The sequence below is a fragment of the Haemaphysalis longicornis genome, unplaced genomic scaffold (assembly GCF_048455015.1).
Source record: "Haemaphysalis longicornis isolate Haplotype H1 unplaced genomic scaffold, Haemaphysalis longicornis Haplotype H1 scaffold_13, whole genome shotgun sequence".
NCBI classification, from domain to species: domain Eukaryota; kingdom Metazoa; phylum Arthropoda; class Arachnida; order Ixodida; family Ixodidae; genus Haemaphysalis; species Haemaphysalis longicornis.
Window position 1 is genome coordinate 89,303,874 of NW_027526233.1, and position 72,089 is coordinate 89,375,962.

General features: G+C 48.7%; 1 long non-coding RNA gene and 2 pseudogenes across 1 annotated transcript; 1 reads left to right on the plus strand and 2 right to left on the minus strand.

Moving 5' to 3' along the window:
• Positions 1-3,655: 3,655 nt before the first annotated feature.
• LOC144164140 (uncharacterized) lies at positions 3,656-60,181 on the minus strand. The gene is made up of 4 exons (XR_013321073.1): positions 60,038-60,181; positions 18,087-18,175; positions 14,254-14,464; positions 3,656-3,891 (listed from the first exon to the last, which is right to left on the minus strand). It is a non-coding gene; the product is annotated as an uncharacterized LOC144164140 (long non-coding RNA).
• LOC144164180 (uncharacterized) lies at positions 38,139-38,723 on the plus strand (annotated as a pseudogene).
• On the minus strand, positions 45,063-46,095 carry LOC144164181 (2-aminomuconic semialdehyde dehydrogenase pseudogene; annotated as a pseudogene).
• Positions 60,182-72,089: the final 11,908 nt, after the last annotated feature.

Here is a 72,089-nt window from a genome sequence, read left to right on the forward strand (position 1 = left end):
GTGAAAAACCAATTTTCATTTCTCAACCTGTCACTAAAATAGAGTTAACAATGGAATTAGCCGTGAGTTGACAAAGGTCCTCGTTGAAAAAGGCATGCAAGCACCGAGCGCATCCAGTGTTTCATGTCAGGTCACTCGCCTGAAGCAGGCAGGGTTAGCTAAACAAGGTCATTTTTCGGCAGCGTACATAGTTGTAAAAGGCATCAAGTGCACGCGTAGACTCACTGAGGAAGAGCGTGAAGTGTCCCGTCGGGATGAGAGGATGGTGGTTGTTCCTTGCACTCATGGTGTGGCTCCCCGATTGAAGAAGTTTGCTGGGAGGTTCGATGTCAAGGTTGTGTTCTCGGAACCCAAAAAATGACCTTTTTGTGTGAGGATATCGCCAGAAAAGCCAACGAAAAGAAAGAAACTCGAGCAGAAGGTCAAGCATGGGAAACAATACTGAAAAGGTGCAAAAGGCGTTGTTTACCGAATCCCGTTCGATTTGTGGATCTTACTTAGGCCAGACTGGCAGGTGCCTGAACATCCGTCTTCGAGAACACTCCTCTTCCTTAATTAAAGGGGACCATAAGTTCCCGTCTATCAGACCACTGTAGGAAGCATGGTTGTGTGCCTCTGCTGGAAGAAGAGAGGTCATATTTATGCACTCACAGCAACATACTCGCGAAGTGGTGGAAGCTGACTTCATTTATTGTACAAAAAGAACAGAACTCGTGTCAGCGCTCCATGCGTGCGATCCGGTAATGAGGAATTCCGCTAAATTGAAGATAGCTTCCAGTGCAGCGAGTCTCTTGGCTTCACAGTGCCCGGTAATGCTGCCATCGATCTGCCAACCTTTGCGCCAAACACTGGCCAACTCTTGTTGCGCATGTGCGATTGCGGATTCCTTCACAATTGCTGTGGTTTAATTACGTTGGTGGTCTTGTGTGTATGATGCGCTGGAAGAGTGGGCTGTGTGGATATTTCCCGCTTTTGGTTCTATTAAAACTCACGTGCTAGTTAGCGCTCGTCTTGTGTAAATCTAATCTCTGTCCCGCGTTTTTCTGCACTTTTAGACACCATGACTCCATACCAACTTGCCCAGTTGTCGGTGCTCTTAATATTTCAGAAGATCTTGCATGAAGCATAGTTTTTCTTTGGAAGCTTCAACTTGAAAGCTTTAGTCTGTCTGTCTGTCTGTCTGTCTGTCTGTCTGTCTGTCTGTCTGTCTGTCTGTCTGTCTGTCTGTCTGTCTGTCTGTCTGTCTATCTGTCTGTCTGTCTGTCCGTCAATTCAGTCGCCCAATGAAATGTGAAAGGAACCCTTCACAAAAACGTTTACGTAGGTAAATCATTTTCAAACAAGCAGATCTGCTGGTATCCTTCATATTTGTTAACATTGTTAAAAAGAATTGTTTTATTTGAAGCAAGTCATAAGTAGATAACTGATACTAGCCCTCCTAATCAGCTTTGATGTTCTTAATCAACAATAGACGTGGCGGTAGCTTTTTTGTAGCACAGACAAAAGCGTGTTTAAAAAAATTAAATGCAAATACAAGAATGACTCGCGGTGAAAAATGAAGCTCGTGTCTTGATCCCCAAGCGAAACAGTACCACAATGGCAGCGCGAACGCGCAAGAATTCAATTGAATTCCACAAATATCAAGTGCGCTTATCCTGGGTGGACCGAGACAGGAGGGAAAAGCGTGAGAAGTAGGCGGGAGAGGTGAGGGCCAGCGAAGTGAAAGCGACAGCAGGAGACCAATGCGTTTCCACGACATCTGCATCGAATCGAGGAGATACGCAGTGCATTTTCCAACGACATTCTGATCACCTGATAGCCGCCCAAAATCAGCCTTGCTACCCGGCGGACGATGGAGCAGAAATCGCCTTCCTAATCGGCACGGCTGTGGCCAAATAAAATAAGTTTTTCTGTCTGTCTCTGTCTGTGTGTCGGTCTGTCTGCCCGTCCGCACGTCCGTCCGTACGTCTGTCCACCCGTCTGTCTGTCTGTCTGTCTGTCTGTCTGTCTGTCTGTCTGTCTGTCTGTCTGTCTGTCTGTCTGTCTGTCTGTCTGTCTGTCTGTCTACATCTGCACAGTTGCGTTATTTGCTACCGTTGAATGTTGTATGTAGTAGCGGTGGTGCTTTTTAAAATACTTTGCTCCATTGCACACTGTAACTCCCTGTTTGAGCACGCGTGATACCTGCAGCCTTTTCAAAAAGTGCACAAACACAAACAACAAATCGTACTACTACCATACGACTGTACTGAAAACGGTGAGGCAGCTAAAAAGGCTCATAGAGACTGCCACGTTTTTGGCACTTTGGCACCTTTTGGTAGTGCGCTGTATTACGAGAGTTTCGGTAGCAGCAATCGAAGACATGCAGTTGATTTATCACTTAGTTTCAACCACATTCAGTTTTGGTGACAACAGAGTAAGAAGGACGTTCTAGAGCCCGTGGCAGCCGAAGGGCAGCGTTATTAGGCTCTTCGAGGTTAATTGTGTGCATAGAAACCCCCCAGAAACAATAATTAGTGCGCTGGGCAGCCCCGTCTTACCCTGTGTTTCACCACCACACAATTCATGCAGTAGGCATTTGGAACAGACTGTGGACTCTTTTTTACTTTAGAAAAAACTTCCTATTCCAACTAGGATTGGCAACATAATGAAGTTTGCAACTCTTCAAATTATACATAACTTAGCCCTGCAAACCTTCGGATGCCCATTGAAAAAATCTCCATTCGTCGCACGTTTTTGGAGTGAATGACATTACAAGAATCCTTGTACCGCGGCGGAGAACCATCGTAAACTTTGAGTTGAGGACCATGCTAGCTACCAAGTCTTGAACACGTGGCCAAGATGCGTTCCACGCGTTCCGAGCTTACGAGGGGCGGTGCTGGTTGAACCTCTTCAGAAACGTTTACTTCTTGCAACTGAGAAAAAAGGATCATGAGTAATCAGACGTTATAGCTGAGTTGGTTTAGCGCAGGCATACGAAGACTGCGGGATTGATTCCACCTTCCGAAGTTTTATGCTCCACTTTAGTTCTGCATTACCCGTCACAATGCAGCTAAGTTTAACTTTTTTTTCTTCATTTTAGAATGTCGATGGCAATAATGACCATGAGTGCACAATACTATTTATTCAATTCGAAATAACGAGATTTCGGTAACTAACAGAGCGTCATTTCAACCGCGAAACACGTTTTAGCAGAAAAAACACGCTACAAAATATAAACAGAACTTTGAAATTTCGTCCCACAGTGGAATAATATGAGCAAGCAGAAAACACAATGTTGTAAGTGATTGTTTGATATTTGGTATTTATTTTCAGTATTCAGTATTTGTTTCAGTGCTTGGTATTTGTTAGTTTTGTTTGAGTTCCGATTTTATTAGTGGTTATTTAGTGAAGTTTGCCTGACTGATATTTGCACCAAGCTGCCTGTTTAATGTACCACATTTGTATTTTGTCTTCAGGGATCGTTAAGGAGCTGAAACTATTGTGATTATATAAATTTGAATTATATACGTAGAATCGCAGTCAGGCCGTATTTCGGCGGTATTAGCGCGCGGAGTATGTTATCCTACTGACGCACGTCCATTGTACTATCGTAATTTGTTGCTTCAATTCCACGACAGTTTTTCAATGGCCTTTTGGAGCACCAAGTCTCCAGATCAAAGAGTCACCAGAACAGAAAGTGTTCACTGTACAAACCTACACTGCTGGGAAATTTCATTTTAATGGATGAAAGGGTAGTTAGCCTGACTTCTACCAATTATATAAATAAAGAAAACCTCGTTCATCGGCAAGTACAGGTCTCTTCAGAATAACACCGTCTATGTTTTTCTCCAGTCACCTGACTAGGTGACCAGTCTAGTGTCCAGGTTAAAAAAAGGTTTCTCCCATCACCTGAGAAAGAGAGGGGGGATACTTGAATTAGTTTTCCGCACGTTACACATAAACGTAAAGACATGGTTTACGACAACACTAACTTTAGAGAGTGCAGGAAATCGCCGAGTCCCGTTGCCTAGAAAAATAACTTAGTAAGAAAAGAAATTTATTTTTCATCTCCTTAGTTAACTTTTCAACCCTTTAAAATATGTCCGTATAACAGCGGATTTCGTTGCAAATGTAGACAAAAAGCGACCGTCGACTGGAGCCACAACCAAGTAAAAAGCTCACTACTCTTTCCCGATCACCTGCCATGGTTTTCCTCTCCTGGCTCGTTCCATCCAAGATATCACCCTACTGGTTGCTCAAATCAATTTAAATTGACCACATTCCTCTGCTCTGGTCGGTTGCTTCCATGCCAAAAAGCAGTACGGGGCAGACACGCATACATCGATGCAGCCTACTCCAACGTTTATATACTCACATTGCGCTACTCCACGCGTCCTCCAAGCGGAATGTGGAACCTATCTCGCGGTATCTTGCCTTAGTGTTGCCATTTGATTTATTTAATTGCCGTCACAAGCACTAGTAGTGCGGGGAATATCAGCCGACAAAGTGAAATTTTTCGTGCGCTTGTAGTGTTTCATTTGCTATCGCAAAAACCTAGCACCCTTGAATTTTCCTTTTTGAAGAATACAGACGAATACGTAATCCCGCAGAACCCTACTCCATGCGATTTGCCCCACCCGATACCCGTCTACCTGCAATTTCTGTCCAACGCCCGGTACACTGTACCACCAGAGTTAGGAGTGCCAGAAGACCCCAGACCTTGCCCCAATAACCTCCCCCTTCTACAAGCAGTGGGCGAACCGCCTGACGAGGCCGGACCTTGGGATCCAGCGTGAACTGGTGAACAGGGCCTGGACCGCCAGCCGAGCTCAGGGTATCCCGGAATAGGGAAGCCCCCCACCAGGCGGTTGCCCTAACGTCTGCACCAGCTTGACAAATAAAGATTTATTCATTTATTCATTCATTCTGCCTTACATTTGCACACTGAATTTTTGTTGTTCAACAATGCTGGCAAGTTTGAACATCGCGACCGTACTTACAGATTTGGTGGTGGTTATATAAAAACATTGCGGCCCTTCTGTTTCTTTTTGATCGGGTGGCTCAAGCAAGGCAGACAGCGATGTGCGGTATTCAGAGTCGCTCATGCACTCCATTGGATCCCTCCACTCGGCTGAAGGGATCATTCAGCAATGCTTATGCATGGGGAAGTCGTTTTCAAAAATCCCCTCCTGGACGCTCCATTGGAGAAAGAATAAAGAATACCACGGTAGAGTTGAATTTCTGCGTTTAATTAGCCCAAGAAAAACTATCGTCTTATCTTTGGCCTTTTTTACCATACACCCCCTTAAAATATACAATAGTATTTCTCGGGCACGCACGTTCTTGCAAAGCCGTACTTTTGAATGGGGAAAAATCATACGGGAGAGCCCACCTTTTGTCTTTGCGAATATTTGGTGTTGAAAATCAGCAGTGATTATCTGCGCTTAATTTGGTTTTATTTACTATGGCAGCACCCATCACTACCATCATGCATCGGCGTGTTTTACGGGGGTACGAGATTATTTCCAGCGTTTTCTTAGCAGCTGTTGCTGTGGACAGCACTTGCTTCAGTGCTAGCTGACTTTTTGAACAAATCCGTTGAAAATAACGTATCTGACAAAACATTTCCGCAGCAAGAGAAAAATACGGGCTCCCAGAAATGACGCTTCCGGTTAAGGATTGACTATCCCTCTACGCCGGCGATGTGGGAAGGCGAAGCTTATCAAATTCAACTCAAACACCAACCGAACAAACCGAGAATCAAACGCACACTATGGCACGAATGTGCACAATTTCTGCGAACGCCTGTTTTTTTCTCGGGGTTATTAACTGCACCAAGTGATCTACTCGGCGGTACTGATATGGGCACACCATGGTTTCCCTAGCGCAGAAACATCGTCCTCCGAATCGGCGGAGGGATGCATTTGCTCTTTGATTTTGCGCCACCATGTTCTCCTGCTTTGAACGTGCCGGAAGGTCACTTTCTGATTGACGTCGGCAACGTAGCTCGCGGGGCCAGGGTTCTCCGACGAGTGGCCGCTAGGGGGGCAGCGGGAGCGGGCGCGCATCACGTCGGATCCGCGAAAATGTTTTGATTTGCAAGTGGTGTTTGCTTCTGTCGGAACATCTACAGAACCCGTGAATAAAAATTTTCAACCTGTGAGTGGACATTTAAGGCTTTTCTGGACCCTTTACCGATCGACCACACCGAACGCCTGGCTAGGCCTCGCCTAGCTTAGGCCTAGCTGCTGTGTGGCCCGGGCTACCGCGGCCGTCGGTTGTTTCTCGTTTCTCGACGGTGGCCCATGCGTGCCCGGCAAAAATGGTGGTGGAAGTGGCAGTCGAAGGCACGGATATTGATCCGTCGGAACTTAAGAATCCAGCTGGAGCACGAAAGTGTCCCGAAAGTTACGGAATCGCTCTGCTAGCTTTATAGTCTTGTACAAGCGTAATGTTACTCTGCTGGTCTCTGACTGCGTACATATTGTTTTGTCATTTTGTCTATAGTGTCCTACCGCTGGGCACACCACACTACCTGTACCTTCCCCCTTCTTTTTCTGTCTTCTTCATTTTCCTCATTGTTCCCCTTTCCCCTGTGCCGGATAGCATGCTAGGCCGTAGCCTGGTTAACATTCCTGCCTTTCCTTTACCTTTTTTTTTCTCTCTCTCTCTCTTGTTTTGCCGATGGCTTGCTGCCACATAGTTGCTTCGAAGCTTGCGTCGGTCTGCAGCGTTTCCTCGATCAGTTCATTGTTATAAGCCCCATGTCGCTTGTTTCACTTCTGATATTCTGTTTCAATAATATCATCATCGTCATCATAATCATCATCAAGGGATAAATTCGTCGCAGTTAGCACAGAACCGAGGTAAATGCAGATTATTAGGAGAGGCCTTTCAATCAATCAATCAATCAATCAATCAATCAATCAATCAATCAATCAATCAATCAATCAATCAATCAATCAATCAATCAATCAATCATTGGTTTATTTCAAGCATAGCATTTGGCATGCAGTTGGCGTAGATAGGCTGGTGATGATGATTCAGTTTTGAATAGCACGGGTAATTTAATTTGATCGGCCCTACTTGACGGTTTCTTGTACTTACAATTGGCCCCATTTGTTTCTTCGTTCCTTTTGTTTTTTTTGGTTTCCTAAACGTTGCTTCTCTCAGAGCTGCTGTTGATTCTCCGATTGGAGATTTTCTGACTCTCTGAATTAAAAATATGTTAAATGCACAATATTTTTTACTAACGCGTAACATTCTTATGCTCCCTGTCTACATGGTGAGTTTCTGAGAGCAGATATGACTGTAGTATCGAAAGATTTTGTCGATTTTATTGGCATTATTTGTCTTTTATTTATTGTCACCGATAATATAAATTTATAGAACTATAGCAATGAAGTTCCTCATTTCGCCAATTATGCAATTATGCGCAATACTGGCGTAGTAGAGGACTGGTTTTTTTTTTCGCTTTTTTATTTTTAATACTTTAATTTGCGTATTTTGCTTTTCCAGGTTCATTTTAAGAATTTTTTTTGTTTCAATTTCTTGGTTTCTCTGCGCTTTGGCCCCGAATGATCTCTTATTGCATCGTTTGCATTGCATCACTTTTTGCATTGCATTGTGAAGACATGGCTTGACAGATTCGTCACCGCCGTCTTCCGCATGGTGGACCCGTGGAGCGTCTACCGCTACACGACGACTACTACGAAACCGGGAGCTCCTCACGTGGCATAAGCCCATGCGAGAGCCTGGACACCACCCGGTAATCGCCGCAGCGCACGCGCCCCCGTGCGATTGGTATTTCTAAAGCAAAATTGTTACTGGTCTCGTCGAGTGGTTTCGCATCGTTAGGAATTTTACCTTCATTTGACTGCTGCTGCGCAGCACGTGACTCATTTAGCCAAGCTCACAATAAGACCACGTTCGCGACTGCCGCCACCGCTTCTTGCTTGGCGCCTACTCTCTCCACAGCTGCTTCACAACTGACCACGGAACTCGCCGTGTGCATGCGAGCTCGGCCATTGACGAGATGAGGCTGGGCGGTCTTCCAACGTAGTGCGGCATCTGGAGGGTTTCAGCTGGATGCGTGAAGCCGCGTCTTACCACCCCGCGGATGTCGCCCGACGACCCGTTTGGCTCGCAAAACGCCTGAAGCGGCACCCCAACCGTGGACAAAGGTTATTTTGGGACGAAAGGTACAAAAATTGCCCATATATCAAAGGTTTACTAACTCAAACAAACCATTAACCATGATAGGCGAGCTTTGGCTTCGCATATTCATGTCAGCTGAGCTAAGCCACAGCCATTTTTGTTTGCTAAAGACACTGCACCAGGGTCGTGCCGCGCGCTTTCCGCAGTGACTCTGGGCTGTCACCCCGCCGCACGCGCACACGTGGGCTAGTGTTTGCGGTCTACTCTGGACGAATTAGTGTCAGCCTAAGCAGTTCTGTTGTTAATGGCGAAAGAGCGCAAACCGTGTAACCCCCAGCCTTTTTACAGATCCCTCACGGGCAAAAGTAACTTAACTGTCATTATAATAGCGTAAATGAAAATTATTGATCGAACAAAATTCCGAAACACCAAAAAATAGGACACATTGTCACCAGCAGGCGTTCCGGTGTCCGCCCCTGGGGTAAACAATTTACGCCGCCTGGTAGGTTTTCCCCTCTACTAAATGAACAGTAAATGCTTACATACACTGGAAAAAATTAATATATCTCGCAAAAAACTCACGAAATAAATGTATGTATTTTTGGCTTGCCCGAAAACAAAGACTAAACTGAAAAACGAAAGCGTGGAAAATTTACACACTCCCTGGCTCCGCCATGCCGAAGACGGAGGCGGCGAATCTGCCAAGCCATCTCTTCACAATCCGCACGTGGAGACCACCACCGGAGCAGCTGACGCAAAACTGAATCTCTACTGAGGAGAACACGGGTGCAATAGGATTTGGCGCTTGTGCCTGTGACGTCGTGACACGACGACAAAAGGGACAGCGGCGATTTGTACTGAAAAACACGGTAGATACTTCCATGGTCTTGGCTTTAAGGTGTCATCTAGAACGGCTTTGCCCTGCCGGAATACCGTTGATGGCTCTATCCTGTTATTGTCGGGAGAAGCTAGGTCGACACCCAGCTGTGGTGTTTCTCCAGCCTAACACTACATGTGCACGGTCTGCCGAGATGTAATTTCTGCAGTTCTTTTCGGTATTTTTTTACTTTCAAATTACGTTCACTATAGATCTCCTATTAATCTGTTATAAAGATGACATGTGTTCCTTTCGCACGTTCTAAATTTTTGTTGAAATATAGGGCGTAATGCGGTAGGCCTGTTGTCGCAATTTTTTTACTACGTTCAGGGTTCCTTACCAGCTTTTGTAGTCGAGTGTTCAATCTTGGGGGAACGTATATGATGAATATTTTTTCTTGATGTCATTATCATGAAGCATAAGTTTTTTCCCATTTTTGGGGTTTTTAAGGATATGTTCGTTCATTTATCTCTGTTTACTCCTGAAAACACTATTCACGTGTTACTCAGCTGAATTTCAAATTTTTCCGTAAATGTAGGGCGTTGACCCTGTTTTCCTAGTTTCGCTTTTTTGATCTCCATGTCTAAAGAAGCATATTTTTGTGTAAGTTTGGTAGAATTTTGACGTTAGCATTATTCTCATTGTAGGTTTCTTAAACTTGTGTTTGGCCAAGGATATTGGTTTGCGCTATTATAACTAATAAATGCTCTACTTCCGCCGTTTGTACATTTCTTTTGAAATTTACTGGTGACACAGTCCTTTAACTTTCGCAATTTTCTATTGGTATTGCCCATATTAGTTTCCGAGCAAAGTCGAGTTTTCATTTTTGGAGGGAGCACAGAATATGCATATTTTTGATTTGCTCTGTTCCTTTTTGCAAAATACTTGTTTTCCCACATTTTGACTTCTTGAAATTCTCTTCAACAGTTGGCATCAATTTACTGTGATATTTGAAGGTTTTAGTAATAGAGTGGCCAGGTGTGGTATCCTTTGTGGCGCAGTTGCCTTGAGCGCATATTACACAAATTTGAACGGGGCGGTTACATTTGGCAGGCCTGGTGCACGTAAAAGGATTACAACGGCGGGCATCTCCAAGCAAAGGGACAATGCTGCTTGGTCACTGGCCCTCATCATCAGGAGATGAAAACGATGCTTCATGGGCTCTTCTAAGACAGTTTCAGACGGCGCTGTTCGAAAATGTTTTCTTCCTTCCGTAAGTAACTTGCAAGTGCCGCCGCGCAGAGAAGTCCTCACGAAAGGGTTCCACCACCGGCACCTCCCCACGAAATCCCGATCGCAGATGCACTGGGCCTCACCATCGTCACATTATTCAGTGCCTATTCCATCGCAGCCCACGTGTGGGGAAATGTGGCTTCGTAAGGTGGCATGCTGCACCCGTTCTTGAAGCTTCGGAAGGCGTGAGGACGTTTGGGAAGAAGGCCAGGATTAAGGGGAGGAAAGACCGCTCCAGGACTCTTAATGATGCTTTGCAAGCGCAGGGATTGGCGAGAAGAGCGGGAGGGTCTTTGGCGGTGTAGGTGGTGACGGCTTCACGTGGGTCCACCAGACACTACGGCCAGGATCCAGCAGGCCGCTACAACTGTCCGTGATGTTTCCGCATTTGCCTGTCCAACAGACGAAATGTGGTGGTGACGCCCTCTTCGTTATCCCTATTGGGTAGCTATCATGATGAAATTGGGAAACAAACAAAGAGAATAAAAATTTTGTGGCACAGAGACGAGCAAGTGGAACGAAGCTTGATAGTCGTCGATTGCGCGTCCAAGTCTGACCTGAGATGCAGAGCCTTCCACGTGCCTATTGTGCGCCCAGTGTGATATATGTGGGCTTATGTCGATATTCGATGAGCCATGCTCGCCAGGCTTTGGCAGTATTTAAATTTCAGTACAATTTAACAGGCTTTTTTTCTAGCAGCAGATTTGTGTAGGTTCCCACCTACTGATTGCAGAAGATTTTCCCACCTTTTTTTCATCTTGCAATCCGCGCGTGCGTATTCCTTCCTTGTTGATTGGCAGTATTGCCTTATTTTTGGGTAGGTGAGCGACGTTGGAGGGCGAAATGATGTCACCGGAGAGAATCACTGCTCTGTACTTCCGACAGCTTTCACGGTGTTGATTGATTGTTGGGGTTAACGCGCCGACGCAATGCAGGCGATGCGGCGCGGCGTAGTGGAGAGCTCCGGATTAGTTTGGACCACCTGGTGATCTTTTCTGTGCGGCGAAATATCGTACACACCGGTGTTTTGCTTCCCGCCCCTATCAGAGAAGCTGCAACCGAGGCCGGGAATCGAACCCGAATCGTCGTGATCAGCACCACAACGTCTTTGCCACTAAGCCACAGCGTCAGGTAGCTTTCACGTCGTGCTGAACGGCTTTAATGATTTCTTGGTATTTTTTGTGAACTTCTTACGTAGCGGCAGCCCTTATTTCAAGCCTGGATAAAACAGGGAAGTGCCCATGAGGGGCACGCTCATGTAAGCTCGGTAGTTTTTTCTCTTGTAACACCAGATGGAGCAACTGAAAGCTGAAACATCTCTCCTCTTGAAACCCACAACGTCGTAGCAAGCAACAGTGTTGAGGAAAAAGTCTTAATAGCGCTTCTCGCGCCATGGTGCTAGAGTGTAATCCCACTTGTTTTAAAGTGCGCCAAACGTGAGGTTTCAAAGATCGCACTACAACAGATAGCAAGCAGTGTGCTTGAGTGTTGTGACGCCACAGGATGCGACTGAAGTTTCCCGGCTTAACATTGAAAATGCATTTGATCGCTTCACTTATTTTACATTCTTCTCGAGTCTGGACCATATCAAGGTGCTATCCACCACCAGGGAGCTCAAGGTGCTGGTGTACCACAGGGGCGCTATGCAGTTGAGTGTGAACAAACCGCTGAGGGCGTCCATCAATGCGCCATGTTCGGTCCTTTAGGGTTCCCCCACCCCTTTGCTTTTTAAGCGCAGCTGTACTTGCTCGCCAATTGATCGGAGCAAATGTGGTAACCGGTCGCAGCGATGTGGATAGCGGAGAGGATAGCAAGCAACATGTAGAAAAATGCTCCCACGAGGTGTTTAAGAAGCAACGATTTTATATAGTATCTTAATTTTAAGGAAGCGTTTACATTTACAAATACAGGTGGGCAAAAAAAAAATCTTCTACGCGACTTTTAGGCCTGTCTTAAGTACGGAATTTATATTTCCGCGGTTTTCAATTAAAAGTGCATTTCTGCTTGATCTTTGGGATTTCAAATGAAAATCCGCACTGAAAAACGACAACTTGTAGCGGTGCCCCATATTAACAGGGTTCCAAATTTGAAACTAACAAGTTCCCAGTAGGTTGCGCGAGCAGTGGAGCACAGGAGAAATGAATTGCCGAGAACGGGAATCGACCGGTTGGCTTTGAGAAGTTTTTGCGAGGTCCCTTGTACACTTCGTTGCCGTCAGTACTCCCTAGACTCCGAAACCACTTTCAGTGAATAATGTCCGTGTCTTCAACACGTCCTCACTAGAGTACCGTGAAGCTTAGCTTTGCAATTAGGAAACGCCAGGCAACTTAGCAGGTAGCATCGCGTTCGCGACATTACGTCGTAAAGCTCAGGTAAATTTTTGGCATTGGCATTCAAATATGTCTAGCCATTTTAGGAAATGGCTAATTGGAGGTGTTTGTCTAGGATTCCAAAGTGAAGCAGTTGTGGTAATGCGGATGCTGTTGCTGTAATTTGTCACCATAGTAGCAAAACCTTTTCACACAGTTGACATCGTAATACAGTTTGCGTGGTAGCAGAAGGCCTGGTAAACTGGGGAACGCGAGTGGAGGTCACGACCCGAGACCGCCCGAACACCCCAGACATTTTCACAAACTTTTAATAAGACACTTGGCCCGTGAGGTTTGTAATGGTAGGGTGCACTACTGGCGTAAGCGAGCTCAAAAGCCACGCGAGAAGCCTACAAAGTGAGCGGATCTGCTTTGTCTGTCCTTGCTGAGCCAAATTTAAGCAAATTTCGTAGGGAGCAGTTGTTTTTTGCCATGCAGGTACGACATTATTCCCGGGTGATCCAGCAGCAACTTCGTCTAGCCTGCACGCTATATTTATGGGGCTATAGTTTGGAGGTTGTAGGTCCAGCCGAACATGTCTTCGTGCCAGTTGAGCGGGTGGGCTATCAGACTGACACATTTTTTAGAGAGCTCATCATTCGGTTTTTATGTTTTCAGGATGTACTCGATATATACTTGCGAACTCTGTATTAGTTTGCTCTTGTTGAGCTTTTCTGGATTCTGTTGCGGCGAATGGCGCCAGAGTGGTGGCCTTCACAACTGCCGAACGAAAGGGGCCGATGCCGTAAAGTTTCTGACTATGCGCTTTCCTCTACAGTATTTGAAGGTGTTTCATGAATTAATTAGCATGAAGATGTATTAGCGTCAAACAATCTATCGGCAACGTTTTCTTAAACACGCCAGTAGGACCAGGTGTGATGTCATTCCGATTTATTCGTTAGGCTAACGCAGTATTGCAAACACGTGAATGGGAGAACGACGTTTATTTCTTCTGTGGGACACGAATTGTATACCGTGAAACGCATACCATACAGTAGATCGCGATTTCAAACATTTTTAGAAAGGGGTTTGTGTATGTTCTTCAAAGGGCTATGTACAGAAAGGTCGCGTCTAGCACATACGTAATTGGCTACCCGGCAGTAGAAGATAATGAAGGTACACCTTTGAACATATTGTGGTCGGGGCTGCAGAGTATTTTACGTCGGGGCTCAGCCTATGTCGATGGCGATTTAGACAATTCACCGACATGGCGCTCTGTCCAAGAATAGATATCAAAGCACTCTGAAGAACATAACTCGCGCTAATGCTTTTCCAATTACTGTAGAGTATTGAGCCACTCGCAGTGATCAAAGCTTTTAAATTAGATAATACTACATGGTAGTCACCTAACCTCTTGATAAAAGTTTTCAATTTTCAGTACCATGCCCGTGCTGTAGCTTCCCGTAATTTTGTGGACATTCGCGACAATGAAAAAACATGAGCCATCACGGAGGTTAGTCACTGGGATCCTACGTTAGATACCAGCATTTAATTCATTGTGAATTCAGGTGTTCGTATTTACTCGTTACAGTGGTGGCCAATTTCCTGGCTGAAGAACCACTGCAACAACAGCTATTCATTTCGCACAAAAGGCCACCAATTGTTCTGCCCTGAAAAATTCTAAAATATACTTACGACTCGGATGTCCAGTAACTTGTCAGGCTTTGGCTCGACTCTGAGTTTGGTGAGCTCAATCTTTGAGTGTGTTGTGTTGAACCGAGCTTGTTTGCTTTGGAGTCCGCTCATTACCGCGTAGCCGTCCTTGTAAACCTTTACAGTTATAGTCTGGGTGCCTTGAGCTTCAGTCACCGTCCCATAATCGATGTTATCAGTCTTTACTCGTATGCTGAAAGATTACGTCTAGTTAAAACGCGATATCCAAAAATTTATGGGGACATCCGTATTTCACGATAAGTTGCAAGAAGGAATATTGTGTCCCATTACCTTTTTATTTCCTCCTTTTTATTGCTAATCTGCGCATCAAGTGATCGGTGCTCTCAACGTGTTTTAAGCTCTCAATTTCAGAGGAAAACCATAGGGCGCTATCATCGAAAACTAAAAAATTGCTTACTCCAGTCTAAGGAATAGGAGCAGAAGTTGAACTTTCTTGAGAAAACAATAGGAATGCAGTGGAGACTAATGGTGAACGACTCGAAGGCCAGCAAAGCCAACGACCGCCCGCCGATGTACCTTATAAACATCCGGTGGAAGTTAACTCAAAGCGAACGAACACACGCACCAACACACGCAAACTAGACTGTTTTAGGAGGCGTGGAACATGTGGGGTAGTAAGCAAACCTGACAAGTTAGCGGAAAGCCTGGTTGGTCTTGAAAAAAAGAATGAGTTTTAAACCCCGTTTTTGTTTTCATTGCACTTTCGCTGTTATTTGCCACATGAGCCTCTAATTGTGTGCATTGACTCTGAAAATTTCCGACATAGAAATTTCCATATTTCCTTGTGCTACAGGAACTTTTCACGTGAGGTCTAGACATAGTAGTTTTCTATATCTTTCTTCAACCGGCGGTTTCAAGAGAGCGCCGTGTCGTCATGGTTTTTCGAACGCTGTAACCACCGAGATGACTACAAGTGTACGCTTTCTACTTGCAGCAGCATCCCTGGCTCGTCTGGGCCTGATGACATGCATGTACCAGATCAAGAGCAGGTGTAGCGCTACAGCGCACCCTTGCACCGTTGTGCGTAGAGAGACGCCTGGACGCACAGGTGGCGCCGCCACTGAAGCAGCGCAGTGTAGGCCAGTGAGCCTATTGAATACACGTCCGCCCTGATCCTGCCAGCGCACTGCGCGATTCTTATAGCATAAAGACGTTGATACGCTGGTGGTTTAACAGGCCGAAATGCCACCAGGACTCTGAGGTTTACCAACAAGAGGGCTAAAGATTTAGTTAAACCACCCACGGATATTGAACGTGCAGGACATCTTCAGTCACAGGGGCTAGCAAAGCTGCTGATATCGCTACTGCATCCTGGGGCTCAGAAGCACAGCACCTCACCCGACTGATCCCGTTCAAGCCAATACCAACGCCAAGCACGCGTACTCTCAAATCACGGCAGAATTTTCGCTGCACCCTGGTGGAGCAAGGGAAGCCAAAGGACTTGCGAATGAGTGCACCGTGTACAAGTCACAAGGCAGAACCACTGACGGTGAGCAACCATCACCCGAGGGTCATGCGTACGGGCACAAAATGTTCAACCTTTACACCCCATGGAGGTAGTTAACCACCGAAGATTACAGGGGCGGAAACAGTGTTTACCTTAAGGTGTATCATGCAGAAATAACAAGGTGTTTGAAACTGTGTTACGAAATGATTTGTGCGTTTGGGTGCAAATTTGTGCCACGTAATGAAGGAATAGCAACATTGGCCTTGGTTTTATATCATATGAACCGGCGCGCCACCGATGCCTCTAATCAAAACCTCTACCCGTGTACGGGCGGCATGTTTGGCACAACGGTGCCGCTCGCACATGGAGTCGCATGCCCGGTCGTTCAGAGCTGGTAGAATTCAGGTGGCGGGCATTCTCCCGGAGCTTTTTGAGCTGCCATTCTTAGCCTTACGAGCCACATTTTGCCGCCCACGCCGCCTCACGATTGGCGAGTGCACACTCCCCGGAGGCAGCTCTAAGTCGCACTCATTGTGGGGAAGAATCCGACCTTCTCTTTTCTCTTTCTCTCTCACGCATAACTCGCTGCACCGTGCGGGAATGCTTCGAGAGTTGCCATGTTCCCCCAAAAATTTTACTTCCATTTCAGAAAACCAGAACTTCTCTGCCACGTCCTTATAACTCATATGCAGCTATGTTTCTCGCGCGTGCGGACTCATCTGTCTTGAATGTATGTGTGCTATAAAATACACGCGAATGGGTTTCTTTCTTTCAAGTTTCAATGCGTTTCTTTCTTTCAATGGGTGATCCTTTCAAGCAAAATCCTTCTCATGTGTATGAACAAAGTAGGCAAAAAATATGCACTCATACACCCCTTCCTTTTTCCTTTTTGCAAATAACTATTTTACCAGAAACGTACTAGTCTAGAGTATTCTACGTGGGATCGGGCCTATGACCCTTACAGTTAAATCTCCAGCAGCCAGCTACAGAGCGAGACGCTGGGTCGCTAGAACCAAGCCATTCAGGTGGAAGTGGCATGCCGAGAATACGGAATCCCGTCTGGTCTCCTTCCCCTGCAACCACTATAGCTCATTGACAATGGCTTGAATAAGCCCTCTCAACACCTCCTTGTCTGTCTGCAAGCCGTCCGCCCGATGTATTGAGCGAGCTTCAGTGCTTAGCCGCCAGTATGGAGTTAACACAAATAAAATCACACTGCTATGGCCATCGGTGAGTCAAACCTCTTGCAATATATCCTTCACACTGATGCAAAATAAAACGGGGCTGTACGTTCATGCGCCTGTAAACTAAATTATATTAAATATTTAATCGCATGTCCCCACCCTGCCCACCATTCCGGCAGTCTGTTACTTTTAGAAATCCCACGTGAAGATATATATAAGATATTAAAATAAGTAGCAAGGATCAAGCGGTAGAAATGGCGCAGGCGTAGGTAGCGTCATCCTTCGGCCGATCTCCGAACCATGCAGCGTTGTTGGGTCGGACCATGGAACCTCCGCGTCCGGTCAGCGTAGGCTGAGCATCGCGGTAGATATCTGATCGCTGCTTTTAAAATCTGCACTCTAACCAACCATTATCGAACTTTTTAACCACACTAACATTTGGTTTCTCGCATGTGGAACTTTTTTTGGCGATAATATTGACTTGTACCGGTGGCACCAAGCTGTTGCTACTGTCGAATGTGCACGTTCGAGCCCCTTCGTGGGCGTGCGGGTAGGGGCGGCAGGCGTGTGTTTGGACTGTTACCAATTGTAGAAAGACTTCCCGATTTCTTGCCTAATTCAATTCTTGGAACGGACCCCCAGAATATACAAATTTGGCTCAGCAATCATTCTAGGTATTTGGGTGGATGCTGACGGGAGCCGCCGATTTCGCTTCAGCGGCAGTCACGCGCCGTCACGCGGCATGCTAGAGCGATGCAAGGAACACAGCTCTGCTCTGGGCAGCTTTGTGGCGCTCGTTAGTTGGAAAAAATAGCGTGCGCGCTAAACACAAACCTAAAATGTCAATGTAGATTTGTGTTCTGCACATGCGAGGTAAAGGCGCCCCAAGCCACTTGCGGAACCCACAGAATTTGGGCCAAAAATTCTCAAACTCTCTATTGCTTCGGCTCCTTTTATTTCCATCATAGCATCTGTGCAACCGTTTTTCTATCGTATATTGGTAACTCAAACTCCTTGCCCCGTACAAAACCGCCAGTGATTTCTACTCTCGAGTCACTGCATATGCACTAGAATACTGCTAGTAAAGCTTTTAAGCTAAATAGTACATATGGTCGAAGAACAACTCGCAAAGGGGTGCAAATTATGTCGGAAGCATTGGTTACCTTGCAGGCGTTATCCAGTCACCGTAGAAAGTCGCGTATCCTCCCATTCCGATCTTCTGCTTGGAAGCGTGGCGGATGCCGTGATACGGCTGCAAAGAAAATATGAACCACAAAAATAGTGACCTTCTGAAGGTTAGTGAAAAGCGTGAAGGCACGATTAAACTGTACGGCTTTAAACTCACAACGCACGGGGAATGAAACTGTTGTGCTCACAAGCGAATAGGAATATAGGTGCCGTATTGGTAATTTTCTTTTCCTGCTTTCTGTAAGAGTAAACTTCTGGTAGTACAACTATTACTACAACTACTACTATCAATTAACATAATAATGATATCATATTGCTACTAATACAACTACTAATAAAATATAATATTCATAGAAATATTACCCGCAGGAGTAACAATAATCAGCCTGTTTGGGTGAACTCCATGATAAAGGCCCCCCAGATATTTTCCTCCAACCCTACCAGGTGTCCCTAGCGTCCCTTCTTTTCCTTCGAATTCGTTTCTTCATACATTTTTCCGTTTTCCCTTTATTGTTTATTACCCCCGGCAGCCAGTTTCACACTAATGGTCTACCCGCTGCCCTCTATTCGCGTTGTGCGACTTGTCTACCCCCCTCCCACCGTGCCCCCTCCTTAATGGATTCCCTCCGTCCATTTATTCCGAAACTAATAGAAATGTTTTCTATTATCTAACTTGGCATAATGTATAAATGTGGTTCCACTGTAGCTCTATTTTTCGCAGTATTTCTGTTATGTCGAATCCTTATGTCTAATCCTGCAGTGTTCGATGTGAATTTGTTTGTATTGCTACAACTGGATGTATATAGGCTACGGACAGCGAAGTTTGCCGCGATACCAAGCATGGTTACTGAATCTTGAAAGGCCCGCATTAAGCGAGCGGATTACATGCTGCCGTTGTGTAGGATCAGCTTGTTAGTAGGCTGGTTAGCAGGCGGTCAATACACATAAGTGCGCTTTAAATTTGGTAACAAAGAGGGACCCCAAGCACAGTTATAGCATTGTAGTTTTATCATCCAGCGGTTCTACTCGGCTTCATATAATATTCCACGAGCTTATACTGCCGTAATAAATACATATAACCACATATGGGGCACGGAAACTTATAGGCGTTAACGTTCCCAAATGTTTCGTGAGCTTTTAGATAGCATAAAATCACCGCCTCTTCTTGCAAAAGAAACAATAAGACTGTTGTCTGAGCCACTGAAAAGCAAACAAAATAGATCTAAGACGTGCCGCAATAAAAGTTGGAACAATATGTACACAGGAAAACATTTTTCGCGTTCGGGGAGGGGAAGAGCAGGACAAACTTTATTTATCCCATTCGTTGTGATTGCGGTCACTGGACTAGTGAGGAGTGTACTTAGGGAACTAAATTTTTCTCCCGTGACTTTTGTTGCAAAGGTGTAGACGGTAATAAAAGGGCTAATATTCCTTCCTAACAGAGGTCTCCTGGCGAACCCGTTGGTGTGGAGAGAAAAAAAAACCCGAATACGAATAATCCGTAATTTATTCCGATACGCCTATTAGATATTCTGCTTACCCCTCCCCCATCCCAGCCCTGCCCAAAGGAATTTCTTGTGATAGCCTTCTCGTGAAGAGCTTCTTTTTTGGGTCGTGTTTACATGTATGCAACTAGCGTACTGGGCTAGAACAGGAAACCCAAAAGTTTCTCGGCGAAGCGGGCACTTATTAACGTCCGCACTTTCACCATACCCTAACAGACGTGAATTTTATACTGTCACATGTATGGAGCATCCCATTCGGATCAAAGACCTATATATGTCTCTCCCATGTGGTCAATTTAGTAGTTCTGCAGTCGCATGCAAGTGCACTCACATGGATGGAATACCACGCGCGGAAACAACGCGCAACGTCTGATATATTTGCAGACAAAGCCTCCTCTTTTGTGGATTGAACAATATAAAATACGCTTTCTTTTGAAGCGAACAATGCTGATCTTGAGAAAGGTTTGCCCCGCAGGCAGGCTGTACAAGCGTTTCTCTTCTGGGCATCACTCCTAGGCGGCCTATATATGCCTTCCTATACGCGAGTTCAACCAAATAAATCCTTCTTCATTCACATGCACTATGTGGCAGGATTACGTTTAATCTCTTGCTTCGCTCTAAGCCCAAAAAGGGCGTCTAATATGCTTCATCCGCGCTGCAAAAAGAAGAACGCCCCCCAGCCAGCAGCGTACCGGCTTGCGGGGACCGACCCAGTGGTGCGCATATCTGCCGAAGGGGGCGCTGGGTGTCGCGGGCTCCGTGTCGCCCTCTGGGCGCTGTCCGGCGCCTATATGTGCGCCCAGGTATAAATGTATTGCTTTCTGCCTGTTCCTGCTCATTGTTTATGTATAGTTTACTTGCTGTTTCCTCTAACGCTGTTCTTTCACGTACCTTCTCACAGGAGGTGTCCCGACAGTTTTTTAACTGCGGGACGTCCTTCTGTATTATTGGTACGCAATTTTAAAAGAATTGTTAAATAAACTTCAACTTCAACAACTTCAACTTTGTCGTCCAAATCCGAGATAATACAGAGTGTTCGCCTCAGGTCCATGGTGGTAAGTACGTGGAGATTCTTAGAGAATTCCTTTTGCGATGCAAACTCTCAAACGTTCGCCTATCTGTCTGGGGACCTATTCAGACAGAAAATTCCCAGCTGGATTAGTCACTTGTAAGCCTGCTCGGGTCTCGAACCCGCTGGTCATTGGCAGGTTACCGTCCCGTGGTCACCCGCTAGCCACCCCAACATGGGCTGCCCATGGGTGGACACTGGTGGTCCACTAGTCGGGACTCAAAGCGACCCCTGACTGAACAAACGGCGGTGTGCCCGTCAGAACCCTTGAGCAGGCGGATTTCACGTGACCACTGGGGTTCTTGTAGTGACCTACCGATGGCCTTTTGTTGGTCACGTGACCCCCGATACTACACAGAATGTGAAAACCGAAAACGTTTTTAGGACGTTATCTCTTTAGGACCAAATAAAGCCCTGAAGTAATCCATGTCCTTCACCTTATGGTCGCATGTACACCTGAAAACCGCGATATCGGCTCACAAGCGGCAGTTGTTTACTGACGTTCATCGGTTCCCGCCTCAATGGCGATGGCTATTCGCCGCGACAAGGCGCAAAATAAAGAATTTGCTAGTTGTAAACATGAACATGTGTTTCTTATCTAGCCGCACATACTATTTTTCCAAAAGCAGGGCAGGAGAAGACGGTCGCGTATCTATTTTTTAGTAAATTTTTCCTATCTGCCTGCCGTTATCTGTGGTTGTGCATACCATGGTGTGCATATCCGTGGTGTGCATACCGTCGAACTTCGAACTATTGGCCAGTGCCTGCTTTCGCTGTGTTAAAAGCGGTGGAGGCAAGGGCGAAATGCCTGGAATGTGTGCGTTACGCTAACAGTGTCAGGTCAGAAATGCCGGCGATCAGTTTGCTGCTTTCAGTGACTACGGCACGGTCTGTGGGTAATGGCACAAACTGCGGTAACAAACTGTGACGTACAGTAATAGTGTTGACTACCACGAGTCGCCTATAAATCCGTGGGTCATATAACTGGCGAATACGCCATGATACACAAACTCCCCATGGGCCACGAACGATGGGTGCCCGTAATTGTGAGTAACGTGACCTGGAAGGGGAATATTTGGACAGGTTAGGCCGAAAGGGGAGGAGAGGTGAAGAGGAATATAGCTGGCCGGGAAGGTAGAATGACGACACGAGGACAGGGTCGAAGGGGAAAGAAAGGTGAAAAAGGCCAGTAAATGACAGACAGTAAGTGTGAGCGAATATTAAAGAGCATGACAAATCTAGATTGGCGAGGACGGACATGAGGGGAGTAGAAAGCAGGGGAGAAAAAAGGAGATTGGGTGCAGCCGAATTCTTCACCGGATGCAGTAAAGATTATCCCGTATAACTGGTCCTACCAGCGAAATGTATCGCTTCTTTGATTTTACAACCTCTATGCATATATCCAAGCAAAACACGCCATACTGCTATCGAGGGGGTTAAAAAATCAGCTGGATATACAGTCTAGTCCACTTATAACAATATCCAAGTGCCAAGGAAATCCCATCGTTATAACCGATAATTGTTATAAGCGTGTTGCGGAATAAAAAGACGGAACAGTGCTGAAAACTGTTTATTCACATGCCAGCAAGGCGGTACTACTACTAAATTGCGTAAAAGAAGCCACAGTCGGTCACCTTTGTTTGCTACGTGTGAAGCTAGCGCAAATATTTTCCAAGAGCAACAGTAGGTGCTTCACTTTGCTGAGGAAAATGTCCTTGGCAGAAACAAAGTCCCCGAGGGACTGTGTCACGCATTGGCCCTCCTACGAAGACACCACCTCAGTAGGCTGCGCAACCACGTCATTAGAGTCGCCACTATTGCACTTTTGGTGCTCAATATCACAGGATTCAATCGTTATACGCGATATCGGTGGAGTGAAGCATTGTAATAAGCGGTTGATTTTACCATAAAAAGAATACAGAAGTTGACGGTGCCGTAGCTGTTGATCGTTATATCCGATATATTGTTATAAGCGGTATCGTTATAAGTGGACTCGACATTTCCGGAGACCGAGTGGTTCGTGTCGAAGGAAAAAAAATGTGTTGCTGAGTGAGACTTACAGGCGATGGTTAAGATGACTCTTATTGGAACTAAAATGATAGTGACTCGACCTAGTTCCAGCGTTTTCTCAAGCGAAGTGAGTGTGCGGAGATAACACTGAGATCGACCCAGTACCGAAGCTCAACAGGACATTCCCGCGAGCTGCTTGCTTCATCGATCCATAGTATTATATGTCGGTGGGGTCATCTATAGGGGCGGAGGGGGTGCGTGCGCGGTGATTTTTATGTTTGGCCTATGAACTATCCCCCCGACCACGTAGGACATTGAAGAGGGTTCGTCGCCAGGCTAGGATGTCGACACAGTGAAGTTTCAGAAGAACGTGAGCTTCACAGGAACGCGAAGCTTCACAAGCTGTACGCCTACAGTCACAAGAACGCGGAGCACCCCTTGCAGGTTGGGAGCCTAGAAGCCAGCTGCACAGCTGTCACGCCAAATGAAAATGTGAAGGCGGCAGGACAGAAGGTTACTTGAGAGAGACATCCTACAACCAGGAACGAGCTCACTCGTGACAAGCCCACCCGTCACGGGAAAGCTCGTCATAGGCTAACTCGTCACACCGGCGTTTTGGTACAGTGCCATCTCGAGACAGGAACTCTCGTACAAGGTGCCTTTTCGTCCCAGGGATTTCGTTACAAGGCGGACGGGTGTACAAAAGCCTAGAAGCCCTGACAGGAAATCGGCGTTGAAAGCACGTCTGAGGCTGGTTTCTACAAAAGTAAATTCGTTACGGCTGTTTAGCAGGGCGTGTGGAGGTCTGTGGGAACAGCAGGTGTGCATAAAGAGCTGTTTTTTGTTCTTTGGGGAGAAGGGAGAGGGGTTAGGGGGGGGGGGGGAGAGAGGTGAGCGCGACCTGCCCTTCAAGTGTTGATCGTCAGGGGTGTTGAGGTGGTGTACTTCCGTATTTGAGCGCGTATAACGTGCCCTTGCATAAAACCCGCACCCCCACTTTGAGTCTGTGAATAAAAAATAATTGCTGAAGCTTACAATAACTCCCGCAAGGCTTGAAGAATAGCTAAGCTACAGAATTTTTTCTATGTAAACACTGAAGGACACACCACCACGCAATGCATTAGGTCTCAAAGAAGTGTTTATTTGTTGATTTGATTTTATTGTGCGTGTTTCACGCGCCGACGCTACACAGGCGATGAGACGCGCCGTAGTGGAGCGCTCCGAATTCATTTTGACCACCTAGGGATCAATAATGTGCCTGCGCCTAAATCTCGAAGACACGTGCGTTTTCGCTTTTCGCCTCCACCAGAAAAGCAGCCGCCGCAATTGAACCTGCCTCCTTGAGCTCAACAGCACAATGTCAGATCCACTGAGCTCTTACTTTTTCTGCGTGCTATTTAATACGAATTCGAATACAATTATCATTTTAGTATAAATAACTCGCTATGACGCCATATTAACCTAACTTCCTACGTCAAAAACTTTGAAAGCACACTCGCTCGCCTACATCATTTTTTTAAATGGGCGACGTATAGCAGGCGGAAACATCGCTTTAACGTTCCAAAACAAGCTCGTAATGCGAGGTTTCCGCGTGACGAATATTCCGGGGATACGTGAATTCCTAGTACGAAATGCTCTGTGATGAGTTGGCATTCCTGACAAGTTTACCTGTTACGAGTAGGCCTATGACGAGTGGGCTTGGGACGAGTGGGCGTATACCCTTCAACCACCGTTTCAGCTTTTGCGATTACTTCACGTCGAGGTCAAAAATGAGGCCCGATGAACTAGCATGTCTTAACGAGCACGTGTTGCTCGTTGAGATAATTCGTTTTTTTGAAGACTGAGGCTATAATTGCAACCCAAATTGAGGCCATTAGTTTTCGTGCAGCGAACCTCCTTGCTCCGGGTTTATTGGCAAGGCAAGGAAATAGAGTTTGCACTGCCGCGAGAACGTAGCCCCCCTTCTCTCTCCCCTCTCGTCATTGCCAAATACGGCGGCGGGCTTCAAGACCCACCGCCGCTCTATCGAGCCTCCTTAGGCCACTGTCATTCGGAGTGCATGACCGAGCAAAGACACAAGCAAGATTTTTTTGTAGATCCGAGCGATGTTGCAATCGCTGGAAGCTTGTAGACGTTTCACTGTCGTACTCCCTTTCATATAAACCCTGTTGCGCCTGTTCATCTTCTTGCGCGCAACAAAATGACGCCATAAACGCTTTGAGTGTGACTGGCATCAAAACCTGCGCTTCCCAAATTTCACAGCTCGAAAAAACTGGTTTCCCAAAACCAGCACTTCTAACACCAGTGCCAAACCAACGCTAGGCTGCGAATAATCACGATCGTAATTATACCCAACCACAATTTTCCTCGCATCCTTACACAGAAAAGTCTGACTTGTATGAGTTGGGAGCGCTTGGGGATATCAAGAGAAAACGTGCTGACGACCGCCAAACCCGAAAAAAAAGGGACACGAAAAAATGCCCACAACAAGCACTTAAACACAGAAAAACAGCCACCAAATACTTCGACCCCTACATTTGTTGCGATAGGACAAACTGTCGTCTCAAAGAGATTTTGGGGCATACGGAGAGATTGGAAATCATTAAATCAGCAAAATGCTACTGAAAACTGCCGCTCAACGTGTGCTGACTGCAGACGGAAATGGCTACGCATGCGTCCACGCCCGATATGGCGCCAGATTTCACACAATAATAAAAGCCAACGTCCTGCCCAGAATATCCATGAGCGATACACTAGTCCTGTACGTCGATCCTGCGATGTACACACACCACGAGCCCTTCACCACAGTCAGCGGTTGCAATTGTTCAGTAATCTTGAAAACACGCCGGAAAAGATGTTGACGAAGAAAAGAAATACACACGACGACGGGCTACTAGCAGGTTACGCACGAAACGGAATTAAGTATTATTACGAAACGGAATTAAGTAGCGCAGACAACCGACATAAGCCAGCTGGTTAACACCTATAACCCACCAGACTTTTAACCAAAACGCTTTGGACACGCATCTCAGAACTGCCAGATGTGATAGAGATAGCGCTGAACCCTTCTCTTAAAGGAGTACGGACACGAAATTTTTATGTTACGTTTTTTTCGCTGCTATGCGTGCCTACCAGCCCACTAATCATAGAATGACAGATTAGACGGTCGAGCGCAGCGTAAACATTCATTTACGGCGTCGTTTATTCGTGCCAGTTTCGGTTTCGACGAGTGAGTGAGTGAAAGAGACTTTAATGATCGCCGGCAACAGGCGTGATGTCTCCACTACGCCCGGACGTAGCCACTCGTCGATCCTGGTGGCATTCTACTAAGCAACACTTTCGCTACTCACTGCGGGGTGGACACCCTTGTCCCCGAAGGGAGGGCGTCGGCCCGCAGCTTTCTCTCCGGTGCTGCCGTTCGAGAGCCGTTAGGACCTGCTGGACGGCTGATAGTTGAATGTCCTTGTCGTAACTGCGTATGTCGTCTTGTAACCACGGCGGAAGGTCGGTCCTGGTTGAAGCTTCGTGTGGTCGCACTTCACAATCCCATAATAAATGGGCGGCTGTTGCCCTGGAGTTACTGCACAACACACACTTGTCGTCCGTGTAGAGTTCTGGTTGGAAATGTTTCATAATGACCGGGGTCAATAATGAATTTGTCTGTAGCTGTCTGAACGTAGACGCTTGTTCTCTAGTCAACTCGGGGTGAGGCGGTGCCAGCACCCTCCTGTTGTTCCTGTAATACTTCGTGATACCCTGAAAGGTATCGTACCTATCCTTCGTCTCCGTCCACCACTCTACAGACGAATCCATTACAGCCGCGCGGCCTGCTAATTCTCGCGCCACTGAATTTGCCGTCTCGTTGTGGTTGGCAGCCGATTCTGCCACATCGTTCCCTGCGTGAGCGGGGAACCACTTGACTGCTACCTTACGTCCGTCGATGTTCACCGATTCGAGCAACCGCACTGCTCCACAGCCCATCCGGCCTTTGGAGAAGTTACGCACTGCACTTTTGGAGTCACTTAGCACGGTCGTTGTTTCTGGGTCTGCGATGGCCAGGGCGATGGCCAACTCCTCTGCACACTGCGCTTCTCGTGTAACGATGCTCGCAGCGTTCACCGTGTCTCCCGTCCTTGCATCGATGACTACTGCTGCAAAGCATCGGCGGTCGCTGTACTCTGCAGCGTCTACAAATCTGGTGCCGGGAACGCTCAGGCGCTGCTCTACCATGGCCTTCGCCCTGGCCATTCTTCTATCCTTGTTTCGACGAAAAAAATTCCCCGCATATCCCCGAGGGGAAGAATGTGAAAGTGCGAATGCACGAGTTGAATTTGCGCGGTTCGGTAATGTTCGCGAAAGAGAGATCACACACACACACACAACTACAAAGAAAGAAAGATGCATTTATTCACAGACACCTATTTGTGTTGTCGTTGTACTTGATTGCTAGAGCGGATCTCAGCTTTGAAATTTCGTGTCAGTACTCCTTTAAGCGCGTGCATTAGTCCTTCTCACGCCCGATTCCTGGCCAATCCCCCACGTGGGTATATGCCATGTCAGCGGCCAGGCAGCGCGAGCCCATCTCCCCCCGTTGCCAAGGAAGACGAGGAGATTCCCGGCCAATCCCCCACGTGGGCATGTGCCATGTCAGCGGCCAGGCAGCGCGCGCCCATCTTCCCCCGTTGCCAAGGAAGACGAGGAGATTCCTGGCCAATCCCCCACATGGGTATGTGCCATGTCAGCGGCCAGGCAGCGCGCGCCCATCTCCCCCCCGTTGCCAAGGAAGACGAGGAGCGCGCGCACCCGCAGCTGTTGTTATGCGGACGGCAGCGGACGCTTCAGGCTCGCTTAAAAAGTGCATTCGCACTTAAATACGCCGAGCGGCCGCCATGACAGCATGTATCACATGGCGTCACCATTCTTGCCGTATCGCTGCCTCTCTGGAAGCGCGCGCGAGCGAGCGCATGCGCGCGCCCAGACCAGCCGAGGTTTTCGCCGTCCCCACAGGCCCGGGCAGCATCACGTCAGTCCCAAAACCATGACGTGTACACACTCCCGAGCAGCGCGCGCCAACCACAGCCAGCGCGTCGGCTTCGTCACGGGAGCCCCGACGTCGGCAGTTTGGGGCGCGTAGCAGATGATGTCACGTCGGCCCGCTCTGGGCTTTCTCCTGCGGGCGAAGATTAAAATGGATTTTAAATATGTTTCGCTGAACGTTTGCTGTTGAAACTTGCTGGGAAATATCTCCTGATAAAAAGGAAGCGTTTTACATAGTTATCTCAGCTTTGAAATTTCGTGTCAGTACTCCTTTAACCCCAGTTGCGCAGCCATCATTAAAATTCGCTCGAAATGCTCATTGCTGGACACATTTCCCTGCTGGAGCCTATATTTTGCGCCAAAACCCGCTGCAACCCCTGTTAAAGTGTTTTGGATCCCCGCGGTTTTGATCTAGAGAGAAACAATGCCGTGCATGGCCTAATACCACGACTTTTAATCCGTCTGCGCCAAGCCTGCATTCCGGCAACGAAGCCCCGTCAGCGCTGAACCACCTGATCGGACCCCTCTCTTTTGAACCCGTCTCTCTCGCCGGATATACCCGCCGCCACATATATCCACCACCTTAGAGAACTGCCACGCCCTGCGCCAACTTCAGAATGGGGCCTGCCTCAGTCAGGCCCCGACCGCCACTGCTCTGGCGCCCCGCAAGCCACGTCTCTGGCGCCCACACCACCCGCATCATCGAGGCGCGCCCTATGAACCTGTTCTCCGAAATCCCTCCACAGGAGGAGTCGGACGCCTCCCTTCGCATTCTCACACGGGCCTACAGGTTCGCTAGGTCAAGTCAAGCGGGTCAAACAGGTCGCAGGCAGACAGGGCGGCCCACTGCCACGACAGAACCACCAAGCTGATACGTCCAGGAGGGGGAGGAATTAAAACCACTTTCACGCCGCAAACATCAGCACGTCTCTTAAAGGAAAGGTTTGTGGCTCTACCAGACAATGGATCTTTGGTGGGGTGTGGGACTACAAATTCCCGACGCGGCGGAGGCGGCGGCAAGGGAACGGGGAAGGGGGCGGAGGGTTGCACTCATGGAGCACCCAGTAGTTGGCCCTGCGAAATTAATTTAGCCAGCATTGCCCGCGCGCCGATCTGCTTACCTCGCTTGTCACGTCGCCGGGACCATTCAGTGGGCGTTGTCGTGAGCTTTAGTGACGGTTGTTTTGGGCTTGTTTCGGAGCAGCCTCGCGTCCATTGCGCACTTTCGTCGCATGACTTTATTATCGCATGGTTTTATTAGCCCCTGGGTAATTCGAAGCCAACAGAAGTATATGGTCGTACGGCAAAGATACGTTAGGGATTGGTTTCCGGGGCACGAAAGCAAAATAAAATATAAAGACCACATATAGACATCTGGATGGTGAATAAACGCTAGAGAAATGCACGGCTGGCCACGAATGGGAGCCCGTTTTCTAAATTGGTGAATAACAATTGGGTTGTGTTTTAACTGGTACAACAAAAGGCTAAAGGAGCAAATGGTCCTGACAAATAGCGGTTGAAAAGTTCCCTCACCTTTCACGAAATTCTCAAACTTATAAACTAACTAGTTTAGATAAGTATACATGGGAATCACGAAGCTAAGATGCCGAATTGTTTCGGTGTCCGCGTTAGTGTCACGCGGTGATATAGCCTCTAGCTAGCACATCGGCATGACTAGGGTCCTCTGTCTACCCCTTCCAATGATGCTATTCGCCGTTTTCATTCTGCCGAGGCACGTCGTGCTACAGCGGCAGCGTCCACCGCTCTAGCCCTGCCATGACCGACGCTTCTGCGTTCGAGACGCCGCCCCTGTGAATTCTAGGTAATGGCAGGCAGAATCTCTGGTTTGGCTCGCTGTAGAGCCACGTGTGAGAATTCAAGTGACGTCGCATGGGCAATTGTTGTTGGTGTCGTTTAAAGCTTCGCTTTTTATCACCTTCACAGCGTGGATCGGAGCCCATTTATTTATTTACCAATGTGAACAGCCAGTTACTTTTTTTTTCTCCGTTATTACTGTTTTGCTTTCCAAGGGCGCACTCCTCCGCTCTCGATCCAACTTTGGGCGCCTCATGATTGCCTGTACCTCACAACACATTATATGCAACATAAGGCCTGTATTTATGAACTCTTAAACGAAGACTGAGTCAATACTAACTGGTTTTTCGACTCAACCCACCGTCGTGTAAGCAAAAGCGTTCAGTTTAAAGGTTGTCGGCGCGAGTCGTTTCGACACGTACTCAGGGTTAACTAGATCATAGAGTTGAGTCGTGAGGGCGCGAATACTGTATTGTCCGCAACTTCCACGAACCCCAGACGTCTGCACCTGTTATTTACTCGCCTCGGCTGTTTCGGTGCACTTTATATGCGGCCGGGGAGGCGAAAGTAGAACCTGTCAGACCACTTTACCCTCCTTTGTCTAGGCAAAGTTTGAAGTCCTACTTGGATTTAGTTCATTTGGTTACATTACCAGTAGTTCCTGATAGCCGATAGAAACAATGTCGTTACTTACGGAAAAGCCGGTTGTTATATCTGGCATCGTAAAATGCCATTCCCACACAACAAAGGGCTTGTCCTGATGATCGTCTTCGGAAAATTTATAATATTGGTGGAATTCCTGGGTCACCGCTCCTCTTTGTATGCAAAGCTGACCGTCTAAGAAAACCTGTTAAATACAAAGATTTAGGTATACTTGTAAAAAATGTTTTTGGAGAAATATCGCCTGTCTCGTCTATATAATTCGTACGTGTTACGATCGTACCTGGCGATGCTGCTAAAGCACGCTGTGATGATGCCAGGTGAATGCTACTGGGCGACTCGACAACACCAGCTTCGTTATCCATCAGGCATGTAAGTTCGGACTCTGCCGTTTGGTCATCAGCTGCCGGCTACGGCAGCGGCTGCAAAACGGACATCGTTTTTCGTACGATCGGACCGATCGTGCTAAAACGTGCATGGACGGTACAGTCACGAGACACGAGCAAACGGACGGTTGCGTGAGCAGTGCGATGGAACTGGCGGACACACTGCGACGCTGATCTCTGGTTGGTTCGTGTGCTCCGACGAACGACCATGAAGTCGGTCTTCCAGTGTTGTGCCTAGTTGAACGACCCTACTGATAATTATGCTATCTGAACGACTATACACACTGAACTTTTTCCCACCGTTATCGCCTAAAAAACCTGAAATAAGTGTGTTGGAAATTTATAACACCCCCGCACGGGGCACCTTGAGCAATCTTGGTGACGGTACTGGCGAAACCGCGGACCCCGAGCCCCCAAACATAAGCTGGATCCAACCGTGGCGATGTGTTAATAGGTGGAGGGTTAGAAACCATGAACGGTGGCCGTCGGAGCCCAGGTCAAGCTCCGGCGGATGGGCTCCCTGTCTGTTCACCAGGCAGGGAGCTCCGGGACCTCTTTGGCTACCAGGGTAAGGTCAAAGAAGAAAGTACCCCCGTCTCCCTGCTTTTTCCTATGCCATATGGATAAATCAAACCCCCCCCCAGACGTGATCGGCCCCCGAAAAGGGGCCGCACCGAAGTTTCCTTTCCATCCCTTCCAAAAATCCACAGTCCGAAACCTGACAACTATCCTCGATTCTTGGTTATCGAGGCAGTTGACAAAACAAACCCTGTTTCATCCATGTCCGTATTCTTGATCACTAAGTTCCTGGAAGGCATCATAGGAAAATCGTTCGATGCTAAGAAACTCCGTACCGGTGAAGTCCTAGTCAATGTCAAGACGCAGCAACAAGCCACTAACCTCCTGTCGCAAACCTGCATGGCAGATCTGGCCATCACAGTCACTCCCCATCGTAGCCTCAACAGCTCTCAGGGTGTGATCTCGGAGACCGATTTGTTGAATGAGACTGAAGCTGATCTGTTGGAAGGCCTGAAAGATCAGGGTGTAACTGCAGTGAGGCGTATCACCATCAGACGAGACAATAAGGAAATCCCCACAAAGCATATAATCTTGACATTCAACAAATCAAAACTTCCTGAACACATCAATGCTGGCTTCATTAGGTGTGGTGTACGACCGTACATACCTAACCCGCGCCGCTGCTACAAGTGCCAGCGATTCGGGCACGCTACAACTTCTTGTCGCGGCAAAACGACCTGCGCGAAATGCGCCGCACATGACCACCCTACTGAAAACTGTAACTCCACTACCTTCACTTGTGCAAACTGTCAGGGGCCGCACGCAGCATGGTCCCGCAGCTGTGCAAAGTTTCACCAAGAAAAAAAGATCATCCACGTGAAAGTAACTGAGAACATCTCCTTCCCCGAGGCGCGAAAGAGGTTCGCCTCTTTCCCCTTGGGGAGGTACGCCGGCGCAGCTCGCCGGGGGGCGGAGCGGCGTCTTGTTTCGGCGGGGACCCAGTACCACGAGTCGGACTGGGACCCGCCTCCGCCCCCCCCCTGGGTTGCCTCTGGCGACCCAACCCGCCACCGCACCGCCTGCTAAGTCAGCAGCGGCTGTGGTGGCATCCACGTCCGTTGGGGATGCTGCTGCACCCTCTGTTTCCTCCTCTCCACCGGCCCGAAGCACATGCGAGGGCCCGGAGGAGATAGAGCTGGAGGAAACCGCAGCAGTTCCCACCTCCGGCGCACCGCCTGTGCCACCTGGGGCGCTCCTGACGCCCTCGGCGGTCGCGGCCAGAACGAAGGGCACCGCAAAGGGTGCCAGGTCCGGGGGGTCCGGTACGCCGGGTACCCCTTCCAAATCAGATGATGACTTGGATGTGGGACCCTTCCTGTCTGCTTCGCAGCGGAAGGAACGGGTCCCTCCATCTAAACCTCCAGAGGAGGTAAAGAAACCCCGTCCAAGAGTCCAAGCCCCGAAAGACCCTACATAAATAGTCACACTCCAGTAGCTCTAATACATAATAATGGGAAGAGAAAATATCGTTCAATGGAACTGCAGAGGCCTTCTAAGTAATCTTGACGACGTCTATGAGATCCTGCATGCTAATCAGCCAAGTGTAATGTGTGTTCAGGAAACACACCTGAATTCCAAGAACACAAATTTCTTGAATAGTTACCTGGTATACAGAAAGGACAGGGTTGGCTGCACACACTCTTCTGGCGGTGTGGCCATAATCGCCCGCAAATCCTTAGCATGCCACACTGTCACCTTGAACACAATCCTTGAGGCTGTAGCAATACGCTTGATAATATTTAATAGGTTGATAACGGTATGCTCCATATACATTCCTCCTGATGTTTCACTTTTAAGTTCTGACTTCGAGGCGCTGGTTGACCAGCTGCCCGAACCATACATCCTGACAGGCGACCTTAATGCTCACAATACTCTTTGGGGCTCTTCTCGCACAGATGCCCGAGGTCGCCTTATAGAGAAATTCCTTACATCTTCAGGAGCATGCCTTTTCAACAATAAACAGCCTACATACCATAGCATAGGACACAACACATACTCATGTCTTGACTTGGCGATTGGCTCCGCAGTTCTCTTTCCTCTCCTCGAGTGGGGTGTGGGCACTGACCCATACGGTAGTGACCACTTCCCCACCTCGCTCACATACATAGGTAAAGGCCCATGCAGTCCATCTTCCCATAATAGGTTCAATGAAGCACGAGCTAACTGGAATACATTTACAGAGACATCCAAACTACACCACACATCCATAGGACACCTACACGTCGAAGAAGCTACCCAACTCCTCACGGCGCACATCCTCGACGCCGCCGAAAAGTCCATTCCCCACGCCTCTGGTGCCCCGCGCAACCAGCGGAGGCCGTGGTGGAATGAGGACTGTAGGCGAGCGTGAGAGGCCCAGAACAAGGCGTGGGGTATCCTTCGTCGGTACCCCACGTCGGGAAACCTCCTCTTGTTCAAACGGGCCAAGGCGTTAGGAAAACGTGTGCGCCGTGAGGCAAAACGAGAGAGTTGGCGTACATTCATAACATCAATAAACTCCTACACAGACACACGGAAAGTATGGACACGTATACGCAAGCTAAAAGGACAACAGACACACAGCCTGCCCCTGGTTAGCGCAACAGGGCACACTCTGGAAGACCAGGCTGACACACTCGCACAACACTTCCAGCACGTGTCCAGTTCAGCACACTACACGAACACTTTCCTGAAACATAAAGCCTGTTGTGAAAAGAAGTCCCTACGCGACAACAACAAATCACAGACTTCTTACAACTCCCTGTTTTCACTACATGAGCTGAGGGCTGCTCTGAGCACGTGTAAACCCTCAGCTCCAGGCCCAGACAACATCACATACACAATGTTACAACACTTACACGCAGACACACTCGAAGCACTTCTTCATCTATATAATAAAATATGGCTTTCGGGGCACATTCCAAAGTCTTGGAGGGAGGCCGTAGTAGTGGCTTTTTTGAAAGAGGGAAAGGACCCGTCGTCCCCCTCAAGTTACCGCCCTATAGCCCTGACGAGCTGCCTGTGCAAGCTTTTCGAGAAGATGATCAATCGCAGGCTCGTGTACTTCCTTGAGTACAACGGTCTTCTCGAGAGCTGCCAGGCAGGCTTCAGGGCGGGGCGCTCCACCAATGATCAGCTTGTTGCGTTGGAATCCTACATAAAAGATGCCTTCATTCACAAACAGTTCTGTATAACAGTCTTCTTTGATATGGAAAAGGCCTACGACACGGCATGGCGATACGGCATCTTGAGTGACTTGAAGTCATTCGGTGTGTCGGGCAACATGCTCAGCACACTTTCTAGCTACATGTCTGAACGAACTTTCCGTGTAAGAATTGGTAGTGCACTTTCTAATGTACATGTTCAGGAAAATGGCGTGCCTCAGGGAGGTGTTTTGAGCTGCACACTCTTCATAGTTAAGATGAACTCACTCCGTAAGGTATTGCCACCAACCATTTCTTGTTCAGTTTATGTAGATGATGTACAAATATCTTTTAAATCATGTAATATGTCAATCTGTGAACGTCAAGTCCAGCTCGGCGTGAACAAACTTGCTGGCTGGGCGGACACAAACGGCTTTAAGCTGAACCCCGTAAAAAGTACTTGTGTTGTGTTCACCCGTGTTCGTGGGATCCATGTGGACCCTGACATTACTCTAAACGGCGTGTCGATTCCTGTAGAAAAGGAGCACAAGTTTTTAGGCCTAATATTCGACAACAAATTAACATTTCTTCCTCATCTGAAAATGCTTAAACAAAAATGCCTAAAAACTATGAATATCCTTAAAGTCGTCTCTCACCAATCGTACGGTGCAGACAAGCAGCTACTCCTGCGTCTGTATACTGCACTGGTAGGATCTCGCTTGGACTACGGCAGCGTCGTATATGGGTCTGCAACGAAAACGGCACTTAAAATGCTTGACCCAGTTCTGCATTTGGGGCTTCGCCTTGCTTGTGGCGCCTTTCGCACCAGCCCTGTCGAAAGCCTCTATGCAGAGTGCCACAAATGGTCCCTGTATCACCAGAGGATATACACTGACCTTTTGTATGCCTCTAAAATCATGTCTCTGACAAATCATCCTCTTAACTCGACCATTCATGATGCATCCTCACAGCAGCTCTTTTTAAACCGTCCATCTATTCCCATGCCGTTCCCTCTCAGAGTGAGAGCAGAAGCTTCTGAGCTAGCAGTGTCATTCTCATATATCCACAAGACACCGATCATTGATTTTATTGCACCATGGCAGGCCAGGGATGTTTCCTGTGACCTGTCTTTTGTGCAGTTCGACAAAAACCGGGCACCAAGGGCAGCTATTATGCAGCATTTCCTCTTCCTGCAGGATAAGTACCAGTGTGCAGAGTTTCACTCCGACGCATCAAAGACAGCTGATGCTGTGTCTTGTGCTGCCCATGGAGTGAACTTTAACATGGCAAAAAGAATGAACTCACACAACAGCATTTTTACAGCTGAAGCACACGGCATTTTACTTATTTTAGACCACATTGTCCAACATCAAATTCCAAAGTCCATAGTTTTTACAGATTCTCTTAGTGTTGTACGTGCACTTTTGTCCAGAAAACGCTCAAAAAATTATGTAATCAATCTTGTTTTTAAGGCCCTTATGGCGGCATACGCATCAAGTCTTGAAATAACAATATGTTGGGTTCCTGGCCATTGTGGAATAGCCGGGAATGAAAGGGCAGATGAAATGGCCACTGCTGCTACACTCTTGAATTTAGTGGGCATAGCAACACTGCCGTACACAGATATGAAGCCACACATCAGACACCAACTTCACAACACATGGCAAACACACTGGAGTGAACAGACAGATAACAAGTTACACGTAATAAAACCACACTTGGGACCATACGCTACTGACTCACACAACAGACACATTGAAGTTACCTTAGCTAGGTTGCGGATAGGCCACACACATGTAACACACTCACACGTGCTCACTAGCTCTCCAAGACCTGTGTGTAGCAGGTGTGGGGAGGGCCTATCCGTAGTCCACATCCTAATAACATGCAAGGCACTCGACACAACAAGACACAGACACTTCAAGGAACTATACAGACAACACTTTCCGCTACACCCTTCCTTGTTTTTGGGTGACAATGCCATGGTCTCTGTGCAACGCGTTTTTAAATATTTGTCTCACGTTAAGTTTTTAAACCTCATTTCCTATCATGCGTAATCAAAACTGGCTCTATACACCAGCCATCACCATTGCCGTTGATTGATTTTACTGCTGTTATTTTGGCTTCAGTAGCCACTATTTTCTTTTACATACTTTTGTTTGGCGCTCTTTGCCCCAGGTGGCCTTGCGGCAAAAAACTCCAACCATCATCATCATCATCAAATTTATAACACCATTTCATTAAGTTCCAACACCTTAATGTGTAGGTGTACATTGTTTGTGTCGCTAAAACGATTTTGACCACATGCAACACCCTTGGGTTTGTGTAAAGGGTTGAGCAGGTACGAAATGAATGTTCGCCAGCGAAATCAAGGGCGCAGCTGGCGGTGGAGATCGTTTCCTTCATTTTCGCAAAGTATGGCGAAATGTTTCTGGGTTTTTCAAAGTTTTATTAGCATGTCCATGTTGTTGCTAGTCAAGGCACCACCGATCAGGGCACCACCCTGATGGGTGGTGCCAACGTTTTGCGGATTTGGTAATGTCGTTACCGTGGGTCTGGCGCACAGACAACATATTGTGGGGTCACACAAGCTAGGTCGATCAACAGCTTTGTTGCTTCTCCGGGTTTGCACCACTCGTGCAAGCTGCGCCATTTTTTGCGTTTTAGTGGCCCAAGAAAAACAATCACCTGTAAAATGGTGTAGAACCGGGGTGTACCGGGCAGGCCCGAAAGCACGGTCCACTCGTAAAATAACCCGTGATTGGTGGTGCACGCGTTAAACGCGGTGGTGTTTTTTCTTGGTATTCTTTTGCTAACCCCACGGGGCTATGCTGAAGCTTGAACAGCTCCGATACTGAGATAAATTCTGCCACGTCGTATTGTTTAAAACACGGGGAGGAACGAAGCATTCACATGCTCGAAAAAGCCTCACGCCCACCCCTGTAAATCGGTAGAAACCACCGCCATGTATGGGGTTCTTTAAAATTTTCCCATAATATCTCACAGCCTTATTTGTAGCTTTAGATTGATTTGATTGATTGTGGGGTTTAACGCGCCGACGCAACGCAGGCGATGAGGCGCGCCGTAGTGGAGGGCTCCGGATTATTTTTGACCACCTGGGGATCTTTATCGTGCGCCGAAATCTCGTACACACGGGCATTTTTGCTTTTCGCCTCCATCAGAAAAGCGGCCGCCGTGGCCGGGAATCGAACCCGCGACCTTGTGATCAGCAGCGCAACGCCTTAGCCACTGAGCCACCGCAGCGGGTATTTGTAGCTTTAGGCCCACGCGTCAAAACGTGTGTTGTAAGTGAGTAAGTGAGGGCTAAATAATAAAATATGATGATTTATTGAACACAATCACAACAGCAGTTGTTGCGCTCGGTCTCAATAATGGAAGAAAAAAGATTTCGCTAATCCGTCGGCTGACTATATTCAGAAGACAAGATGGATAATTACGAAATTAGCGCTGAAATACTGGATTTTAGTGATAAACTCGTGTAGTGTCCATGAACAGCTAATCCCCAGGTGGTCAAAATTAATCCGGAGCCCTCCACTACGGCGCGCCTCATCGCCTGCGTTGCGTCCGCGCGGTAAACCCCACAATCAATCAATCAATGTGGAAATGTAGGTTGGCAACCGGGATCGGGGAAGCGGCACCCAACATGTCTGTATAGTTTGGAATAAACGGCGGTGTTCTTCTCAGCTGATTCAAGGTGTATTGCGCACCTCCCAACACGTTACAATGGCGACGAGGATACGTCTGAACAACGCAACAACTGCCAAGTGAAGATTTTTACCGGAACGATGCCGCCTCCACTCGTACAACGACCGAATTTTGCGGTATGGCGCAAAGCTCGCTTCCCGCGTTTCCCTTCTTCGACGTGCGTGCCACTGACGCCAATAACATCGGCACCGAATGGTTGCTATGGATGAAATGCTTCGAAAACTTTATTGTGGCCTGCGGCATCACAAACGACGCCCGGAAGACGGCCATGCTACTACACTACGTTGGGGAGGAAGTCTACGATATCTACTGTGCGTTACCCGACCCCCTTGCCGCCGCACCTACATCTACCGTTTCAAGCACGGGTACCCCCGGTGCCGCAACTTCCCTCTACTCTAAAGCCCGCCAGAAGCTCGACAGCTACTTTACGCCACGGGTGAACACTACATTCGAGATCTGCCGCTTCCGCCAAGCTAAGCAACTGGAAAGCGAATAGCTCGACATATTCTACGCCAGACTGCGCCAGCTCGCGAAGCACTGTGCCTTTGCTGATGCTGACCCCGAGATCAAAAATCAAATTCTACTTTTTACGACGTCAACAAGCCTCCGCCGATACGCCATGCAGCACGACCTGGACCTGGCCGGCATCCTCAGGCAAGGCAGATTGTTCGAGGAAGTTCGAGGAGGAGCAAGGACAACGTAGCGCCCGTACTTGCCTTAAACACCAAGCAAAACTCACGACCTCATCATCAACCGAAGCACCGAGGAAAAGCCTCTCGTGAGCCCCCACGCCATCAACAAGCAGATGCAACGCGCTACAACTGTGGACTGTGGACAATCGTGGCCTCACAGCGAAGGACGCTTCAGCTGCCCCGCCCGCAGCAAGCAGTGCAACGCGTGCCACAAAATCGGACATTTTGCTCACGTGTGTCGTTCTGAACCCAAAACCATACACGCAGTCATGAGGGACAGTGGCACTGACAGTGATGAACACGTGTTTATGACTTCAGCCATCTCTCAAGCAGCGACCATATCTCCACAGGTGGACATCAACGTCGACGGTGAACCCATTTGTTTTACGATTGACACTGGTGCTACCGTGTCCGTGGTCAGTTCGAACGACGTGAAAGGTCATTTGAGTAAGGAAACGTTGTCCAAAACGTGAACGAGAGTGTTCGCTTATGGTGCAAGTTCTCCGTTACCATTACTCGGAAAGCTGGACGTTGTCATGACATACGCAGAAGCCACAACGCGCTCTACGTCATGTCTGGAGATTGTGCACCGCTGCTCAGCTTTTCTGCAGCATCTCGTCTGGCACTAGCCCAGAACACATACAGTTTAGAAGAGGTAGAAACCAAGCTGGACCCAAGAGTGGCATAGCCACAGCTCTTCCAAGGTGTTGGCTGTTTCAAGGACTTTCAGGTACACCTTCATGTTGACCCCTCTGTTGAACCAGTAGCACAACCACACAGACGCATCCCCTTCACCATGCGGCAGCCACCGGAAGAAGAACTTGAGCGCCTGCAGTCCCTCGACATCATTGAAAGGGCTGAAGAACCAACCCCCTGGGTATCTCTAATTGTAGCAGTCCCAAAGCCACACGACCCCCAGCAGATTCGAGTGTGTGTTGACATGCGATGTGCCAAATGAGGCCATCCAGCGTGAGAGACATGTCACACGAGCAGTGAATGACATCCTTGTTGCTTTGAACGGCTCCACTGTATTCTCCAAACTCGATCTGAAAGATGGATACCACCAGCTAGAACTTGACGCACCATCCCGTGTGATCACCACTTTCTCTACGCATGTGGGACTCTTCTGATACAAGCGACTCAAGCAGCCGAGGTCTTCCAGGAAACCATACGTCAGGTATTAGCCAACATCGCTAATGGGCTCAACGTGAGTGATGACATCCTGGTGTACGGAAAGACTGAGAAGGAGCATGACGAAGCATTAAAGGCTACACTGGAATGCTTACTGGCGAGTGGTCTCACATTGAATGACAAGAAGGGCAGGTTCTACCAAAAGGAGCTTACCTTTTTCGGGCATGTGTTCTCAAGCAAGGGCATACAGCCAGACCCCACAAAGGTATCTGCAATACTGGATGCATCACCACCCTCCAGCGCCGGCGAAGTGAAGTCCCTCCTTGGTCTTGTCACCTACTGCGGTCGGTTCATACCGAACATGACCCACCTCACACAACCACTCAGGAAACTCACAGCCAAAGGTGAAGACTGGTGTTGGACAGACGAACAGCAAAACGCACTGGACGAACTGAAGGGAAAGCTGTCTGAAGCCACGGCGCTTGCCTACTTTGACCCAAGAAAAGACATCATGGTCATTGTTGATGCTACTCCCCATGGCCTTGGCGCCATCCTCACGCAGACATCCGGAGGTGAAACCAGAGTAGTAGCATATGGAAGTCGGGCCCTTTCTCCAGTTGGGGCACGTTACTCGCAAATCGAGAGACAAATGTTAGCTGTGGTGTGGGGAATTGAGCAATTCCACATCTACCTGTACGGATCAGCATTCTGCATACTGACAGACCACAAGCCATTGGTCAGCATTCTGAGAAACCCCCGGTCTCTGCCGTCAGCACGTCTAGAGCGTTTGGCACTCCGAATTCAGCAGTACACATTTAGGGTGCAACACACCAGTGGTCCAAGCAACCCTTCTGACTACCTGTCTCGTCACCCAGTAAAATTCACAGAACCGTTCCGACGCATGGAGTCAGTAGCTGAAGAGTATGTAAATTTTGTCGTGTCCCACAGCATGCCTCATGCTATGACCATGGAAGAAGTGACCAAAGCAACGATGGCTGACCCTGGGCTCAGCTCACTCAAGCAGGCCCTCAATCGGCCTCAGCATGATAAATGCTGGAAGAGCACAACATTACGGCCCTTCTCTCCTGTAGCGACAGAACTGTCAATTTCTCAAGAAGGCCTGGTGTTGCGAGGCACGCGGATTGTACTCCCAGCACATCTCCACGCAAGGGCAGTGCCCCTTGCACATCGAGGTCACCAAGGCATTGTCAATACAAAACAACTTTTACGTGAGAAGGTGTGGTTCCCAGGGATAGACTCTCTTGTTGACCGGACAGTGAAGAGCTGCCTGGCATGTCAAGCCAACACACCTGCACACCAGCGTGATCCTTTGCTCATCCAGGAACTGCCTCAAGGTTCATGGACTGAGCTATCAGAGGACTTTGTTGGCGCTTTTCCTGATGGCAAGTATGCCATGGTGGTTGTAGATGACTTTTCAAAGTACCCAGTTGTCAGCATCACACACACTCTTGCAGCACCTACAGTCATCAAGCATCTGCGCACCATCTTTTCTCAGTTTGGCTGCCCAAAAATCGTAAAGTCTGACAATGGCTCACCCTTTCAGTGATAGTTTTGCAACGTTCACGAATGAGCTTGGGTTCAAGCATTATCGCATCACTCCACGGTGGCCAAAGGCTAATGGAGAAGCCGAACGATTTATGCGCACCCTCAAGAAGTCTATACTCTCAAGTCGAGTCAGCCATTTGGATTGGACCAGTGAGCTTCAGTCATTTTTGCTTGCCTATCGGTCAACACCCCATGGTTCCACAGGAAAATCCCCATTTGAACTCCTGTTCGGGAGACCCATGAGGAATCTTCTTCCAACACTTGCGCTTGGTGCTCACAACTCAGCTTACTCCGAAGCTAGACGGAATGACACCCAAAGGAAGGTGTACAACCAACAGTATGCCGACACTACGAGACACACCAACCCCAACCAGCTGCGTGTTGGACAACAAGTTCTCTGCAGGCAAGACAGGTCAAATAAGTTTTCCCCTTACTATGAACCACATCCATACACAGTTACCAAGGTAAATGGCTCCAGAATCACAGCGTCCAGGAGTGGAGTGTCGATTTGCCGCAACTCGAGCTTCTCCAAAGATGCAAGCACTGTTCAGGTGAAGCAACACGAAGACCAGGTCGACATGCCATGTCTGGACGATGAAACTGTGCCAGGTAACAGCGACCTTGTTGGCCACTGTGTAGCTGCTCCTCGCCAAGCCCTGTCGCCAACTCCCAAGACTGTCCCACGACGGTACCCTCAACGAAACAGGCAACGACCTGTGCATCTGAAAGATTTCGTGTAACCTTTTCTTTTCTTCCCTGAGGGGATAATGTAGTGTCCATGAACAGCCAATGTGGAAATGTAGGTTGGAAACCTGGATCGGGGAAGCCGCATCCAACATGGCTGTATAGTTTAGAATAAACGGCGGTGTTCTTCTCAGCTGATTCAGGGTGTATTGCGCACCTCCCAACACCATGGGCGTCGGCGGGGGGTGTAAAAACGGCAAATGTCCCGTCACACCCCCGAGCCAGCACAGCACAATAACCCCGCCCCTTCGTCCTCTTCCTCCGTAAGGCATGGTTTCGCCCCCCTCCAACCCATCCCCCAAAGAGCAATCCTGCCGACGCCATGACTCTATTAGAGCACTTGCCTCTGCTGGCTATTAAAGCAATATTAGCACGTACACTCGCTATATACTCCCTCTCCATCCGCATCTTGTTGCTTTTCTTGCTCAGTTGATTTCTGGTTCAATTTTATTAGTGCGTGTTTAATGTTTCCGCATGGTGTAGGGCACAATCAGCCGACCCACATTCTCAGGCGTAAGTGTGCTGCCCACACCCTAAATTAAGGGTGTCAAGCACACCATTTCGTTATCCTTACACCATATTTTTTGTTAAAACACCTTTTAAATGCGTCGGCCTTTTTACAAGGATCTTACAACCATCATCGCAAAAAGAGTGTCAAACGTTGGTTTCGTAACGAAACATCTTTCGCTAAAAGTAGGCTTCAAAATTACTCGCGCGGCACAAGCAGGGTCAGAATCAATATCCCTTTCAATGCGGCAACCCAGTGGCCACTAACACCTCCCGAAATTCAACTCGATATAATCCTAAATGTTAAAATCCAAATTCTGACGTAGCCGTTCCTAGATACACACCTTACCTGCAGTGCACTTGATGTTCAATGGACACACACAATGAACATCATCTGATCTTTCGCTAAAAGTCGGCTTCACAATTACTCGCGCGCGACAAGCAGAGTCAGAATCAATATCCCTTTCCATGCGGCAACCCAGTGGCCACTAACACCTTCCGAAATTCAACTCAATATAATCCGGAATGTTTAAATCCAAATTCTGACGTAGCCGTTCCTAGATACACACCTTACCTGCAGTGCACTTGATGTTCAATGGACACACACATTAAACATCATCTGATCTTTCGCTAAAAATCGGCTTCACAATTACTCGCGCGCGACAAGCAGGGTCAGAATCAATATCCCTTTCCATGTGGCAACCAAGTGCCCACTAACACCTCCCAAAATTCAACTCAATATAATCCGAAATGTTTAAATCCAAATTCTGACGTAGCCGTTCCTAGATACACACCTTACCTGCAGTGCACTTGATGTTCAAGGGACACACACATTGAACATCATCTGATACACACGTTGGGGGGCACTTCGCATCCCGGTGTAGTAGTTATGGCTCTGTATTGATACCACGTTGAAGCATCTTTGAAAAGCAAAGCGAATATTACATACCGGCAGCATAAAGAACCGAGCGGCATCACGTACAGGCGTGAGCAGGAGACAGGAGTTTGCAATTGCCGAAAGCAGGTACGTTAAGATAACTTTAAAAGTTCCTGGCCGAATTTATAACGAAGCAGCGGTCAAGCGAGTGGTCTACGACATCTTAAATTATGAAAGTTAAGGCAGGTAAAATCGTATATACTTGATGCGTTAGCTGCTCCAGTTTCAATGCGATCAAGAGCAGGAGAAGCACGTTGTAGAACAAGACGTTTTTTTGCACAGTTGCGCGCGTAAAGCAAAACGTCATCGTCAAAGAAAGTGGTGTCAGGTTTTTACATCTAGGCAGTACAGTCAGCGTACTAATCATTGTTTTTAAATTTTTCTATAAGCATTATAAGAGGGTGAAAATTGTGTCAATACCGTTATGCTTAAGGCCGCCGCCCGTCTCAGTATATGTTATGCCGTAGGGAGCAAAGCAAGTTCGTGATTTACAGAGGTGAGTTAATTTGTCATCATCCTCATTTTCAAGAAAGGCTTGAACCTCCATTATCCACCAAATGGAGGATGTTGTCTAAATGTTGTAATCTCATCGCTCATTTCTCTCTCTTTTGAATGTGAACTCTGGCAAACGAAACAGCCCCGTATCTGTTATTCGAACTTTATTTGTGCGAGGACAAAGAAGTGATCTCAGATATTGAATTAATAGGATGATGAGACACCATGCTGGCGAACGGACGTGTTCTGCCTTTGATGTAATGTAAATACAGTTCTTTTCCCTTTACCAAAGCCGTTGTAGTCGCGAAAAACTGTTGCTGAAACCCGTTAGATCCGCGAACGACGGTATGTACGCAACAGTTGCGACCAATGCCTAAAAGAACTGAGACCGCTTTCATCATGACCGAATCAGGAACGGAGCCTACTGAAGATCAGCTATATCACAAACGATGTTTTCAAGGATCTACTATAACGACGCTGATGTCACCAGTGAATCACGCCATGTTCAATGGGGACACACAGTTGAAGAAGTTTCCCCCATTACTTATCGCATTGACTACGCGTCCATTCAATTACGGAACAACGCCCACATTATCGAACCATTCTGACTGGTCCCCACGCTGAGAAAGAGTTTATGGACGCTTTTGAGCAACCTGTCAAAATAATCGTAAGTGAAGCGATGCAGTTCCCACGAAGCGAACTTTATGATGCTTGTCTTAGATATGGTGAAGTGGCGTCGCAGCCTCTCGACCGCACCAACACATGCAACTCCAAGAGTCCCGGTTACGCATCACGCACCAAGATACCTCTTCATGACTCAAGCAGCTCTCTGACTGCTTGCTCCCTCGTCGCGGACTCTAGCGGCAACATCAAGATACTTCAAACAACCCCAATATTATCCGTTCTACTTGAACCAAAACTGCAGGGTATGTCTCCGAAAAATGGTGCATATCTTGACGATGTGCTTGACCTATATGGTGAACTCCTTGGAGGCGTGGGTGCCGTCGCGGACGAGGCCAGACAACCTCATCCCTCCAAGCAGCATGTGCAGGTGAAGCACCAAGCGGCAGTTGCACCAGACGGTGCCCACCCCCAGGCGCCGCGCCATCGTGTGAATGCGGGAGACATCTCTGGACCACATGCTCGCACACAGGCCATAGAGAACACTGCTGACCTTCTCAATCACTTTGATGTGCATGTCAAACTGTGCCACGCACGTTACTACCAGGAAGATGTCCTCTTGGATTCGACGTGATGAGTGAGGCATGTCTGTGATCACCATTGGCAGCAAGAACTAGCCGTTCTTGTTCTCCTTGGGTAGGTCAGGCTCTTCTCGGATTCCTCCGCAGAGCATCTTGCCCCCGTCCTCCGTGGCTAACGTGATGCACAACCTAAAATGCTTCAAGTGCTGCTTCAAGCGCACCCATGCACACACTCGCTCAGGGGCGGGCCTACCTTGAGCTTCCTTTCCTCCTGAGCGAAAGCCTCTGTAAACGTTTGGTATAATTTCTTGTGAATGTAGATACCAGTCGTGCAGATGCAGACCTCGCCTTGATTTAGGAAGCAGGCCTCAATGACTGAGCCGATGCACTTCTTCTGAGCAGTGTCTTCGAATACGATGGCTGCATTCTTGCGTCCCATCTTTAGGGAGATCTTCTTTCGTGGGGCACGGACATTTGGACGATGATACTGCCAGTTTTGGTGCTGCCAGTGCACAAGATTTTCTTCGTTCTTGGGACGCACCAGTGCGTAACCAAAAATCTGGCCGAAGCCGATTACGACGTTAACCAGTCCACGGTGCGCCGGGCATCCACGAACAGTTGGCCAGCATCTAGGCAGTGATATAGGTGAGCTCGCTTGGCTTGGTCACAACGGTGTTGCCGGTGCCAGCTTTGAAGGTGAGCAGGTGCAGCTGCATATTCCAAGGTGCGAGCGCGGCTACCACTCCCACCTCCCAGCGGAACGTGTAGCAGCTCGTTCGACGCCTGTTGCGGTTTCGCCATGTATCAGTCCCACTGGGCAGTGGTGGGAAAGTGGGGCAAAGTCACTTGCATCCAGCAAGTGACGTTGAATTACATCACGTGTACTTATCACTATAACTTTGAACGGAAATAAGCAGTGTGTATTGAACCGCGGAACTAAAATAAGGTCGTCATGTAAATTATGCATCGCAATAGTTTGGCTTCCTACCACGGAACGTTTTCTGCAGACGCATTTTTTACCGCAGACGTAGGACTTCCTGCGCTCGACCAATATTATCTACGAATGCCCCCATAGCGTCTTATCTAGTGGGAGTATGCATGCAAACTATTGGCACCGGAGCACAGACATTTTGGTCAGCGACCAAAGAGTCAAGAAAAAAGATACTGCTGAAATGCAACACCCGAGCTAATGCTTTCGCATATAATATTGTCACAGGCTCGGTGTTTGGCTCCTTACCATAAACGGAACCAGTGGCCAACCCCCGCTCTGCGGGTATGCGTCCTCTGGGATAAGTGAGCCCATAGGCTGGGGAAGAAGAAGACGCTCGCTGATGTCGGTGTGCGTGCCGTTTCGTGTTTCTTACTTCCAATTTTCATTAAATGGTGTTCGTTGTTACCTTTTTTTCTTTCTTTCTCTAATATCCTTACTTTTATTTCTCTACTCATCTACTGCTAATCCATCCTAATAATTAAAAATTTTTCTTTCCCTTCAAAAATTACCTAATTCCTTTCGGTAAGGCGCCCATTTCCTGGCCAATCCCCCTGAGTGGGTACGCGCCATTGAACTGGAACCACCACCACCACCACCTGGGACATCGGGCTGCCTTGTCTGTCGTTACGATCCCGTCTATTTTTGTACCTGCAATCTCTAAATACATCCCCTTCGTTGCCACGTCACATCTTGTGGTCGAGTTGCTACTTCCCATCTCCGTACCACTCGCCGGGCCACTTTGAGAAACTACGGAGCTTCGAAGCGGGCGTCACGTTCACAGCTGCATGATGCCGCGCCCCGGTGAGCCTGGACGTACTCCGCCGATAGTCATCGTGTCTCACCCCCGTGATCCCGTTGATTTTACTTGCACTGATAACGTCGACGCGGATGAATGGCTCCGCATGTACGAATGCGTCAGTGTTCACAACCGCTGGGATGAGACAATCATGCTGGCGAATGTTGCCTACCATCTTAAGAAGACGGCTGGGTCTTGGTTCCTAAACAATGAAGCGAGGCTCACAAGCTGGGACGCCTTCAAAAGGAGTTCCTGGATTCGTTCAGTGACTCCGCTGTCCGTCAGCTAGGTGCAAAGAACGATCTTTCTTCACGCACTCAGTCCTGTACTGAGTCCTATGTCGCCTACATCCAGGAAGTGTTGGCCCTTTGCGCCAAAGTAGACCCGAAGATGCCAGAGTCCGATACGATTGGGCATGTTCTTAAGGGCATAGCAGATGCCTTCAATCTGCTTATGTGTAAAGAGTGTGCCACAATTGACTCTGTGCTGAAGGAATGTCGCCGATTTGATGAGGCGAAATGCCGCCGCATAGCGCAGCAGTTCATCCGGCTGCCTCACACCGCAGCAACCTCATCGTGCGCGGATCTCACAGCGCCTCCCACTTTACCGACGGCTCCAGGCCCGATGCCACATTCTGACACGTTGACAAAGATCGTGCGCCACGAAATCGAGGCCATGGCCCCGGCTCTTGTACACCCCCATGGGCACGACCATAACCTGCCGACTATACAACTTATACAGGCCGTGGTGCGTGAGGAAGTCGCCAACCTTGGCATCCACTCTGTGTGCGCTATGGCTTGTCCGGACGTTCGCCAGAACCTCCCACGTTCATTTCCCCGGAATACCTTCTCACGGCGTTATGACGCCCCACCTCGTTACCGCCGCCGGAACCCTGCAGAACGGAGAACCCCTGAAGACCGGCCTATCTGCTTCGAGTGCTCTCGGGTTGGTCACGTCGCCCGTTATTGCCGACAACGCTGGACGTCCCCTGCACGCTTCCGGTTTTCGCCCACCACCTACTCTTCTGACGATCGGCATATTCAATTCCTCCCTGTTACTCAACCCCAGTATGTTCCCGACAGCTCTCACAGCAACCGCTCTGGCCGCTCCCCGTAACCACAACGTCACCAATCTCGTTCGCCGCAGCCTCGCCGCCCTTCGCCGCCGACTTCTTACGGACTCACCTCTCCGGGAAACTAGCCAATGCAGCTCCCGGAGGTGATGCTGCATATCCGACCCGGCCTGTTTACAAAGACGACGCGCACGCAATTTGCTTGACGTTGATGTTGATGGTGTTCGTATGAGCGCTCTAATAGATACCGGTTCCAGTATCTCCGTAATGAGTTCCAACCTTCGCCGCCGCCTTCGTAAGGTCCTGACTCCCGCCCCATCTCCTGTCGTCAGAGTGGCCGACGGCCGTACACCCACCGTCGAAGGACTGTGCACCGCTCGGGTTGGTGTTGGTGACCATCACATTCCTGTCGTGTTCACTGTGTTCGATGCATGCCCCCATGACATAATTCTCGGGCGTGACTTTCTAACCGACAACGCCGCGCTTATTGACTGTGCCACGGGTATTCTTCGTCTTGACCTGCCGACGGGTCCTGTTGCCAACACCAAACTTCCCAACCGCCTCTGCTCCACAGAACATGTCCGCTTGCTTCCCAACACAATGTCCAACGTCCGTTTGTCCCCATGCCCACCAGTTCCGGACGGCGACTACGTCGTTTCCCCCATTACCGACGTCCTTTTCCGACACCCCGTAGTTCTTCCTTACACTGTAGTCACCCTTGCCAACAAGGAAATCAGCCTGCCTTTCCTCAATTTTGGTTCTTTGCCCCAAGTTCTCCCCGAGTGGATGGCCCTGGCCACGCTTTTTCCCCTGGACGAATGCCAAACTTCTGCCGTGTCCACTGACGCCTGCATGGGTGCACCGAATAATTCCAAGGATTGTAGGCCCACCCCCTGGTGACATCGCAAAAATGATAGCGTCGGACCTTCCTTCGTCGCAAGCTTGCGAGTTACATCGCCTGCTTTCGTCGTACAGAGATATTTTTGATTTGGACGATCGCCCTTTGGGACAGACATCGACGATATCGCACCGCATCAACACCGCGGATGCGAGCCCCATCCATCGGCGACCACACCGGGTATCTCACGGCGAACGCAAAGTAATTCAAGATGAAGTCGGGAATTAATGCTAAAAAAGAATGTAATTGAGCCTTCTTCCAGTCCATGGGCGTCACCAGTCGTTTTGGTAAAAAAGAAGGATGGGTCGTGGCGCTTCTGCATTGATTACCGGCACTTGAACAAAGTCACCAGAAAGGACGTTTATCCGCTTCCTCGGATTGATGTCGCCCTCGATTGCCTGCATGGTGCATCCTACTTTTCTTTTATTGACCTTCGGTCTGGGTATTGCAAATTGCTGTTGATGCCCATGTCGCGACCGGCGCAGAGACAACCAGCCGCGACAGCGTTTGGGCTCGAACTGATTTTTATTCCTCCAGCACGAGCGCACGTGAGCGTGCGCCTCGTGGTTCCGCCTTCGTCGTCGTCGTCGCCTCGGCGCGGTGGACACGCGCCGCTACAGGGCTCCCCCCCGTAGAGCCGGAGGCCGTTGTTGAAGACCACGTGACAGTTTTCGACGGTTGATGGTGCAAAGTTCTGGGCATGGTTGTAGAGACGGCGAAGGTCTGATTCGGTCGAAGAGAGGCGAGGTATGCAGCCTTTACGCGGTCAGCGGCGACGACGTCTTGGCGGCCGTTGATGTCGAGGGTGAAAGTCTTGGGGTGCCGCTCGATGACGCGGTATGGGCCATCGAAAGCGGGAGTGAGGGGTCGACGGGCAGCGTCGTGGCGCACGAACACGTGAGTGCAGGAAGAAAGGTCCTGGCTCACGAAGACGGAGTGGTCGCTGCGTTGTCGAGGAAGGACAGGCCGGATTTGCTCGAAAAGGCGACGAAGGTCAGCCACGTAACCGGCGGGGTCCGAAAGACCATCGGCAGGCGGAGGGGTGAGGAGGTCGCCCGGGAGACGAAGAGGGCAGCTATACACCAGCTCGGCAGATGTGCAATGCAGGTCTGCCTTAAAAGCCGAGCGTAGTCCGAGCAAGACGAGGGGAAGGTGGTCGGCCCAGTGTTCCCTTGGCTCGTAGGTGGTGAGAGCTGCCTTGAGTTGGCGGTGTAAACGCTCCACCATCCCGTTGGCAGACGGATGGTAGGAGGTGGTGTGTATGTGGCGTACTCCCAAGATGGCAGCGAGAGCGTTGAACAGGGCTGATTGGAATTGACGCCCGCGATCAGTGGTGACAACAGCGGGGCAGCCGAAACGGGACACCCAACCACCAACAAATGCTTTGGCGACTGTTTCCGCCGTAATATCAGGTATCGGGATTGCCTCTGGCCAGCGCGTGAAGCGGTCGACGCACGTCAACAAGTAGGTGGCGCATCGCGACGGTGGTAGGGGGCCGACCAGGTCAATGTGCACGTGCGCGAAACGGCTGTCCGGTGGATGGAATGGCGAGGCAGGAGTGACGGTGTGCCTGGTTACTTTGACACGTTGGCACTGGAGGCAGGTGCGTGCCCACCGGCGGACATCTGCATTCATGGAGGGCCAGAACCACCGAGCTGTGACGAGGTGTTGAGTTGCTCGGATGCCGGGGTGACTCTTGCCGTGCAGGGTGTCGAAAACGGCTCGACGAAACGCCGGTGGAACGTAAGGTGGGGAGACGCCGGTTGATGTCTCGCATGTGATTGTGCCTTCGGTAAACGGCAACGGCACATCTGTGAAAGTCAGCGTTGAGGTGTCAGAGCGGCGTTGCTGGAGCTCAGGGTCTTGTTGCTGTGCAGAAGCAAGCTCTTCCATGCAAATCGGTTGGGGTGAAGTCGAAAGGGCTTCGACGCGAGACAGCGCGTCAGCAGCAGTGTTGATCGGGCCGCTGACATGGCGGAGATCGACAGTAAACTCCGAGACGAAGGAGAGGTGACGGATCTCACGCGACGAATACGAGCTGTGGTTGCGCGATCCGTAAGGACGTAGAAGTCCCTGCCTTCCAGGAAATGCCGGAAATGTTTGATGGCAAGGTAGACAGCCAGTAGCTCGCGCCCGAAGGTGCTGTACCTCGTCTCGTCAGGTTTCAGCCTCTGGGAGTAGAAACCAAGTGGCTGCCAACCGGAGACGAACTGCTCAACCACAGCACCGACAGCCACGCTGGAGGCGTCGGTTATAAGACGAAGTTGAGCATCAGGAACGGGGTGTATAAGCATGGCAGCGTCGGAGAGGGCCTTCTTCGCAGCAGAAAAGGCGGACGCTTCTTGCTCGCTCCACTCGAAGTGCTCTGCAGGGCCTGTCTTGGTGGCCAGCAGATCAGTGAGGGGCTGGACTAGTTCGGCACAGTTGGGAATGAACCGCCGATAGAAGTTCAGCAGGCCCAAGAACTCTCTAAGCTTCTTAATTGAGGTGGGCTGTGGAAAGTCCTGGATGGCCTTCACCTTGGTGTCAAGAGGTCTGATGCCCTGTGGAGTGACCAAGTGGCCCAGGAACTCGATGGTCTGCACGCCGAAGACACACTTTTTGGGGTTGATGACGAAGCCATATTCGTCAAGCCGAGTGAAAAGGGCTCGCAAGTGCACTTCGTGCTCGGATGGTGATGAGCTTGCGATCAAGAGGTCGTCGACGTAGGCAAAAACAAAGTCTAAACCGCGGGTAACCTCGTCGATGGCACGTTGAAAGGTCTGGGCGGCGTTACGCAGGCCGAAGGGCATGCGGACATATTCGAAGAGACCAAATGGTGTAATGATGGCAGTCTTCGGTATGTCTGCTGGCTCCACAGGTATCTGGTGATAAGCTTTGACCAAGTCCACCCTGCTGAATATCTTGCAGCCTGCCAGATTCGCGGTGAAGTCCTGCAAATGAGGGAGCGGGTACCGGTCCGGCACGGTGATCGCATTGAGGGCACGGTAGTCACCGCATGGCCTCCAGTCACCGGGGTCCTTTTTGGGTACCATATGCAGGGCTGACGCGTAGTTGCTCGAGGATGGACGGACAATTCCCAGTTCCAGCATGTGCTCGAACTCTCGACGAGCAATGGCATAACGCGATCCGGCGAGACGACGCGCTCGAGCGAAGACAGGGGGTCCCTTCGTGACGATGTGGTGGGTGATGGTGTGCTTCACCGGGGACTCTCCCGTGTGGGGTCTTGTGATCGCGGGAAAATCTGCAAGTATCTTCTCGTACACGGAAGATGGCACAAAGGCTCGAAGTCCGGTCGCCGTGGTAGAGGAGAGAATGCCATGTACTGAAAGGCTCGTCGTCATGTCCACGAGGCGTCGAGAGTGCACGTCCACGGCCAGGTTGTAGAAAGCCAGGAAATCAGCACCGAGAATGGGCTGCTTGATGTCAGCAATTGTGAAAAGCCACCGGAAGGTGCGACGTAGGCCAAAATTGACTGTGAGCGACCGCTGGCCGTAGGTGTTGATCGGCGAGTTGTTGACGGCGATTAACGGGGAGGTCATTTCTCGGTGTCGTCGGTCTAGCGAAGAGGCCGGTATGACGCTGACCTCTGCTCCCGTATCGACCAAGAAGCGGTGGCCGGCAACCTTGTCGGTGACGTAGAAGAGGCGGCTGACTGCATGACCGGGTTCACTTGCCGCCGCCAGTGTCCGGTCTCCTAGTTTCCCGTCCATGAGCAAGGCTGGCTGCACTTGCGGGCGGCAGTGCTGAAGGTACGGTGATACCAACAGACGCCCGAAGGGCCAGGCTCACCGCGTGTTGCGGAGGAGCCATGTTGAGAACGGGACGGGGATGGGGAGTACCGTCGGTCGCGGGATGCACGTCGGCGTCGGTGCAAGAGGGGTGCGAGGGATGACAGCTGATGGCTCAGTTCATCAATGCGGCTCTCAAGTCGACCAAGCCTGGAGTCGTCCCTTGAGGTGGAGGGCGTATCGACGACTGCGGCGATGCTTGGGGACCGGGAATAGTCCGCGATGCGGTCAGCCAATTCCGCGAGTTGGTCGAGTGGCATGTCAGCGGCTGCCGCAAGTACCAATACCATGTTCTGGGGGAGGCGTTGAAGGAAGAGCTCCCGAAGAAGTGGATTATTGAGGTCCTGGCCATGATCGCCCAATAGCTGCCGCATGCGATGTAGCAACTGCGAGGGTCGCCTGTTACCGAGCTCCTCGGTGTTCAGAAGCTGCTGCAGCCTGCTGCGCTCCGACTCCGACTTGCGTTGGATGATCGCTGCCTTTAGGTGGTCGTACGGCGCTTCAGGATGCGGGGCGTCGAGGATGTCGGCTAGCTCGTCCGCGATGCTGCCTGGCAAGGAGGTCACGACGCTGTTATATTTCGTCTCCTGGCTGGTGATGCGATGCAGACGGAAGCGCGCTTCGACTTGCGTGAACCATGTCCGCGGGTTCCGAGTCCAAAACGGGGGTAGAGTAGCGCTGTGCACAGCCGCGGTTGTAGCGTGAGCAGGCGGAGCTGCTTCGTGGGCGGGCGTAGCTGCGCCGGGTTGTAGTTGGCCCGCAGAATCCGGCGAAGCCGAAGGGTCCGACATGGCGCGGTCAGAAGAGGCGAGTTCGGTCCACGTCACCAAATCATGTCGCGACCGGCGCAGAGACAACCAGCCGCGACAGCGTTTGGGCTCGAACTGATTTTTATTCCTCCAGCACGAGCGCACGTGAGCGTGCGCCTCGTGGTTCCGCCTTCGTCGTCGTCGTCGCCTCGGCGCGGTGGACACGCGCCGCTACACCCAGGACCGCGAAAAGACCGCATTTGTGACGCCCGACTGGTTGTACCAATTCAAGGTCATGCCCTTTGGTCTGTACAACGCGCCGGCTGCCTTCGAAAGTATGATCGACTTCCACTTACGTGGCTTCAAGTGGTTGACCTGCATCTGCTACTTGGACGACGTCATCGTTTTTTCTTCGATATTTGAAAGTCATCTCCATCGTCTTGCAGACATCCTAGAAGTTTTCCGTCGCGCTGGTCTCCAGCAGGTCAATTCCGCAAAATGCCGTTTTGGTGGCCGGCAACTCAAGATCCTCGGCCACGTAGTCGATGCTGCACGTAGTCGATCCCGATAAGCTACGCGCCGTTCAAGAATTTCCAATTCCGCGTTCGGCAAAGGATGTTCGTAGCTTTGTGGGACTATGCTCCTACTTTCGTCGATTTATCGAGAATTTCGCTGAGATCGCGCGGCCATTGACAGATCTCCTTAAGGCCGATACCTCATTCTCCTGGGGCACTGCGCAAAGCGCAGCGTTTGCCGCTCTCGTTGACCGCCTGACTCGTTGAGCAGTTTTGGCCCATTTCGATCCGTTGGCTCCCACAGAAGTTCGCACGGACGCGACTGGCCACGGAATAGGGGCAGTCATGGTGCAGAAACAGACTGGTCACGACAGGGTGATAGCCTACGCCAGCCGACTTCTGTCTCCCGCTGAACGTAACTATTCCATCACGGAACGTGAATGCCTACCCTCGTCTGGGCAGTCAGCAAGTTCTGGCCCTATTTGTACGGCAAATCTTTTGCGGTTATTACCGACCATCATGCCCTATGTTGGCTTTCGTCGCTAAAAGATCTGTCCGGACGACTCGGCCGCTGGGCGTTAAGACTCCAGGAGTATGACTATTCGGTGGTCTACAGGTCTGGTCGCATGCACAGGGACGCCGACTGCTTGTCTTGTCATCCTGTTGATCCGCCTGACCACACGTAGAATGATGATGACCCCTGCGTATTTGCCCTGTCCGACCTGCACGACATAGCCGCCCACCAACGACGCGACCCATCGCTTCGGCAGGTTATAGACCGCCTTAGCTCAGAGCCGTCCGACCCACCTCTGCACGCCTTTACACTGCGTAATGGAGTCCTGTTTCGCCGCAACTTCCGGGCGGATGGCCCTGACGCCCTTCTAGCCGTACCTCAGCATCTCCGTCCCGACATACTCCACCAGCGTCATGACGTGCCGACTGCAGGGCATCTTGGTGTCACTCCGACCTACGACCGTGTGCGGCGACGCTTTTACTGGCCCGGCCTTTGCCGGTCTGTGCGAAGGTACGTCACGGCTTGTGACCTTTGCCAACGCCGCAAGACGCCCCGGTCACTTCCAGCAGGCCCTCTTCAACCAATTGATGTTCCTTCTGAACCATTCTTCCGGGTTGGATTGGGCATTCTCGGTCCTTTCCCCTTATACCGCTCTGGTAACAGGTGGATCGCCGTTGCCAGCGATTACACCACGCGTTACGCCATCACACGTGCCCTTGCTACCAGCTGTGCCACAGACGTCGCCGATTTTCTACTACACGCCGTCACTCTGCATTACGGCGCTCCTCGTCAGCTGATTACGGACCGTGGTCGGTGCTTCTTATCTCAGGTCGTCGACGACCTTCTTTGGTCCTGCCGCACTAAGCACAACCTCACCACGGCCTATCATCCGCAGACGAATGGGCTTGCTGAACGATTTAACAAGACGCTCACGGATATGCTCGCTATGTACGTGTCACGATGGTGGTACGTGTCCACCGACCACCGTGACTGGGACGTTCCTCTCTGTTACGTTACTTTCGCCTACAATTCGTCGCGCCTCGACACTGCCGGCTTCTCTCCTTTCTTCCTCCTTTTCGGCCGTGACCCTGCCCTGCCATTGGACACCATTTTGCCTGACTCAACCACGCCACGAACTGAGTATGCACGCGATCTCATTGCCCAGGCTGATGTGGCCCGCCAGATCGCCCGCGCCAACATTACCGCGTCACAGGCAAGTCAGAAGCGCCGCTACGACGAGACCCACCATGACGTGTGCTTCCCACCTGGTTCCCTGGTCCTCCTTTGGACGCCTTCACGCCATGTTGGGCTATGTGAGAAACTACTGTCCCGCTTCACAGGCCCCTACCGCATCATTCGCTTGGTTACTCCTGTGACGTACAAAATTATTCCAGTCACGCCCCCTCCGTCAACTGCGCAACCAGCGTCTCAAATTGTGCATGTGTCCCGCCTGAAGCCCTACTTCGTCCGTGATTAAGTTCAGCCCTCAAGTTCTACCATCTTCAGCACCGGGACGTTGCTCCTACCGCCGGGGGTCATGTCACGGGCTCGGTCTTTGGCTCCTTATCATAAACGGAACCAGTGGCCAACCCCCGCTCTGTGGGTATGCGCCCTCTGAGGTAAGTGACCCCATAGGCTGGCGAAGAAGACGCTCACTGATGTCGGTGTGCGTGCCGTACCTGGGACATCGGGCTGCCTTGTCTGTCGTTACTATCCCGTTTATTTTTGTACCTGCAATCTCTAAATACATTCCCTTCGTTTCTACGTCACAATATTACGTGATCACTCTTCAATATCCCGATTAACATTCCTAAATATGCCTACTTTTCGTAGCCCCTTATACGTGCTTCTTTATCAGGATGACGGGCGTCACTGCCTAGAAGAATTTTCGTTTGCCTGCTTTAGTTTGTAGTTGTACTATATTCCTCTGCAAAGGAATTTGAAAAGGCACTGCGGAGCGGGTACATCAGCATCCCCACATTCACCAGTCTACAGCACCTGCAGGACAGAGGCTGCTCAGAAAATAAAAGCCCATCCACCCTTTGGAGAGTGAAGTCGAGCGAAGCTGGTGTGCTGGCGGAAATACTTGCTTTTCGGGTTTGCGAATTTTGGGGATTTGTCACGTCTAATTACGAGAAAAAGAGAAAGGAAACACTATTGTTTGGTTAAGACACGGACGTCTGAGGAGTGCCACAGAGGTGACCCCGAGAGTGCGGGGCATTCCGGAACCTCACCGGGAGAGAGACGCCGCGTGTGGGCAGTTGGGCAGATTGTTGGAGAGGAGGCGGTGCCAGTTTAGAAGAGCATAATGTGAGTCTGTAACCGTATTCTCTAAATTTAACAAACCAGATTTAGATTGTGTAGGAAAGGCTGAACCAGCCAGACATCAGCAGATACATAAGATAACGTCGCGACGGCGGCCGTTGACTCCGAATCTGTTTTTAGCTATTTTTTAGTGCGCAGATGTTTGGTTCCCGGAATGAACGTTCCGCCTTTACGGTAGCGCAAAGGCGAAGCTGACGTCCGCGTAACTGTGGAAATGATCGATATGCCTTAGGCAGAAAGAAAACGCTGGAGAAGAGCCTGGCAATACTATGAGAGGTATGGTGGCGCGCGCTGCTAAAACGTCACTTTCCAGCACTTCACCACAGGCTCAGTACACCTCACCGCCTCCCCCTCATACTTGTCGGCATGCGCTGCTACCAGGTAGCGCCCTTTCTTCAAACTATTGTCAGTCGCTTCATTTTCGCTTGTGGCACCTCTGAACCACGCTGGATTGGTGTAGGAGGTTCAAACACAATTTGCAGCTACAAGTTCGGCGGCGCCGAAGCGCTGCGAGATAACTGCAGAGTATCACACGCCACGATTCGGTCGCTCATCAAGAAATGAATTCCTGAGGCGCAGGAGAGATGCGTCATGACAGAGAAAACTGCACTTCGCGCGGGGCACAAATTTCCCAAAAGAGAGTATTGTAATTTTCAGTACATTTTTTTCTCTGGGATAAATCCAGCATAAATGTTTTGTAATCTTTCGGTGCGGGCTGTGTTGCTTGGCTTCAGCTGATCTGGTTGGGTTATAGGGTTATGGGGCACGTTTTCCCGAGGAAAAAGTGACACAAGACCCGCACCCTAAATCGTAATGTGTCGAGAATGCGGACCGGAGTAACGTAGGAAACGAAACAGGTAGCCATGACCTAGACGGACGTCTGGTATATAACCCGCCGCGGTGGCGCAGTGGCTAAGGCGTTGCGCTGCTGAGCACAAGGTCGCGGGTTCAATTCCCGGCCGCGGCGGCCGCTTTTCTGATGGTGGCGAAAGACAAAAACGCCCGTGTGTACGGGATTTTGGCCCAGGATAAAGATCCCCAGGTGGTCAAAATTAATCCGGAGCCCTCCACTACGGCGCGCCTCATCGCCTGCGTTGCGTCGGTGCGTTAAACCCAACAATCAATCAATCAATCAATCAATCACGTCTGGTATAAAAAAAGTACACCATCTTCCAACGTGGGAACCCTCAGGGAATGCAAAGGTGTGGAGTTGTAGCGTAGTAGCGTGTTAATTGGTGGTTAGAGTAAAGACACGTGTAGTAGCGTATTAAATGTCTTCTGTATTTATCGAGTAGTGGGGAACGCTTTGCGGCTTCTCGTTCTCGAAGCGAGGAATCCGCTGTTGGACTCTGGCGTTTCGAAGCGTTGTCACGTTGCCGAACGCCATCTGGATCAGCTACTCGCCGCTGGCGTTTTAAAGCGGCTTGTCGTTCTCGAAGCGAGGAATTCGCTGCTCGACGCTGCCGCTTACATTCGGCGTCGCGAGCTCTCCTCTGTGCAGCCTTGTCTTCGGAGGCACGAGACGAGCCTAAGGGCGAGGAGGAGCGGCGAGGAGGAGAGGGGTGTTATCACAGCTGGTTAGGGCTCCTGGAGCGACAGTGTTGCCGGTGTCTTCCTGAGCCGGCAGGAGGCGAGCCGAGCGGAGAGGAGGAGAGTGGTGTTATCACAGCTGGCGTGGAGAGGTGGACGAGCAGGCGACGTCGGACGCCGGACGACAGAGGGTCGCCAAAGAGATGGTTTGCATCTAAAAAAAGCAGCAACTGCGTTTCGGTACTCATGTCTGTTACAACTGCCACTAAAGTTTTTGCTTAAGGGTGATGGATAGTCAACGTGTGTGTCCTATTGCGTCTCCGGCTACATTCGCTGCGCTTTGAGCAATCGGCTTAAAATTTTCGAGGGTACGTAAAAACTGGTCTAACCCTTCCCAATTTTATGCTGAAATATTTATTCCTTCTTAAAGAAAAAATCCAACATTGCTTACCCTTTTTTTTCTGCTTAAAGAACATTGCAAAGACGTAGATGCCTGAAACATTTTCTTTAAACGTAAAACTCCTCAGGCGTTCTGCGGAGCCACGATATTATTGGTGGCCATAACCGTTGGTTTGTAAAAATAACTACTAGCAGAACACAAATTTTATTTATTTTGTAGAGAGAAAAGCATGAATAAAAATAATTGTGGGTTACAACATACTTGTTTTTGTTCTGAATGGGTATATAGCTTTTATAAGAAACTCACAAAAAATGGTTTCGGAAACTCCAAAAGTTGAAGACAGAATATTCCTTTTCTCAGGGGAAATGGTGTTTTGAGAAATCGCACTTGAACGTTTTTGTTTTATTTTGAAAATGCCGCATCTCACACGGGAATAAAAGATCGCTCTAATATATCGAAGAAATCAATTACATGCGCACAAACGGTATGATATGCGAGCGACGTATTGTAAACAAACGTTTCGCAATGCATCCCCAATGCTATTGCAACTGACATAGCGCCTTCGCGGCATAAACTGATCTACAGAAACATTCAAGTAACCATGGCCTACTTTCCTAAGTAATAATATAAATAATCGTTATGACGCGTTTTGAAATAAAAAATGGCAAGGTAAATACCACTGTTGATCACACGAAAGTTGCAGTGACTAGGCGTGGCCACGTGGGACGTGGTTGGCGCCATTTTAAAATGCGTTCTGGTGCCAATCTGCGGATGCCAGTTCGTGAGTACATTACAAAAAGTTTTAGGATAGTTTGGCGCTACAATAAGACCATGCAATGTTTCGTCGGTTTTGCTATGCACCGCCACTTAAAGACAAAAAATGGCTGACCCAGGCTCTAATGCGTATGCATAAACTTTATTACTTGGACCACGTCGAAGCATGTTACAACTTATTGCGCGTGGTTTCTCGCCTCTGCTTTGTAGCTACTGACGCTGCAAGCGGTGCATGGTATTTATTTCTCATTTATATTATTCAATCTGCTTGCGTCTGCAAATATAGGATGAACAGTGGGCTTTTTTGAGCATGCACAGTAGCATACTGACAGGGAAGCGAACGTAAGTTCGAAAAGTCACCTCGGAGCCTCTGTAGGCCGTCACGTACCTCTAGGCTAGCGGCAGTGGCCTGAAATTGCAGCACATGAAAACCCTTCACAGGAACTGTAGTCTCGAGGCCTTTTCCTTGATCTTTCAAGTTGATTAAGTATTGTCCCTTCCACTTGCCATCCCAGGATACATCAACACGGTCACGTATATTATTTTTCGAGTGACATAACCTAAACCCATTCGGGATTCTGAAAAGAAAAAATATCTTCATGTGAAAGCACAGTTGATCGAAAGCCTTTGGGGTAAATTCCAAGTACGAATATATCTGCAACTTCCCGCCCCAATGCCTGGATAAGATTCCTCAAGACACGATTCGGTGCAGCAAAAGACCCGTATATATATATAAATATAAATACCTTAACATAAATACCCCAGAAAGTGGGGGACAAAATAGCCCCGCTGGTAGCGCAGTGGTCATCGTACCGGGCGCGTATTCTGGAGGTCGTGGAATCGGATCCCACCAGGCGGGAATTTTTCCTCAACTTTGTTTCTTTCCAAATTTTGTATCTGTTTCAATGTCCTACCACAGTATCCCCTTGGGTTTTGTTGACTGCCAACCTGATTCTGTCTTATTTTCAACGAGCCCTCATTTCATATTCTGATTCACTATATATATATATATATATATATATATATATATATATATATATATATATATATATATATATATATATATATATATATATATATACACATCGATAGATAGATAGATAGAAAGTTAGATGTGTGTGTGTGTGTGTGTGAGTACGATCGGTAGCTGGCAAGTTGCTCCGTCTCCACAGTATATATTGATCGCGACAGACATGCAACAAAGGAGGAATAATCCTAATCTCAACTAAAGTTTTAATCAATCAAGAGGGTATATTTCTACAGTAAACAGCACTGTGCGCATAGACAAAACAAAAACTAAACTAACGAAAACAGTAGTACAGTGTTAAAATATGCAATGCATGCTTTATCAAGAAAAGAGTTTTTAACTCAATACTACCTTTCGTGAGGGGGAGCGCGCTTACTCCCCACTAATCATCCGGACTGAGTCAACAAACCTATACATGACATTCGCAGCGTGGCAAAATCGACGTCCTTTTCAGCTGCCATTGATGGCTTGGCAAGAAGAACGGTACTGCAGGTACGAATCGAATGGATGTTGCATTCATCTTTGCCTTCCAATACGGATGCAGACTCAGCTAGCCGGCCGAGTACCGTCATATGACCGTTACTACCTTTCGCAGAAGGCGCTTGCGGGCACATGGAACGCCAAAGGGAAAATGTCCGCGGCAACGCACGAGGAGCATACCACCATGTGTCCGTGACTGCTTCTTGGCCACCGCAATACCGACGTCCATACGGATCCACCTGCCCATTTTGCGACTCGACCATACAGGACGTTAATGTGCAGGCCCTGCTGTAGACCTGCCCGCAATTGCCTCAAGTGCGGCTGCAGCCCCTTAGTACAAACGGTGTTAAGCCTGGCCGCCGTCCTGACCTGCAACTCAGTGTGCATAAACCATTTCATCGAGGAACTCTTGAACTTTATACAAGAAACAAAATTGTTCGTGTTTCTGTAAACGCATCCATGTATTACGCCACAGGGCAAACGGTCCAAATATGAAAATATATGTATTGACAACGTAAGGACTTTTCCAGGAAGCCAATTTTTGCTATTATGAAAAGAACTAACAGATACAGGCTGGCTTCATTCTTTTGGTTTTTAAATGCGTGTATAATTCCTCGCTGTTAGCGATTTCGTTGGATTTCGCCGTTTGGTACTGGCTTGCTTCCTACTCTTGGAAGGGCAAAGACAGATGAGGAGCGGCCATGCACCTCTCTTTGAGGGCCGCGTAAGAGTCCCCAGGTGAGCCGAATTTGTAAAGGACGCCCCCACAACAGCTAATATACGGCGAGTCATTTTCTATGCCGCAAGCCCTACCCGCAAGACACTCCGCGCATACTTATTTGGATTTTTACGTCCTCCCTATCTTGACGTTCATGTACAATGGATACAATAAAGCATATAGTGCAAGGATTAAGTCGACCTTCTGGGCATTGGTTAAAGGGGGTTTGTTCGAGTGAGCAGTAGCGACACGAGCGTCGGTTCAGGCGTCCGTAAGGTGCCGACCTCGCGCGTTTCAACATCAACCGCACACATAGCCATCAGTGGCGACGAGAAATGGCGATGTTTTGTTTCGCTAAACACCACCCCTACAAGAATAAGTCATCTGACTGTAAAAGTGGACAAGACTGCCCCAGTGCTGAACCCTTATCACATAATAATTGATAACAAGCTTTATCTTACTTGACATGAAATATAAAGGTTGCCCGCTGGCAGCCTGTAACCGCTACGACAGAAGACCACCTAGAACCCTGACCACGCCTCGCGCTCAGAAGGCGCCGTGGTAGCCAGCATCCTCGTTCATAAAACTCCATGAAAGCCCAAATAATAGTGCTGGGGAAGTGAAGCGTGTCTCTCTCGGCCATAATATTGCATAGTCGTCGCCAGGCACATACCCAGAAATGTCATTCGCGAAGGGGTGGGGGGGGGGGGGGGCGGCGGAAAGGCCAAAAAAAGGTAAATTTTGTATGTCAACTAAGGGGGCCGGGTACCGCCCGGCACCACTAAAAAGGCGGAAAACACCCAAACTTCTATATAACGACGTGTTAAGCGGGGAAGAGAAATGAAATCTAGTGTATCTAATAGATGCGCCTGCCATTACTTTGCAGACAAGAAACCAAATCGAATTGCGAAGGAAGAAACATCGGGAAGAATTCCAAGGACAAGGTAACCACAAGACAAAAGTTAAATAATATTTATTACCGGTTTGTTAAATTAGCTCTGGACGAATGAGGGATGCATACATTGGCGGAACAATCAAAGTTTTTTTGAAACCCTCGTTTACTGATCTAGCAAATACAGTGACTACCCGGAATCCTAATGTTATTTCTAAAGTTGATGGTGCTGCCACACAACAGCGTAGAGCACTAGACGTAACCGTCCTCGATGTACGGCGCCCATGGGAAAAACTCAAACAATTCTTGGAAACGTCGGGCGACTTTGCTACTAAACGTTGAAGTCTCATTTAAACCGAATGGGCTCCCCCTCCTCCTGCGGCGGCATTTTCTTCACTGTGTTTAAGTACAAAAATTTCTATCCTAACAAGATAACTCTACATCCCTACGGCGAAACAATGACGATGAGATAACGCGAAAGCCCAAATTCAAATACAACACTCTGTTCCATCTGTGCGCATTGATCTGTCTCCTATTGGTCCAGAGTATCACGTTAGATTGTGCGCGCTTAAAGGGGCACTAAAGTGAATTTGTGAAGCTCCCGGTTTTGCTTGCACTGCATAGACTGGCTCAAATTACCCCACTTTTCATCGTTTATCTGGTTGATAAGTCGGCAATTTTTTTATAAAGCGGGCTTCCATGCGCGGTCTGTGGCGGCCGCACCAACTAAAGGCTCTGACGACACGAGGAGATGCACCTGGATTGGACGATGTCCATTGTCAGCATCCAAAGAAGTTTCGTTTTCGGTTCTTTAAAACAACATGCTTGACATCCGACGGCATCATTGGATGTGCATTCTCGATATTTCAGTAATCGTCGTGCCGCGCTTCTGCCATGTTGTCGGCTGTGAAATGCCTAAAATAAGTCTCACGGAACGGCTTGGAATCGTAGCAGTCACTAGCCGAGGCCTACGCAGTGGATGAACGCCCTCCGCGGATCACCACAGAAGCTGAAATGCCATGCACTGTTCTCGCATATTCAGAGTTTGCCTCACTCATGCCGGTATCGTAAAAAGCGTGTTCGTACTAGGCCAAGGGTCTGCTGATTCTGGCCTGTGCCCACTGCCCGCAAGTAGTCGGTGCTTGTGGCAACAGCACGCCAACGAGAACTCGCGAGCGCGTCAGTGTCAGTTTGCAGGCGTTCTGCTAACTCGCTCGTGGAGCAGTGAACGTTACGCGCAATAAAATGGTGAACTCACTTCAGAAAACACTGGCCGCAAACTAAAAAATCAACTTAAACAAAAACGTCTACCCTTGGGGATTCGAACTTGCTACTTGCAAAACAATAACCCTAGCGCTCCAGACCACTCGGCCACGAGCCAGCGGTGCCGACATTGCATAAATAAGGTATATAATGTATAACTAGTTTACACTTTTATTAGGTTTAGCATTTCAAGTACCTTAGGTGACTTTTTGTTGTATAGCGCTCGTGCAGTAAGAGTCCTCCAAACTTCCACCATGTCTCACGTCTAGCAATTTCATCTCTTAGACAGAAAAGCGTTCGCAAATGTGTGGCGGTGCAGCTGACCGCTGTGCTCAATCACCCAGCGCAAACAAGTGCTTCCTGCTCCCTAGTTTTGCGCTGTACCGTAAAAGGTTCAGTTGATTTTATTTCCTTTGTACCTATGTTGACTTCGCTGACTCTTCTCCCGCCTTCAAGTGGCCTTATAATTTCCTACTAGCGTACCAGTCAGAGAAGCGTCGCATGTGCACTTGTGCAGCGCTTGTGTGGAGCGACCCGTACTCGGAGCTTGATGCAGTGAGCAAACTAACAAAGTAAAGAAAGGCACATTCTTCCATTCACAAACGTATCTTGGCTTAGTTTCAACTGAGCGAGCGAATTGCGACGACCCGTCGGCGGGCGGCGGACTAAACGCTGGGCCGACTGACTCTGTCCGGTCGGCGAGCCGTGCAGTAGCGCAGCTAACTGCCAGCTGATCTCCTCCTGACGTTACACGAAAACGCCACAAAAAATGGGCGAAGTTGTAGGGAGGAGGACAGCATTTCCGAATTGCTTTTTCTACTATATACATTCGTGTAAACGAGCTCAGAGTGGTCGAAACATGGCCTATGGACTCCGGACTATAATTTGCCCTAGTTATGCCGCAAAGTTTAAAAATCACTTCCGTGTCTCTTAATTAAAACACCTTCTCTTATTTTTTTATTTTTATTTATTTTATTTCAGATACTGTTAGACCGAACGGGCTGTTACAGGAGTGGGAGAGTACATCATAAACAACACTCACACGCACAAAAACTCCTCAAGTCACAGTGCAAACGAAGGACAAGAAAAGAACTCGTATTATTTTAGAAATATTTCCAAGTGTTTCACACAGCTATCAGTGGTATTTGGTTCCACAAACATTCGCGGGTCAAGGTTATTCAAGTCTGCAATAGTTTTGAGAAGAAAGGAATGCTTAAAAATATCAACCCTTGGACAATAAGGCAACACAGCAAACGAATGATTGATGCGAGGAGAGAATCGTGTGGGAATTTGCAGATATAACTCAGGACGTAAATTTAGTTTGCCGTTGTACAGTTCGTGAAACAATTTAGGTCTTGCCGTTTTTCTACACGAGGCCAGTAAAGGAAGTTCTGCCTTCGCAAGTAAAGCCGTCACCGACTGATTTCTGGGATATTCTGCATAAATAAACCTGGCACCTATTCGTTGAACTCGCTCAAGCTTATTTATTTGATACTGCTGATACGGCTCCCAAATTATACTTCCATATGCGAGAGTTGGCCGCACGAACGTTTTGTATGCCATCAGCTTAAAGGGGCACTGACACAAAATCTTGAAGGCGAGATAACTTCGGAGATAGATTGCTGGGAACACATATACATCATCTGCAAAATATCACCGGCGAATACAGCATAGAACATATTTAAAATCAATTTAAAAGTGTGCGAAACGCAACCGAGTAGCCAGCAGAGGACCACACGCAATCGTCATCCCGATGATATCGTGTAAATAAACAACATCCAAACACGTCATGAGTTTGTGTTTGCCGCTTCCGCTCTGTCGGCGTTTTTCGCCGGCTCGCCCGGATCGCCGCTCCAATCGGAGGGCCGGAGGGCGGAGCTTCTGCTCTCGAGAACGAACGACCCGATCGTTGGTGGCGGAGGCGCCGTGATTTCGTCAGCTCATAGGGCAGCTGGCCGCGACCAAAGTTCTACAGCGATTCCAGGCACTTTGTTTCTATTTCTGTTTACCATTGGATTCGAAAACGCTCTGGAGGCACGAAAATCCAACTGAGCTAGACGCACGGTCGCTGTGCAGGCGGCGGCCACGGCCGCGAAGTGGCCCAGGCCGGCGTAGGTAGCTCGAGTGATAGCTTGTTACCGCTGCACGAAATTGTCCCCAAGTCCCGACCATGGTGGCTTACATGAGAAAGGAGTTAATGATGCGGTGGCGGGTTGCATTAAAAATTGTCATCTGCACCACTTACGAGAGCGGCAATCGAATATCCACCGCAGTGATAAGCCGAACACATCTGTAGGCGGACCTGTAGGCAGACCGGCCGGCTGCTCCCAGCGTGCGTCTTGCCACCCACCGACTCGAGCGTCGCGCGTCGTTCTTTAGCCGCGGTAGCATTTGCACTGGCAGCGCCTGCGTCACCTCCACGGTCGCTTTTTAATTAAGCGCCTCACGAGATCAGTACGTGGGGGCATTCGCAGAAACTGCCGTCGATGCGGATTCGACAGTGCTACGGCGGCTCTGCTCTGTGATATCCCTCCGACGGTCACGTGGTCAGCTTTGTTCACACAAAATCCACAAAATCCATCGTTTCGCGGCACTCGCTCAAACCGAAACTGCGACTGGCCGCATTTAAAATGCCTCTAATTAAACAACCGTCGCACGCTGAAGCAAATGAGGTTTCTACAGGTTATACGCCTCGAGATTCGCGATCGCTGCGCCGCCTGCCGCCGCTTCTCCGCGGCGTTAGCGGGATTAGCGCTGGGTGGCTGATAGGTGGTCATGCAGTGTTTTGGTTCTCTTTCGCTTCTCTTTGCCTTTCCGCGCACTAAACAACTTGTTATGGTGACGTCTGTAAGCTAACTGCATGTTTAGGGCACTTAAAAAAACAGCTGCGTCTTAGTAGAGCGCTCTAACGCCAACAAGAGCTACCCGGGGAGGCGGTTCTGCGCGCGTCTTGGCCGCTCTTGCGGGCGTCGGCGACGGCAGCAGCATATCACCGCTGTCACCTTCGAACACGTCAGCACAAGTGAATTCTATTTATTGTCGCCTCGTTTAGACCTGATATTGGCACTGTAAGAGGTTGGTTCGTTTTGCAGCGCAGACAACAAATGCGGCTTTGCTTCGAATATGTACGTCGTAGAAAAATATGTTTCGGGGATGTGATAACCCAACAGCTGACAAAAACTTGTGCCTTTTATGGGAATATAAGCCACGCGAAAATGTTAAGTACACCCAAAGGCTGTGCATTGTCAGATATGTGCCCACTCATGCCTTATAGTAATAACCAAGGCATATGTTAATGAAACCAGGCGAAAATGAATGGTCTGCAAGTCAGGAATAAATAGAATAGTCGTACGGGAATGAAAAAAAAAACCGAGTGCAGCTTCTGAAATGCTAAATACGTTTGTTTGAGCAAGGTAGTATTCACCAGACCAACTAGGTGCCAAATGCACTATTTCGCTAGACATGGGGGGGGGGTGAGGAGGAGGACGCTCAACTATCCTTGTTTACAAATGCGGAGCGAAATCAACGACTGAACGTTTTAGTAATCACACACACAAGCTGCGTGTTCACTTTTCGTTTGTTTTTCGCCTTCAACGAACGGCTGATCTCTCGGCGGACGCATTTTTTGAAGAATACAGGGTAGGCAGTTCACAAGCGATACGAGGTATCGTTGGAAGAGTTGATTGATTGATTGCAGGGTTTAACGCGCTGACGCAACGGAGATGATGAGGCACGCCGTAGTGGAGGGCTCCGGATTAATTTGGACCCCCTGGATATCCTTAACATGCGCCGAAATCTCGTACACACGGGCTCGTTGGAAGAGTGTCGTATCTGATAAGGGTCTCTGATTTCGGTTTATGCTAGATTCTGCAGTCTCCCTGTGTCATATGACGATGTTTCGAAGAAGAGTTTGGTCACGGACGCGGATTACTCTATAGGCCGATCTTCGCGCTTCTCGTGGAGGATAAATGTAACAGATGAATCTTTGCGAGCGCTCACCTCGGGACAAGACGACCCATCATTAAATTTGTTGTTTTGTGCTGACTCCGGGGTGTAATTTTGTGTTATCCATCGTACTTCTTTGGTACAATGTTTGTGAAATTTATGCCGCATTGGCTTGTTCATGGTACTGATCAATATCTGATATGTGATATTGGCAGGCGTAACTTACGTGCTGTCAGGTATGAGTGCTCCGCTGGATTTTGTAAGTGCACAAAGTCGGTTTACATCATAGTGTGTATGGCCGCATACGGAGACACTGCCACTAAATTTCAGGGCAGCTGAATTGCAGTCAGCTGTATGCAAATGCTGGCTTCGGGACGCCGGCCTGTGAGCCTGTGACACACGCCCGGCGCTCATATAGATCTCACTAAGATCGCGTCATAAACGTTTATACTCTCGTGAACACACCACGCTTGCAAACAGAGTGCCTGCTCCCCGTTATTCGGTATTTAGAACGCGGACAATCGGTAAATCGCTGTCTTGAACGAGCCAAAAAGCAACGGCGACAGGGCGGAACGGGCCGGAGACTCCCGAGCCTGCTTTCGAAACGGGCCGCTAGGGGGATTTCAGTGGCGCCCCTTCAGGCCGCGCTCGAGGCGTATAAGTAGGTCACTAGCTACTTGTCGCAACAAAAAAAAAAAACAAGATTCAAAATTTTTGTGTCAGTGCCCCTTTAACCTCCGCAGTTGCATCTCTGAGCCTTCGTCTCAGACAACCTAGCTTTTTTTGGCCAGTACCACATATATTACCAATATGTTCATTCCAATTCAAAGTTGCAGCAATTGTGAGACCAAGGTATTTTAGCTTACTCGTTCACTTAATATCTGTATCATTCATGGCATAGTTAAAATTCCAAGGTGACTTCTTCTGTGTAACTGTTCTACAAGCACTTTTTCCATATTTATCGGCTTATTCCATCGCACAGACTGCGAACACGGTACGGTTCACAGCACTGCAATTTTGCTCTTTATGCTTTACGGATACTGCATCCCACGGTATTTCCGAGCGTTCAGCGAGGTCTTTGTCAAACGGAGGTGTGCATTTTCTGACTAATTTTGCACTTCCAAGCATCTTGCACCAAATCCAGATTGCTTTGACGTTTGCGTAATGGCGGAATCGGATAGACGGCAGCTCTGCAACGCGAGAGATCCATTTGGATTACGATTATAGGAAGGGTTCTGAGTTTTCTCCACTAAACCCGCGGTCTTCATCATCGTCAGAAAAGCTGCCTTTTCAGCATTGTGTTTTGGTGAACTCCTGATGACAGTTCAGCTAACTTGATGTCATCATATTTCAACATTCTTTGACAAGGAACATCAGGAATTCGAGGACAAGAAGAAAAAGCTGCGATGGAGCAGCTTGAAAAAGGTCTTGGCTACTGAGTTTGGCAGTGGGAACATATCTATATATAAACATGAATAGTGAGAGTACACATACATACACGCATATCTATATACATACATCCAAATATCGATACATTCCTATGCAGGCCTGTATACATACAACTATACTTTGCGTGCACACATGAATACATATACACAGTACCAACTACTTTCTATATATAGGGGAAAATACGCACGTACACACCACGAGAGGGACGTGTGAGGTTTAAATTCTTGATAATGTTTGGAATTTCACGTCATATTTATACTTCAAATATTCCCATTGACTGAAGAACCATAGCATCATTGCGTAATAGATATGTCTCTAAAGTTTATTACGCATAATGTCAGAGTGGTTCCTCAGTATATTTTAAGTATACAGTTTACGTGATGGTGCAGACATTATCAGAAATTGAAAACGCACAATTCAAGTTTTATTGAATTCGAAATGCCACGCAGTACAATGGCAGGATTGGTAGAAGAAATTCAAAAGACACAGATACAAAGGCGTATTATCCAAGCCAATCAAGTTACCCAACCACTTTAATCACTGATTCAAACAAAGTTAACAAAAGTCTGAAATTCGAGCTTTCAACATTCGCTCAGACAAATAATTTTGTTGTATATTCGAGCTCGGCAAGGAGTTTGGATAATCAGCAGTCGTTGCAATGTAGCGGCTCCGTAATTTGTTTCTGAAAATAGGAGCAACCAAGTATACCGGTGTCTCATTTCGTATGGTACATGTATGAGAAATGTCAGTTTGCATAACTGTGGAAAACTGCGTTGCGGTTGGAAATATTTGTTTTTATATGTTAGGACAAGATTTATTTCCTATTAGCGCTGTACAGAAACGAAATTCAGGGAATGAAATAAATCAGTTAGATTGGTTGTTGTGCGGCTAGGACTTTTATGCAGCTGAAACTTGACGCCTTACTAATCAACTATGGCCCAAAGGGTCACGGAACAAATAATGTTAGGAGTAGATCTCAGAGACAGAAAAACGATATATGTGAACCAGAGAACAAAGTAGATTGTAAGTTATGAAAGTTGAAGTAAACAAAAATAAATATTCTTGGATGGTCATGTAGTGAGGCGAACCAGCAATCGGTGGACATTTTGGATAACAGAGTGGATGCCAAGATAAGGGTCTAGAAAAAGGGCAGGGCCAGTAACCGTTAGAAGGATGAAATAAAAAAATTCGGGGAAAACTGGGGATCCCAGGAGCGCAGGACAGGAGTAGTAAGGGTCAATTGGAGATGCCTTTGTCTTGCAGTGGACTTGAGAGACTGATACTGACGATGATGTTTGACTTTTTTCTGCGGAACCAGTAATTTACGAAGCTTGGTTTGGGCAGTGGTTCCTTATGCGACATGGCAATAATTAACATAAGCAGAAAAGGCTGTTGTAAATTAAAAGCCTAACTTTGGCAGGTAAAACAAACTGAATTTGCAAAGTATACAACATATCCTGGCCACAGATGTTCAAAGAATGTCGACGTGATCATCTCACTATAGATACTCATTAAAAACTACTCCCGAGGTGTTTACTATCCCTACCATTTCTATCCATCTCTGTGCCAAGCTTTAGCATTGGGTTTGTATGAATTCTTTCTTTGGTTGAGCAAATAAAATAGCTTATGGTTTTGAATTCTATATTCAACAGAGTTCATTTCATTCAATTAAATAAACTACTAAGAGTATATTTTTCCAAGTTTGAAATATACGACAGACTTGGATACTGAACACGCAAATTGTGTTACCGGCATAAATTACGTTTTTTTGCTAATGTGCACGATGTCATGCTAAACAAAGTTTGTCAAAGAATGCTTCCTTTCGGAACTCCTAAACGTTAGTTTTCAAAGTCAATTGATAGGATTTAATTGAAACGCGTGGTTTTCCGTTTCGGATGTGATTGTAAAAGCGCTAAGGGGATGTCACGCAAACCCAAATGTCGTAGTTTATCAAATAAAATTAAATGAGTGATTCGGTTCAAAGATTTGCAATAGTGAATGAAAATGCCTAATGTTATCCTGTTCTATTCGAAAAAAACTTAAAGTGAACACTTTTTCTGACAGCCCAGCCAGCTTCAACGGAAATCTTTTTTGAAACACTAACTGTGGCTTTGGTATTATGGAGTGTTTATCACGAAATGATGGGACCGTTTTTAAGATAATTTCTCCTAACCGTTTGAAATTAAAGGTTGTGGGGTTATAGAGGGGTTAAAGTAGACTTGGTTTACTTTTCCCTGCAATAGCAAAACCGGTGACGAGAGAGACTAATCCGTCTTCGTCTTCTTGTTTCGCCCAGCTAGCAAGCTATCTGCCCCCACCCCGCGGCTGCGCGCTGTGCCGCGCCAGCCGCGGCGGGCCGTGGCTCGACGGAACAAAGGAAGCGACGAGTGTTTTTGCTCATTGACATTTATTACTGAATAATAAACATTCAAAGAGCATGCAGGCTAGCTGGTTGACGGCGAGGATCTAGTTCCTCGCCCGGGCAATTTAAGGGAATCGAGAGGTTCGACTAACCGCGACAACAGTCATCTCCGGGGGCGCCTCAGCGCGCTCGCGTTTGCCTCGCTCGGACGCCGATGGCAGCCATTGTCGCCCTCCTTTTTGCCCGATCCTCGAAGGAAGGAGGTCGCTAGGCACGTCCTATCGCCTCGCTTCCCGAGCTCCAA